Raw genomic sequence first — 67,753 nt, 5'->3', positions numbered from 1 at the left:
AAGCTCTTTCTGGTGGCAGAGTGGAGGCAAACGGCTTTGGAGAACAGGAGGGAGACTTGAGAAGGTGGTGGGGGGGGCGGCAGGGAGGGGTGAGAAGGGGTTTTAGGGAGGGGAATAGGGCAGGGTCAGAAACACTCTTCCTTGCTGCGGTGTAAGCTTCCTGAGCAGAGGCTTTATTTTGTTTATTTTGTTTCCCGCTGAAGTCCTGACACCTGACACAGTGCCTGGCCCGGAGGAGGAGCTCCCTAAGAGATACTGAATGAATGTTTTGGAATGAGGTTGAACCAAGAGGACTCCGGCATCAGGCAGGAGCAGGAGGGAGCGCTCCGAGTCACGGGTGCAAGGGCAGGGCTAGAGCGGGGCTAAGCTGAGTAGAGTAAGACATACTCAGGCTGGAGGAGAAGGAAACTCCGGAATGGCTACCTTCCAGGGATGCTGATGAATTTACGGAACATCGAGGTTGTGCCGCCGTTGAATGAATGGACGAAGTGGGTGGCTGTAGGCTGGGTTGGAAGGGTATTCCTGGTATTTTGTTAAACGATGCAGGCAAATTACAGACTAGCATGTGTCTCATGAAGGGCATGCGGACCTGGATCTGAGGGAAACCTGGTGGGTGGGGTGGGGGTAGGAGCTGTTGCAGAGCAGATGGCGGTGGGAGCCAGGGGCAGCGATGACATCACTGGGAGACTGCCAGGCCCAGGGACTGCAGCCCTGCTTGGAGACAGGTGCAGGAGGAGCCAAAGGGGAAGCATGGCACTGGGGGCACCCCAGCTTAGTCAACTGAGCCTCTGGGACTCTGGGGTCATCTCCTGTCATCCAACCCAGCAGAGGTGCTCTGATTCTAAATCCTAGGATTCTCAGATCCTGCAAATTCCACTGAGCGCTCCTGTTCCCTGCCCTTTCCTGGAGTCACACACTGTTGGCAAAGGCTCAGTAGGGTCTAATGACTTCATGGAGTCCTCCCTCCCCCTGGTCTGCCACTCCCCAAAGTCTGCTCACTCCAGCCCGGATCATTTTCTCTTTTGGGAACCCAGGTGTCCTGCCCCCTCCACTTGGGAAAGTCTGGGAGTGAAAATAGATCAGGAAAGGGGACCGAGTGCCCTACAAGGCTGGGCCTGGGCAGCAGCTGCCCATGTGCCCCACTCCAGCTCCCCCAAGCCGCTGCCTCAGCACAAAGAGTCCATCTGGCCGGAGAGTCAGGTTACTGTGTAAGGGGACCCAGGCTCCCCTCTTCCTTGACCTTGTGGCCTTTTCAGCAGACTTAGGGCCCCTTCGGTGGGGAGGGGTATCTTGGGAAGGAGTGGGGGTGGGGCAAGCAAGGCGCAAAGACCCTTAAGTTGGGGAGGAAAGCCCTGTTTTCTGAGAGTATATGATTTGGGTCCTATCTCTGCCCTTTTCTGGGCCTCAGTTTCCTCATTTGACAATTGGGATGGGTGGCAATGAACCCCAGGGTGGAGAGGATAGATATGAGAGAGTCCCACCGGTTCTGGGATGGTTCTCTCCTCCCCCACACTCCAGGTCCACTAGTTGCCGCTATAAGTCCTCAGGGTGGGGTCGTAAGATATTCAACTAGAGAGTTGGGGGTCCGAGAAGAAAGATTATTTTCCCCACGCTCCCCAAACTTGGATCTCCTGGGCTTCACCCAAGCCCTTTTCACCAGCAGAAGTGGGACAGTACGTCCAGGGTAATGAACTCCTGGGAGGTGGGGACCCGAGAAACTCTCCTTGTTATCTTAAACCCCTCCTGAGGGCTCCCAGCCCTCTCTTCCAGCTCTGGGAGACAGTGGAGGACTGATGGGCAGAGCCCAGGCTAGGGAGTGGCACTCTGGGTCTAGATGGGCTCTGCCCCCCAAGTTGCCGAGATGCCAGGGACAAATCGCCCGCCTTCTCAGGCCTCAGTTTTGCCATCTGAAAATGGGTGAGCACTCACTTTCCGCTGCTGCTTCTCCCAGGCCGGGTCGAGCAGTAGGTCGCGGTCCCAGTCCTCCTCCTGTTCCATGTACTCGCCGCCCCCGCTGCCGCCCACGAAGGGCCCCTCCCCGACCCCCAGACCCTCGGGCTGCATAACCATCATCATCTTGCTAGGGCTCCTGGCTCCGCACCGCTCGGCGCTCTCCGGAACACCGGGGCCGCGTTAAGTAGCGCCCGGCCCAGCCCCGGATCGTATTCGCGCTAAATATGGGGGAGGAGGGAGGGGCCGGATGGGGGCGAGGGTGCTCGGGTCTGGACGAGGCAAGTGGTTGCCCTGGGACCAGGGACTGCAGGATTTGGGGGCGCTGGGGTGGATTCTATGGCGGAGATTCGAGGTTCCCGTTCCGGCGCCGCCTCTTGGGCGCTGTGTGACCGTGAGAAAGCCCCGCTCCTCTGTTTCCTCGCGTGGACAACGGAGATATCGATAATAGTAGCGACTGTAGGCCGCTCTAGAAGCTGCGCCTTAGTCCTCCTGACCGTCTCTCTGCGCCGCGCAGGCGGGAAACAGAGAACCCTATCCCCATTTCACAGTCCGAAACACCGAGGCGCCGACCTGTTCGAGTGTTTTCTGGGGTGATGGAGACACTCGAGCACGGGGAGGGGTTCCAGGCCAGCTGGATGAGCCGGTGCAGGGCTATTAATATCGGGGCGGCTGGGGGCTGAGGGGGAATGTGCTGAGCCGGGAAACCCCGACCGCACCGAGGCTGCAACTCAATCTTCCAAACCAGCCAGCGAGGCCAGAAGGCGGGGCTTCTGTGGGAGGGGCGGGGCTCCGTGGGCGGGCGTGGCCACAACGAGCAAACCCCGCCGGCTCTAGCGCTTGGCGGATAAGCTTCCCCGAGGCTCCTGCGGCCGTCCAATCACATGTCTGCATCTGCCGGCGCGCCCCGTGACGCTAAACTCCGTTCGGAGCTTCTATTGGTGTAGCAGGCGTCCGTCTGCCACTATCTCCGCCCCAATACGGAAGCGTCGGGGTACTCGGGATCCGACTGCGGGTGGGTCCAAGCCATGGGGCAGCCCTGGGCGGTGGGGACCGGAGAGGGGGCGCCCGCGCGGCTGCCTCTGGTGCTTACCGCGCTGTGGGCCGCGGCTGTGGGCCTGGAGCTGGCCTATGTCCTGATTCTGGGTCCCGGGCCGCCCCCGCTGGGACCCCTGGCTCGGGCCTTGCAGCTAGTGCTGGCCGCCTTCCAGCTGCTCAACCTGCTGGGCAACGTGGGGCTCTTCCTGCGCTCGGACCCTAGCATTCGGGGCGTGATGCTGGCCGGCCGCGGTCTGGGCCAGGGCTGGGCGTGAGTGGGGCGCGGGAGCTGGGGGTTGGGGTGGGGTAAGCAGGAGCTTTGGACACGGGGAGGTGCCCTAGGACCAGAAGCTGTTAGAACGAGATTACAATAGGATCCGCTCGTTAGCGCCAGAACACCCTTACAGTCTGGGATGGTAGATCCAGAAGAAATACCATTCATTCACTTACAAATATTTAATGAGCACCTACTACGTGCAAGGTACTGTTCCGGCCATTGGAGGTCCAATAGCATAGATTACTGACCTCCTGGAGGTGATTCCAGTGGGGGGGGGGGCAGGTGATAAGCTATAGGTATATAAATAAGGGAATTACGTAGAATGTCAGAAGATGGTATGGAAACAAAACGTAGGGCAGGGTAGAGTGTGTCCGGGTTGCAGTTTTAAATAGGGTAGTCATACTTTAAGGACCTGGGGGAGTTAGCCATGTGGGAATCTGGGGGAGAGCATTCCAGGTAGAGGGAACAAACAATGCAAAGAGCGAAGCAGTTATGTGCCTTGCATGTTCCAGGAACAGCAAGAAGACGACCGGTATGGCTGGTGTGGAGTGAAAGGGAGGGGTGGAAGGGTAGAGATAGAAAGACCCTGTAGGACACAGAAGGTTTTGTGTTTCACTGCCAGTGAGATGGACAGCCATTGTAGGATTTTGAGATGAGGAGGAGGACACGACTTAGATTTTTTTTTTTTTAAGGTTTTATTTGACAGACAGAGATCACAGGTAGGCAGAGAGGCAGGCAGAGAGCGAGGAAAGGAAGCAGGCTTCCAGCTGAGCAGGGAGCCCAATGCGGGGCTCGATCCCAGGACCCAGAGATTATGACCTGAGCCGAAAGCTGAGCCTTAACCCACTGAGCCACCGAGGCGCTCCCATGACAGATTTTTAAGGATCAGACGATACCAGGAGGAACCGGAGCTGGGATCAATCAGGGAGAGAAGTTAAGAATCTGATGCGGTAATCAGGGGAGAGTTCATGGTGACTTCTTCAAATGTGGTGACCACGGAGGAAGTGAGAAGTTGGCTCCCGGATGCTGGAGGCAGAGAAGAGCCTTAAGACTGGGCTGTCCGAGCTGCAAGAGTCCTGGCACCTTCAGTGCTCGAGCTGGAAGGGCCCAGGAAGGGGTGTCCGGCCTGCGTTTATGGACGATGGGGTCGAGGCTGTTAGGGCAGTGGCTGTGCCTGTTTCTCCAGGGTGGGCTCCGAGGCTGAGCGGGCACGATGGGGTGCATTCCGAGCTGCTGGCGGAACTGACGCTGTGGTTCCTTCCCTGCAGTTACTGCTACCAGTGCCAGAGCCAGGTGCCACCGCGCAGTGGGCATTGCTCCGCCTGCCGCGTCTGCGTCCTTCGTCGGGATCACCACTGCCGCCTGCTGGGCCGCTGCGTGGGATTCCGCAACTACCGGCCCTTCCTGTGCCTGTTGCTTCACGCAGCAGGCGTCCTGCTCCACGTCTCTGTGCTGCTGGGCCCGGCCCTGTCTGCCCTCCTGCGAGCCCACGCGCCCCTGCACACCGCCGCCCTCCTCCTGCTGCCCTGGCTCATGCTGCTCACAGGTGGGGAGCTTGGGAGGCGCCCACAGAGACGGAGGCCCTTGCAGTGGGCCATTCTGGTGGGGGAGGGGATTTCTGGCTGGTTCTCCTGGTTACATCATGGGGACCCAGTTCCAATGTCATTTATGGGGGATGAGGGCAGCCTTGGGATTTGACTGGTTATGCGGTACCGTAAAATACAGGGCCTTGACACAGGTACAGAGTTCTAGCTAGGAGAATCAGGCAAGGATTCTAGGTGTTGGCAGAGAAGGAAGGACTGGTGGGAGTTGGGGGCGGTGTTGGAGAGGGGAGGGAGCATTCTCAGTGAGGGGAGCCGCCTGAACAAAGGCATGGAGGTTGGGCAGGGGGTAGCTTCAGACTGGATGGTGGAGACCATCCCTGCATGCTGGTACGAGGAGAGAGAGCCCTGACTTGCCTGGACACTGGGGAGCCGGTGAAAGTTACAGGCAGAGGGAAGCTCCAGTCTTTGGAAGTTGGGAGGTGAAGATACGGATCAGGAGGCTGACGGACAGGCCATGTTCTGCATGCCGCAGTTACTCCTCCCTGATCACTCTGAACAGTGGCCGTGTCTCCTCATCCTCTCCAAGCCCGGCTCTGGCCCCTCCCTGCAGCCCGGAGGGGTTGGGGGAAGGCCTTGGGAGGCCCCGTGGGGCTGTCAGTGTCTTGCTGTGACCACGCTGGCTCTCTGAGCAGCCCTCCTCTGCCTCCTCGATGACCCAAAGTGTGTCACGCCGTGAGCCAGTCACCCCCTCTCTGCTCCCCACCCCCTCTCCCAGCCGGCTCTTACTCTTACACTCCAGGATGCCTGCCCCGTGAGCTCCCGGCCCTCGCCTTTCTGTCCACCAACACCTTCCTTCACCGCCTCCGCGTCCAGCCTAGACCCCTCATTTCCACCATTCTCCTGCCAACGTCTCAACCCTCTTGGCTCTGTCTTCCATGGTGCCTTTCTGTCTTCTGTCTGCTGTCGCTGGGTGCTGTGAGCTGGTACTTTGGGGCCATGGGTCCCATGTCACATCCATGGCCGCTGACCCCAGCTGACCCTCACTCGTGCCTGGCCATGCTGGTTCCTCATAAGCTCGCTCCCCCTAATGACTGTGGCTCCAACCTTCCCACTTCCTGTTCTCCCAGGCCCCATCTCTCTTGAAATCTGTCATGGAGAAAATGTCAGCGGGTATGTCCGCTGTCCCATCCTCAGATCCGAAGCCAGGCTGACTGACCCCAGCTTCTCCTGGTGTCTGGCCCTTTGTCCCTGCTTGGAAGTCTCACCATGGCTTGCTTTTTCTCCTGCTGAACCAGTCCCCTCCACTGGCTTTTCCCACCTGTGCAGACCCTCTCGTCCCCACACATCCTCCTCCTCCCTAGCTCTCGCCTCTGGCTCCTCTCTTAGCAGCCATGCTTCTCGAAGGACTTCCCCGGACTCATAGGCTGCTTTTCCTCACCTCCCACTGACTCCTGTACCTGCTTCAAACTGGCTTTTGCCCCCCTCCCCCTCCTGAGAATGCCTCGGTCCCCACAAAGCCCAGAGGACCCTTTTGAGGTCTCTTTGCTTCACGAGACCTTTCTGCCGCATAAAACTGCTGGCCTCCCACTTCCTGGAAAGGCTGTACCCCGGGCATCTCCAGAAGCTCATACTGCAGCGTTTTCTCCCTATAGTTTTGGTTTCCCTCTCTTCTGTTGATTGGGTCCCAAAGGACCGGGTCTCCTGATGCTGAGGTCGTGGTGCTGCTCCCACCCTCTCTACACTCTGGCGGGTCTTGGAACCACCTATGCAGGTCTGCATGTTGGGGTTGGGCTTCTCTCCGGAGCTTCCAGAACCATCCACATACTCGTCTCACAGGCCCCTCCCCATCCTGCCTTCCAACCATCAAACAGAACGTTTTCTCCCCTCTTTGCCTAGCAAATACGTCCTTCAGACACCACCCAAGATGTCACTTAATTAAAACAGATGAAATCCACTTCCTTTAGCCTCCGAAGTCCGCTTGGCATTTCCCCACATAGCCTCTCTTTTTTAATGAAGCGGAATTCATATAACATGAAATACGTCATTTTAACCCCTTCCTAGTACATTATCCAGTGGAATTTAGTACGTTCACCATGTGGTGCAGCCATCTCCACTGTCTAATTCCAGAACATTTTCATCAGTAGTCACTCCCCACTCCCCCTGAGTCCCCCAGCCCCTGTGTGTCTCTGTGGATTTGCCTGTTCGGGACATTTTACAGACGTGACATCGTTTATGTGCCCTTTGTGCCTGGCTTCTTTCACTGAGCAGAATGACAGCAGCCTGTAGGTCATTATTTCAGCAGCCTCGTAGTGACAGTCATCTGTCTGTCTGTGAGCAAGACACTGGGGTCAGAGCTGGTGTCCGCGTTCCTCCTGGTGTCTGCCACCACGTCTAGCATGTGGGAGGTGCTCACAGGTTTGTGACGAATGCAAGTCGGGTGTTGGGCAGGGGCTGTGTCTACCCAGGTCGCCGGCGTGGGCTGGCCAGGGAGTAGTAGCCCCTCGGTGTTCGCTGAGCAGAGGAATGAGCCCTGCTTTGTGGCGGAGGGTAGGGAGTCGAAGAAGGGCAGGAGCTGGGCTTCGGGGGGGCTGGGCTCGCAGCTGCCCCCTGACGCTCTTGCTTTCTCCTTACAGGCAGAGTGTCTCTGGCGCAGTTTGCCCTGGCCTTTGTGACCGACACGTGTGTGGCAGGTGCACTGTTGTGTGGGGCTGGGCTGCTCTTCCATGGGATGCTGCTGCTGCGGGGCCAGACCACGTGGGAGTGGGCTCGGGGCCAGCACTCTTATGACCTGGGCCCTTGCCACAACTTGCAGGCGGCTCTGGGGCCCCGCTGGGTCCTCGTCTGGCTCTGGCCCTTCCTGGCTTCCCCACTGCCTGGGGATGGGGTCACCTTCCAGACAGCAGCAGATATGGGCCTCGTGGCTTCCTGATTCCAGGAAGAGCCAGAGGTGTTCAGGGAGAAGGTAGCAGGAGACGGGGGCTCCTAACTCCTTTGGGGCCCAACTCCGGCCTCCAGTCCCATCCTTGGCCTTGCCCCTGCCCAGCTCGGACTCCGGTATCCAGGGCTTGGGTCCCGCAGCTCTGCCTCTGTTGGCCCCCCGAGTAGAGTGGATGGTTTGGTAAGGGGCTGCTTGGCCAGCCTAGTCACCCCTTTGTTGGGTTAATAAAGTGCCCACTTGGTTCTTGGACTCCCTCCATCTTTCTGGGTTTCTGGTCCTTCTCTATTGCCCGGGCTGCTCTTTCTGGTTTCCTCTGATTGCCACGCATGGGAGCCACAGAATGCCTGACGGCTTAAGGGGCTGGGGCTCTGCCTCCTGTGGCTTTGGTGTAGTGGGTCTGGGGCAGCAGCAGACCAGGGCGGCGCATGGTGACCAGGGAATGAGAATCCAGCATCCTCAGGTTCAGTGCTTTACGGTGAGAAGCATCTCCACCGGGCTGTGCCTCTCGGGCTGAACTGGTTCTGGGGGCAGCAGTTACGAGAGTTGATGTGGTAAGGTCATGGGGCAGTGAATGGATTAGTCAGGATTTGAACCCAGATCTTTGTGCTTTCTCCTTCACCCTTGCCGGGCTGAGGTAAGTGAGTAGCAAAATTGAGGCAGAGAAATCAGGTGGGATGTTCAGGCATCGGCGGGATCCTGCTCAGAAGGCGAAGCTCTTCCTCTCTGGGCCCTTTGGGAGCTCCCTGTTAAATGTTTTTATTTAAATATAGTGAACAGGGGTGCCTGGGTGGCTCAGTGGGTTAAGCCTCTGTCTTCAGCTCAGGTCATGATCTCAGGGCCCTGGGATCGAGTCCCGCATTGGGCTCTCTGCTCAGCAGGAAGTCTGCTTCCCCCCCCTCTCTCTGTCTGCCTCTCTGCCTACTTCTGATCTCTCTCTCTGTCAAATAAATAAAATCTTTAAAAATAAATAAATAAATATAGTGAACAGACTTCCAGTTAAATGTGGCAGGTTTAAACACATGGGTTTACCTCTGTTTCCTTTTAAAATCTAAAATGATAGTAAAGACATAAAACATATATGTCCATAAGGATAAACAAACTAGAAGGGAAACAGGAATAGACCAGAGAGCCTGAGGACATGCTGAAAGATGGGAAGAGACGGCTCATTTCCTCTCTTACCAGAGAAGTAGAAGTTAATTCCTAGAGGGAGGGGCCGAGAGGCAGCCAAACTGCGCCCCAGGGCCCTGGAGAGGCTCAGAAACTCCTGGCACCAAGAAGGCAGGGCTTGGGACTGACAGTAGGGACTGACCCAAAGTCTGTATGAGAAGCAGCTAGGTCACCCCTCCCCACCCAGGGTCCCCTTGCAGCCAGGCAACTACCCCTCTGAGGTACAGGTGGGGGTCACCTGAAGAAGCTTGGGGTCTCAGGGGAGGGTGGGGGGTGAGGGGCTGGACCAAAAATGGGGTTAAGTGAGAAAGTCTACAGTTGCTGCCTGGGGTGGGGGAGATGTCATCCAGTGACAGCAGGCCTGTCGCCCAGGAACCCTCAGAGAGGCCCAACCTTCTGACAGGCCCTGTCCATACCCACAGAACTTTGAGCTGCTAGGACTTCTTGGTTTCCCCAAATGGCATGTTCAATTGCTAGTTCTTAACAGTTAGGAATGTGGCGTGCCTGGCACTTGGTGCTGCACAGAAGCATTGGCCGACTTCTTGTTTCTTCCTCTGCTTTCTATTGTTTTTATTAAGTAGTAAGGAGATGCAAGAAAATATTTATAAAATAAACTCCCTCCCTCCCCCCATTTAAGAAATAGAGACCCTTTGAAGCCCCTCTGGAAGCCCCTGCTGTGCCCTTCCCGGGTGGAGAAAACACTGCGCTGTCTGAAGCATTCCCTTGCTTTGCCTTGTAGTTGTATTACCTAGGTTTGTATTGGTTTTGCATGTATTTGAATTTCATGTAAATGGAACCATACCGTGTTTATTCTTCTGTGACTTGCCTTTTCACTCAATATTATGTTTCTGAGATTTATTCAGATGAACGTGTACAGCTGTAGGGCATTCCTTCTCCTTGGTGTATAGTGAGCCACTGACTATACCACAATTAATTTTTCTACTTTGTCCACCTCTATTGTATGACTCCTTAAGTCTCGGTCCTTGCTCTTCCATATAAATTTTGGAATGCACTTGTCAAGTTCCAGCAATAAAAAATCCCTTTGAGATTGTGAATGAAACCCAACTGAATCTATAGATCAGTTTGGGAAAGATCAACATCCATATGAAATTGAAATTGCATTTTTCAGTTCATGAACATGGTATGTCCATTAAATGTTTTCAATAAAATTATATACTTTTTCTCATAAAGATCATGCCTTTTTTTGGGTTAGATTTATTATTATTTTGAGAGAGAGAGAGCATGAGTGTGGGGACAGAGGGGCAGAGGGAGAGAGAGAACCAGGCTTCCCTCCGAGCAGGGAGCCTGATGCGGGACTCGATCCCAGGACGCTGAGATCATGACCTGAGCCAAAGGCAGACGCTTAACTGACTGAGCCACCCAGGCGCCCCACAGATGGATTTTTAAAAATCTAGACAAGACTTTCTTCCAGTTAAAACATTTGGTCACTTAAATTTATTGCAATTAATGTACTTGGGTACATTATTTCTACCACTTGAGTTTGTGCTTTCTATTTGTCTCACCTTTTGTAGTTCTTAGTTTTTTACCCTTTTTATTTAAAGTTCCAGGGTGCCTGGGTGGCTCGGTTAAACCACTGCCTTTGGCTCAGGTCATGATCCTGGAGTCCCAGGATCCAATCCTGAATCAGCCTCCCTGCTCAGAGGGAGTCTGCTTCTGGCTCTGACCCATATCCACCTTTGCTTCCTCACACACTCTCAAATAAATAAAATCTTAAAAAAAAAAAAAAAACTTCTATGGGATGGAGTCCTGCATCGTGCTCCTTTCTCAGCAGGGAGCCTGCTTCTCCCTCTACCTGCTGCTCCCTCTGCTGTGCTTTCTGACAAAATCTTAAAACAAAAAAAGTTCCTTTTTGCTGGGTGCAGAATTCTAGGTTAATAGTTACTTCCCCTCAATATGTTAAAAATACTGTTCTGTCTTTTGGTTTCCATTGTTGCTGTTACATCAACTGTCATTTTTTGTTTTTCCTTTGAAGATACTTTTGTCTCCAATGCTTTTAGGATTTTTTGTCTTCAGTATTCTGCAGTTTACTGTTAAGTAAACTCACTGCGTGAGTTTGGTTTTCTCTGTATTTACCCTCATTAAATTCCTTGGGTTTCCTAATTCTGTGAATTGATGTCTTTCATCAGTTCTAGAAGATTCTTAGTCACACCTTCACATATTTTCTCTGTCCCGACTGAAGCTCTGATGAGACCTTTCTACTCCATCCTCATATTTTCTATATTTGGAATTCTGGATAATTTCTACAGATCTACCTTCCAGTTAGGTCTTTGTTCAGCTGTGAAACCCATCTATTGACTTTCTTTTTTTAATGGTTGTGCCCATTCCTCCATGAGTTTTACACATCAAATATTTTATTCTCATTTCTAGTTTCGTTTACTTCTTTTTCAGATTTCCTTGTTCATTTTATATCTTCTCTTGCTCTCTACTTATATTTTAGGTTTTTTTTTTTCTTTAAATATATTGAAGACACACATTTTACATTGTTTGGTAATTCCAATATTTTAAGCCTCTGAGGCCCGAGTACACGGGCTATTGTTTACGGTTGCTCCTCTTCACAATGTCTTATTTTCTTGCAATTTGTGGGTTTGACTAGGAGTTCATATTTCTTGGCATTTTATCAAGAGGGATTGTTTTTGAGAATGGGTCAATAGTAAATTCCTCCAGAGAGGAAAATGTGTTTCTCAGTCACCAGATGACAAATCCTGCACCACTTTATTTTTAAAAAAGATTTTATTTACTTGGGAGAGAGACAGCAAGAGAGAAAATATAAGCAGGGGGAGTGGGAGAGGGAGAAGCAGGCTTCACGCTGAGCAGGGAGCCCAATGCGGGGCTCAATCCAGGACCTCAGGATCACGACCTGAGCCGAAGGCAGACGTTTAACAACTGAGCCACCAAGGTGCCCCTGCACCACTTTATACTAACTTTTCAGCTGTGGGTCTTTCGGACCACCCAGGTATTGTCAGTTTAGGTTGTAAACCTAGTCAGGCGGGCTTATGGGCAAAAATTCTCAGGAGAGGTTTTCCTCCTGCTTCTACCTCACATTAGACTGGAGATAAGCAGTTGCCCTGCTGGTTTTGATGAGATTTCCAAGAACCAGCTTTTAGTTTTGTTGATTTTGTCTACTAATTTCCTGTTTTCAATTTTATTGATTTCTGCTCTAATTCTTTTTTCTTTTCTTTACTCCTGCTTACTTTGGATTTATTTTGCTCTTATTTCCTAAGAAAGTTAAGTTATTGATCTTAGATCTTTCTTCTTTTTTAAAACATGTGTTCAGTGCTGTACATTTCCCTTTAAGCACTGCTTTTGCTGCATCCCACAAATTTGGTAAGTTATGTTTTCATTTTCATTCAGTTCAAAAGATTTTTAAAATTTTCTTGAGATTTCTTCTTTGACTCATGTGTTATGTAGAAGTTTGTTGTTTCATTTCCAAGTATTTGGGGATTTTCCAGCTATCCTTCTGTTAGTGATTTCCGGTTTAATTACATCTTGACCAGAGAGCAATGTATTCTTTTGATTATTTTAAATTGGTTAAGGCATATTTTATGGACCAGAATGTGGTCGGTTCTGGTTATTGTTCCATGTGAGCTTGAGAAAAAAAATGTGTATTCTGTTATGATTGAAGTAACTCCCTAGAAGTCAGTTGTTGACTGATGGTTTGCTGGGCTCAACTATGTCTTTGAAGAGATACTATAGATAAAGATTGAACAAAGAACAGAAAGAGTTGAGAATTAAAATAATGGAATTTTAAAAACAGTTCCAGAGAAGAGCAGAAAGATAAAAATCCCTCATACAGACACTGTAAGAACAGAGAGAATTAAAATAGACAATCAATCCTGTTCTCTCTGGAATTAACCATTTATCAGGTGCTGGGTTTAATGAGAATTCCAGAGTGAACAGAGACAATGGGAAGAAATAAAGAAAACAAGTGTGTAGAAATGAAGGATAAACATCTCTACCCCACAGCACAACAAATAATGACACACAGTAAGGCACATCCTGACATTTCAGAACCTCAGAGAAAGAAAAGGTCGGGAGCAAAAATGGTATGGAACTTCTCAACAGCATTACCAGGAATCTGAACACAAGGGAATAACTGCCTTAAAAATGATTTTTTAAAAAAAGATTTTTATTTATTTATTTATTTGACAGACAGAGATCACAAGTAGGCAGAGATGCAGACAGAGAGGGTGGGGGAGGCAGGCTCCCTGCTGAGCAGAGAGCCTGATGCGGGGCTTGATCCCAGGACCCTGGGATCATGACCTGAGCCGAAGGCAGAGGCTTTAACCCACTGAGCCACCCAGGTGTCCCAAAAATGATTTTGTGTGAAATTATTTTCAACTTCTAATTTTATGACCTGCTATCACAGGTGGATGAATGGAATAAAGATTTTTTTAGACTATGTTTAAAAACTTTAAGTCTAGTGACTTTTTAGAGAAGGTACTTGTGGATATGCTTCACCAAACGAGGGATAAAAGAACTATGAAAGATGAAGACACGGGGCCCGGGAACCAGAGGATCTCGTCAGAAATGCTCTGCCGCAGTTTTCGGGAGCAAACAGTTCTTACTGAGGCAGAGGATGAAGGAAAGTGTCCAGAAAGAAAGAACTGTGAGACTGGATGTGGGAAGAATGAACAATTGGTATATACAGAAAACGAAGCAAAGGAAAGAAAAAAAAAAGGCTATTGTTAACTCCATGAAAAATTCAAAAGTAATCTAATTGTCTCCCAATTTTTGACTCTGCAGTGAATAACTTTCACATAGCAATATAAATAGCAATTGAAACAGTGCGTATTAATTTACCTAAAAATTGGGGCAGGAAGGGAGCAAGGTCCTGTCACCAGGGAGCTGAAGGCTCATCTGTTACAAGAGAGCCAACAGTGTCTAGAATGAGAAATCAAGCAAGAGTAGTATACGCAAATATATATATATGTATTTTTTCATTTTTTTCTTAGAATAAGAGCAGGGGGCAGAGTAGGAATAGAGGGAGAGAGAGAGCTTTTTCTCTTTTTTTTTTTTTTTAAGGATTTTACTAGAGAGAGAGAGTGAAAGAGCTCAAGCAGGGGGAGGAACAAAGGGAGAGGGAGAAGCAGACTCCCTGCTGAGCAGGCAGCCCGATGTGGGGCTTGATCCCAGGACTCTGGAATCATGACCCAAGCTGAAGGCAGATGCTTAACCGACTGATCCACCCAGGCGCCTGGGAGAGAAAGAATCCTAAGCAGACTCCTTGCTCAGTGTGGAGTGCGACACAGGCAGGGCTTGCTGTCCGACCCTAAGATTGTGGCCTGAGTCAAAAATCAAGAGCTGGATGCTTAACCAACTGTGCCACCCAGGTGCCCTGAAGCATATTTTTAGAAGATTTTATTTATTTATTTGACAGAGATCACAAGTGGGCAGAGAGGCAGCAGAGACAGAGAGAGGGGGAAGCAGGCTCCCTGCTGAGCAGAGAGCCCGATGGGGGGCTCGATCCCAGGACCCTGGGATCATGACCTGAGCCGAAGGCAGAGGCTTTAACCCACTGAGCCACCCAGGCGCCCCACTGAAGCATATTTTTTAAAATAAATAGCTAATGGGGTGCCTGGCTGGCTCAGTCAGTGGAGCACATGACTCGATCTTGGAGTCGTGAATTCAAGCCTCACGTTGAACTCAGAGAAATTACTGAAAAAAAAAAAATAAAAGCTAAGAGAACTGAAAATGACTGTAGCAAGGGAGCAGTCGTGGGTAATGGGCAGAGGCTATTTTCTTGTAAACTAACTCCATAGTTCTATTTTTTAGAAAAATACTTTTTACAAAGATACCAACCCCCCTCATCCCCAATGTCAACAGCCTCCAGAAGCTCTGACTAGTGAGGGCCCTGGGTGGCACCACCGCCCTGGTTTCCTGCTGCTCCACCCGTCCACAGGGACACAGTTCGCACGGGTACGTCGTATCACATCACACAGACTCTCAAGAGGCGCTGGGCTTTGGAAGTTTCTCCACTTTCCTCATCATGAAAGAGCTACGAACAGAATCCAGATCAGACTTTCTGTTCCAAGTTCACACAGTCATCCCTTGATTGGGGTAGAAGAGAGTCTACGGTCACGTGGCCCGGCTCACAAACCCTGCGAAGAGTTAGCCCCGGCCCAGAGACGAGGGGCTCATTTCCTTCTAGGGCAGGTCTTTCCAACTCTGCTAAGCTCCCTCAGGAAGTTCTTCAGGTTAAGCTGAAATCCCTCCAACTGACCGTGACACTCCGTTTCTCTCTCCATTTCCGGGTAAACCGCCTGCTTGCTCCAGCCCTTGGCTCCATCTAGAGAGCCCTCACCGTTCCAATCCAACTGATCTATGTCTGCGGGCGGCCGGACTGTGCACAGAGGAGGGGGATGGGCTCTCTCTTTGGTCCAGACCTCATGCTTTCCCTTTTTCAAGTAGGCTTCACACCCAGCACGGATCCCAATGCGGGGACTGAACTCCCCACCCTGAGATCAAGAGTAAGATGCTCAACCGACTGAGCCACCCACGCACTGCCCCCCCAACCAACTTGCTTCTCTTAACCTGGCCCCAGAATGCATTCCTTGGAAGGGTTAGGGGTGGGCTGTGAGCTGTGGACGCCAATCTCTCACTGGTGTCCTGGACACAGAGGCCACTGCCTGGGCACAGCAGTTAGGTTGGGGCCCTTGGTATCAAGGGCCAGAGCTCTACAGTTATCCTGTAAAATATCTCCTTTCTGCAGTTGACTTATTTCCTCTAGAGGGGCTGCCCAACTCCCAGGATGCCAGAGCTAAATCTGCTCTAACTGCCTCCTTCTACATGTGGGGAAAGCACCCCGGAAGGGATCGGTTCCTTCCCACACACCTGAGATGTCTACCACATGCGAGGCTGCTCCTGGTCAGAGAGAGGAAGATCCAGGTCCTCAAGGGGCAGGGTCCTGGCCCACAAGTGGCTCGGGGTGGCCCTGTAGCACCAGCCTTGCAGAGGGCTGAGAGGTGGGCCAGGCAGACCGGCCAGGGCTCCAGGAGGCCCCGAGGGCCAGGACTGTGCGTCTCTGGTCCTTGTGGTCTAAACATGTGCCTTTCCTCAAGGTTAAGCCGCACTCCGCGCCTCCGGTCCATGCCTCCCCGGCTCATTCTCTCACCCTACCGCACTGCCCAGTGAACTTCCCACCTACATGACTGATCTGGGCTCCAGGGCACAGAAGAGCCTCCCGTGCTCTTCTGGGCTTCTGCCTCCCATGCACCTCCCCAGGACCCCAGAAACACCCGTGCACCCTAGCCCCACCTCTGCTCTAACTGAGCCTTCTTCTCCTGGGATGCCCTTTCTGGGCACAAACATCTGAATCAGGATAGCAGCTGTGTGGGCTCCAGAAGCCTGGTGGGGACGGCGGGGGTCGCTAGCTCCCTGCACGGACCCTCTATGCCCTCCTGCCCCAGTTCCTCCCGTGGGTATTGTCATGAAGCATCACAGGCCTGAGACCTTCGTTGAGCCCAAATTTCTGGAAAGCCCCCTGCGGGGAGCCAGCCACTCCCTGGGCCCCCTGAACAGAAAGAGGAGGGCCCTTGTTCAGCTCACAAGGAGAGATCAGAGCACGTGATTTGCCTGTAATCTGAGCTAGGTGTCAGTCAAGCCTCTAGAACCCCAGGCAGCAACAGGGGGCTCAGTCTTGCTCAAGAAAAAGCTTCTGATTATCCCAGGTCAGGCCGTAGCCAATTCTGGCCTTGACCTGCAGCCACACATGAGTCAATGTGTCTAAGGAAAGCAGCGAAGGAGAAGGCTGGGCCTATGCCCCTCCTCTCGCCTTTACCGCTTCCGAGATCTTCCTTCAGCCCTGGGTGTGATTCTGGAGCAAAGCGGGGAGATGGAGGAGCGGCAGGCGTCCAGGGGGCAAATGCCTGGGATTTCCTGAGGGGAAGGAGCTGAGCCTCCTGGGGACTCACCGGCCTGCTTCTACAGGTCACCCAGCAGCCAGGGTGGGGAGAAACGAGACACACGGGAGAAGGAAACTGTAGCCCCAACACTGGGGAATGGGCCTGGGGCCACTCGCTCCGCCCAGCTCGGTGCAAGGAGCTGTACTTCCTGGTCCTGATTCCGCAGGGCTCTCTCAGCACCAGTCCAGGGGTCAGGCGGCTGCCAGTCCCTCGCTCACGGGCATGTTGATATGGGCACTCAGCAGCGGTGCGCTCTGGCCTTCCCGAAGCACCAGCACCTACAGAGCAAGTGCCCGTGGCAGGAGGGGCAGGCGCCTTGTCCTTCCTGCTCCCTGCAAACCCAAGCCTGGCCTGGTCTGCATTGGCCCCTGTCACAGGCGACCAGGGCGCCGTCGAAGGGGACTGGGAGGCTGCAGATAGCCACCCTGACCCGGCCGCCACCCGGGGGCCTTGTCCACCTCGGTCTCACTGGCCACTTACCTTGATGATGTCTGAGATGCCCTTGTCACTGAGACTCTCCACAAAGGTCTCCAGCGGGTAGCTGAGTCCTGGCACCAGCAAGGGGACCTGAGTTTGGCGACACAGAGGGAAGGAGATCAGCCCTCGTGCGTGGACAGTGTTTGCCAGATTCCAGGGCGCTCTCACGCCTGCTACAGAAGCTGCGTTCGCTGTAGCCTGAATCTGGGGGGCAGCACGGGCAGGGCAGGGCAAGCCCCATTCACGGGGCATGGGGTTCAGGGAGGGGAGGAGATGCTCCAGGGCCACATGGATGTCCAGGATTAAACCCAGACCTCTTGACTCTCAACCAAGTCCCAAAGTCTTTCTTGGGTTCTGGTCCTCCCAACTTAGGGTCCAATCTGGACCCGCCGGGAAAGCAGGCCCCTCACTGTGGAAAAAGGTCTCCTTGGGGCAGAAAGAAGCTCCCATTCCCACTGCAGGTGTGGCTGCAGGGCAGGACGGGCTCGGGGATCCCAGCACTAACAGGTTTCTGAGAGAGGCACAGCTGGGAGCCCGAGTCTAGCGGTTCTCTCAGAACCTTCTGTGTGGCTCCCCGAAACCTCTCTCAGGTGGGAAGAAAAGCTGCAGGGCATGTCTTGGGCATCCCCCCCAGAGGCCTCTGCCTTGCCCCAGCCTGGTCTGTGGCTGCAGCGCCCGGGCAGCTCCCTCACCACCGATCTGTTTGGGTCTGCGGGCACCTCCCCAGGCCCCAGCCCGGTCTTTCTCACTCCGTGTCTCAGTGAGGCCCGGTACCTTGAAGAAGGCCCGGGGCAGAGCATAGAGCACCTCGTTGTACAGGAAGCAGACCAGCAGCCCCAGGATGGGCCGGGCTGCTGACGTGTTCTGCAGGTGAAGCGTGAGCTTAAAGGTGGGGCCCAGGCCCTGAACCTGTGGAGAAGGTGGAGTGGGTGGAGAAAGCCCTTAGAACCGGCAGCCCTGGGCGCTGGATCCCCCGTGCCCTGCGCTCCAGCTTTCTCACCAGTGTCCTCGAGTCACCTTTTCCCACCTGCTCTGACGCACGGTCCTGCCCTTCATCCAGGGCCCCTCGGAAGCCCAGGAGGCCGGCTCCTCTTTGTACGGGGACCAGCAAAGGCCCGGAGAGGGGAAAGGGCTTGGTGCAGGCCACTCAGTTGTCAGAGGCAGAGCTGGCCTGGGGACGGAAGCCCCAGCTCCCACCTGTGGCCTCACCACCGCCCCTGCCCATCTTCCCAGGCTGTCCCCACTGCCTGCTCTCGTCCTATGGTGGCCACAATGACTTCTTTTTCCTCCCTCTTAGCCTCAGTTGCTCTGCAGCCTGTTTCCCCCTCCCCCCAACTTCCTTTAGGGAGAGAGAAATCGGAAACCCGGTTGGGTCAGGCAGCACACCTCCGGGACCCACTGAGCCCTGGCCAGAGCCCAGATGACCTCGCGGTCACTTGTGTCGGAGCGCAGGGCTCCTCCTCCTGTGCCTGGGCCAGTCTCAGGACTTCCCCTTCCGGCACCAGTCAGTCCCGACACCTCAGGCTGCCCGCGAGTACTCGAATAAACCGCTTTGTTCCTCGTTGCCTGGCTGCGAGAGTTCCTCCAGTGCCGGGAAGAAATGTCCCTTAGTAGCCATTAATGTCCCTTCGCAAGCCACTACTTGCGAAGCCTGGCCCAAATCTAGGGCCTTGTGTGAGGCACAGCATGGGCCAAAGGAACTGGGGAGTCTGGCCCACTCTGCAGCCACTGAGGAAGAGGCAGCACAGCAGAGAGGAGAGAGGGCGCCCGCTTGAAGGAAGATCGAGACTTGGTCTCTGGGCCTTCGGGGCTGAGACGCAGGCACAAGGCCTCGTGGGCTCTGAATTGGCTCTGGGGCTGAGGGGTTCCTACTCACCCTTGACCTCTGTCCCTCCAGCCCTGAGGTGGCCTGACCCCCCCCTCCACTGGGGTGTTCACTCACCACAGCGTGCAGCTTGAGGGGCTCCCGGGCCGTCACGGACACGGGGTTCAGGCTGGACTCGAGGGCCTGCACGTAGGCACGGGCGGCCCGGAGGCGCAGCAGGTAGAGGTCGGTCTGGAAGGCTCGGTGCATGGCTGAGGACAGGGACACAAAGGGCTGGTGCCAGAGGTCAGGAGGGTAGGAGGGGGCAGGGGTGGGGAAGAGGGGTCTCCCGCGTGGGAGGCCGCTCAGACACGCGAGGGGAAGGCCGCCTCTGCGCGCCAGGGAACGTGGGGAAAGGGAGGACAGAGATGACATGGCCTGGCCTCCCGGTGACACAGGGCGCTGTGGGCCACACGCGGCTCCCTCCTTCCTGACTTCCGACCACCGCGCTGCCCTCACGCACAATCCCGGTCTCCCCGACCGCGCCTGCGATTCTGCCCGAAGGGCTGGTGTCCTCTCGAGTCTCACCCTCCATCCGCCTCCTCTGAGCAACCCTGACGTCCCACCGACACCTCACCCTCAGCACCGTGCAAACCCACCTCGTCTCCCCCCACCCACCAAGTCACCCAGGTCCTGCCCTCGAGGCTCGTCATTCGCCAAGGCTGGAGGCCTCTCCCTCAAAGCCGGCCCCGGAGTCCGCGCTCCCTCTCTTCCCGCTGGGAATCTTCCAGACTTCGCATGCTCGTTTCCCAGGCTGATTCTGCTCCTTTCCTTGTGTGCAGGGCCTTCTGCCGCTCAGAAGTTCTCTGTCTTTACGGTAGCCCACCATTAATCTTTCCTTTCTCCTCTGGTGCTTTTATAATTTATTTTAGTCTACCCAGAATCAATGTGTTTGGTTTGAAGTAGAGTTCTGTTTGGTTTTTCTAGAACCAAATTGTCCTAATCATACTTTTTGGACAGTCTCTCCTCTCCCCACTACTCTAAAACAACACCTTTAACATATATGGACCTTCCACTTGGAGGAGGGTCCGTTTTTGGACTTTCTAGATGTGGCCCGGATCGGCGACAGTTCCCGTAGTCCCACCACTGCCGATTCCTACAGCCTCACAGATCATTCTCCTGACGGCCAGGTCCCCTCATTCTTTAACTCCCCCCTCCCCCTTCCAATTCTTAGATTTACTCTTAAAATCAACTGGTCAGGGGTGCCTGGGTGGCTCAGAGGTTAAGCCTCAGCCTTCAGCTCAGGTCATGATCATAGGATCAAGCCCCGCATCGGCCTCTCTGCTCGGCAGGGAGCCTACTTCCCTGTCTCTCTCTCTGCCTGCCTCTCTGCCTACTTGTGATCTCTTTCTGTCAAATAAATAATAAAAATAAAATTAAAAAAAAAAATTAACTGGTCAAGTCCTCAGAGTAAACCCTATTGGGATTTGCCCTGTAACATCGCTATGTTCCTAGATTAATTTTAGAAGCTATTAATCAACAGCTTTAGGCATCAGGTCCTGCTACCCTGAGCCTTGCGAAGTCTCATCATTGAAATATTCCGGTAGTCTTTTATGTCCTGGAGAGTTTTGTAACTTTCTTTCTTAGACTGCCATTTTCTTGTTAAGTTTATTTCTATGGGTTTTGTTGCTATTGTGAATGGAAACTCTGCATTATATTTTCTGAATGGTTACTGTTGGTATAGACCAAATTACTGATTTTTTGGTATATTTTACACTTGGTTACCTTACAGAACTTCCTAATTATTTCTCAAATGTTTCAACTGCTTCTCTTGGATTCTCTAGGCTGTAATAGCCTGCTAGCTCTTTTATCCTCTAATTTCTCCCTTAAAAGTATAAGCAAGGTCCCTTTATGAGACAGAGCTGGCTGAGTTACTGTATTTTTCTGTTTGACATCCTTCCCCGCCCCCACTACCTAGAATCGTCCAAATATCTTAGCTCTGCACTCCAGGCCCCTCGGAGTCTGCTCTGACCTGCCTTGCCAGCGTCTGCTCTGGTCACCTTCTGCTTGGGTCGCCTTCCTGCACGGCGCCTGGGACTACATGCAGACACTCCTTGGATCCAGGTAGCGTCCTGTGCCTGAATCGCCCTTACCCACCCCTTTCTGGTGGGTGGACTTGTAATCATTTCAGGGTGAAGTCCAACGTCAGCTCTCTCTGAAGCCTCTCCCAGGCTCCCAGGCCAACTCCCTCACTCCTGTGAGCCCCACCAGAGACCTCTCCTATACCTCCCATGCAGCATGAAATTAGCAAGGCGGACAGAGCTCCTCGGGTCGGGCCTAGCCTATTTCAAGGCACCGGCAGACGCCGGGCATAATCCCAGGTATTGGATGAATGGAAGAATGATGCTAGAGCAGGGAAAAACCGAATAGGAAAAGGAAGAACCCTGGTCCAGTTCTACCTCTCTCGTAAGAATTCCTGCATCTGGAAGCAACTGTTTTCTCTTCCGCATTGATAAGGCGCAAGCCTTCACCCCCGACATCGTCCACCTGGAGGGAGGTACTGCAGACAGGCTGCACCTCCTAGGCTCTCTCTGTGCTTCCAGAGACCTGCCTGGTTGCCCACGTCTCCCAGGGCTTAGGGCACCCAGGTGGGTTCACTGTTTCTTGCTGCTTCAGAGCCACGAAGAAGGATGAGAAAAGACCTAGTCTGAGTCTCACCGGTGCCAGCCTCCCGCTCTCGCAGTGTCTGATCCACATAAAGCCGGGTCTTTCGGGGCACACTGAGTTTCATCGCCTGGGCTGGTGGGGGGCCCACCTCACCTCCTGCTTCCACAAACACTGCCGTACGCTTCAGGATCTTGATGATCAGGCCACCGCCTGGGGACATGGACACACAGGAACAGGTCTATCCTTCCTAGTTCTACCCAACCTTCCCGGCCTGTCCTCCCCAAGCAATCTGCCTCAGATAGAGCCATTTCTGTCCACATCTGTTTTCCTGCTGAGATTCTGGGTTTCTAGAAGGAATACAGTGTGTCTTAACAGTGTCTTTTCATTCATTCATTCAGCAGTTACTTATGGACTGCGATGTTCCTGGCATTGTGTAGGCTCTGGGGAGACTGGGGGTTGCTGGAGACACTGTGTCTGCAGGCCTTGCTTCCAAACGCAGGCCTGGCTGGGCGTCACAGCCACCTCTTCCTTCCCAGGATCTGGCCCATCACCTTGGCGCCTAACTCTAAAACCCCTGCCCGGCCTGAGTCCGCTCACCCCGTGTAGTCATGATGAGGGTGTTGTCTTCCCGCCCGTAGCGGCCGAAGCAAAGGCTGGTCACTGCATCCTAGGATGGAGACACCAGCGTTTGGGGGGGAAGATAGCTTGGAGAGGAGAGCAAGACTGGAGTGGGGTGATAAGGCCGGGAGACCCCAGATATGAGATAATAAAGAGATGTCCGGTAAGGCCTGGGGCAATGAGGCCTCCCAAATAAGCCTTGTATTTCTCACTGCCTTTCAACCTCACTGCCGCAGCCACGGTTCCAGAATAAACGCCACTGCGCTTCTGGGGTCAGCTTTCTAATAGGCCCCCAGCCTAGTGTTTCTCCCCAGGCTGTCCTTCACACTGCTGCCTTTCAAAAATGTGATCGTGTCTATTTTCTGCCAGAAAACTTCCAGTGGCTTTTATGCTTCCCGTTAGAACAATCCAAGGCTTTCCGCATCTGACTCCAACCTGCCTTTTCTGTTCTCCTCTACCATTCCCCCAAACCCCACCCCCCCACCCCCCCGTCTCCCAACAGCCTGCGGTCCAAACCAGCTGCTTTCAAACTTGACACTGTGACGTAGGACACTTTATATATATCTATGTGCAAGTTCACATGTGATATACTCTGAGCTTTCTTTCTTCTGCTGCTGGTTGTGACCCATTAAATGAGTCGAATAAGTCACAACTCAGTGTTTGAAAAACTCTGGTCCAAACTCATCAAACCACCTGGATTCCTTGATCAAAAATACTTATACCTCTCAGCCTTTGCTCATGCTGTTTCTGGTCTAGAAGTTTCTTCCTCCATGTACCCACTTGCCAAACTGTTTTGAGGCCCAGCAGAACTGTCACTCGCTCTGGGAAATGACTTGCGAGTTCCACCCCATGCTCCCCCACCACCCCAGTCACCAGGTCCCCTGAGCTCTGTCAGTCCTCTGCTTGGCTTTAGTCTTGCTTATATTTGAATTAGCTGTGTCTCTGGTTGGCTGTCACCTCAGATTATAAATTCCCCGAAGGCAGGATTTAGACATCATTTTATCCCCAGAATACAGTGAGTTATGCTTATGAGATGCTCAACAAATGTTTCTGAAATACATCAAGGGACACCTGGGTGGCTCTGTTGGTTAAGCATCTGCCTTTGGCTCAGGCCATCATCTTGGGGTCCTGAGATCGAGCTCCATATCAGTCTCCCTGCTCAGCGGGGCATCTGCTTCTCCCTCTCCCTCTGCCTGCCTCCCTCTGACCCCTGCCTCTGCTCATGCTCATGCTTTTTTTCTCTCCAATAAATAAATAAAATCCTTAAAAAAAAATGCATCAAAAGTCAAGGTCATCAGGTGGAGAAGGATCAGGAGAGGCAGCCAAGAAGCCCCAGAGGCGGGAAGCAGGGCCAAGAGGAGTGAGCAGCTCACCGGGGTGCGGATGACATTCAGCAGGGCCTTATCATGGTAAATGCGGACTTCTCCATTGGCCAGCCCAGCCATGACGGCCTGCAGGCCCCGCGAGCGCTGCTCTAGGAGGTTCATGGTCAGGATGGCTGCTGGCATCTGCACTGTCCACAGCTTCTTACCCTGGGAGGGAAGAGCTTCTTAACTTGGGAGGGTTCAGGGCACGGCGTGGAAAGAAGGGGCGGCTGGAGTTGCAGGGACAGGGACACCAGAAGGAAGCGCTTGCCGAAGGGGAACCAGGGAGACATACGTGGACGGGGTGGGGAAAGCCACACCTTGTGGGTGAAGCCATGCAGGCTCTCTTGGGTGCTGCCCACCACCAGGACCTTGTGTACCCGGACGAGCCCCACAGGCTGGGCACTCAGCTCGATGCAGTACTTGGGGCGTGTGGAGTCTCTGTGGGATAAAGACACACTCTCCAAGCCCCAGAGGAACCTTCCCTCCTTCCCTGGCAGCCCTCCTCTTTCTAAGCCTCACAAACTATCCCAGAAGGAACCTTGGCCCCAAAGTAGATGACCGTAGTATTATTTCCACCTTTACCACTTAGCTCCTGTGTGACCTTGGATCACATAAAGTGTGTTTTCTTTCCCGGTCTCCCTGCTGCCTTCATTGCAGTGATCTGTGTGAGAACCTGGCCTTGAACAGTTTACCGTGAGTGGACCTTAGGCTAGATGAGGTGCTAGAGGAGGCAGTTCACCAACTCATCAGAAATGCATGCGAAGTCTGCTCTGTGTAAAATGCCCTGTTTTCGGTTTCCTGGCTTCTGAATCTTAGTTTCTCTTATCCAGAAAGAAGGGGTAATTCCAGCCAACCAATCACAGGCTATGGCTCCCCTTTCTTCATCACCAAGTCTGATGATCATATCCCATCTGAGAGCCTCCCTCTGGTCTCTGGCCTCCTTCCAATCTACTCTCCAGCCAGCAGAGCAATCTCTTACAAATATAAATGGCTCGCGTCATTCTTCTGATTAAAACCCCATAATAGTTTTCAAATTCTAAATCCGTAGCATGTCCTAGCAGGGCCATGCACGAGTCAGACCTGGTCTCCACGCACCTCTTCCCACCCTCCTCTTTGCCCGTCAAGCTTCAGGAGCGCACACCAGTATCTTTCCCATCCTGCGTTTGCTCAAGTTTTCTCTGCCTACAACACTTCTTCCCCACTTTTCGAACACGTGGCTCCTTCTTAACCTTCCACGTTATCTCCGCAGACGGGTGCTCACCGATCACCCTGGCCCCGCTATTTCTTCCCCCTGAGCTTGTATTTTTCCTCCAAAGCACGCAGGGACTCCATTTATACCGTTTAACAATACATCAATACATCCCTGATGCCTTACATAATGCTTAATACAGAGTGGGTGCTCAAAGATATTTCTGGAATTGGAAGACGAATGTTGTAAGGAATATCAACCTAGTGCATAAAGACACGTTCCATACCTATAAAGCCAGACGGCAACAGGAGGCTATTTCTACTTCTTCCCATCTCTGGCGGTACGTCTCATGTGTTATAGCTGCCCTGCCCAGTCTCTCACTTCGCCAGTCCCCATCACACAAGCCTCCAGATGGCCCCCTACGCACATGAGCTCAGCCTTCTCTGTCAAGTTCCCAGCTGGGGAGCTGCAGTGGAAAGAGCTTTTCCACTCCCGAATACCAGCTCCAAAGCCCCTAAAACCACCGGGGTTCTGAGATGCTCCTCCTGGCCCCAGAGACCACGATGCAGCTACCTTCTCAGGATATAGATGTTCCCGTTGCGGCAGGCGGCGGCGAGCCGGAACTCCACATCGAATTGGCCAGAAACCTCCAGGAAGACGGGCACGCTGGGTAGGCTCATCTGCAAAGGAGAGGCTCAAACATTCCAGTTTTCCTGGCGCTCCTGTCCTTCCTCACCTTGAAATAACTCCTCTGAGTGGGTTCTTTGTCCAAATTCCCAAACTCCTCAGTCACTGTGGGTCAGTTTAAGCTTATTCAGTTTTTCTGGAGGGAAACTCGGCAACATGCAGCAAAAGCTTTCAAGTCTATTCCCTTTGATGAAACACTGCCACTTCTAGGAATGTATCCTAAAGAAATAGTTAGATGAGGATGCACAGAAATCTTTAGAAAAAAAGGAGGGGGTGCCCAGGTGGCTCAGTCATTAAGCGTCTGCCTTCGGCTCAAGTCATGATCCCAGGACTCTGGGATGGAGCCCCATGTCACTACCTGCTCAGCAGGGAGCCTGCTTCTCCCTCTCCCTCTGCCCCTCCTCCAGCTTGTTCTCTCTCTCTCACTCGCTCACCCTCCATCTATCAAATAAATAAATAAATTCTTTTAAAAATCTTTAAAAAATGGCTGGTTTGGTTTTATATATACATATGGACAGACATTGATGGGCTACCATTATGTGAAAAGAGGTTACACGATCCTCTACCACTAAGTCATTTTTGTAAAAAAATGTATTTATAGGTTATATATCTGTGTCGCAATATGAAATTTCTGGAAAGACATACCAATACTTTAATAGTAGATTCTGTGGGTGGTGGTATTTTCTTGGACGTGTATTTTTTTCTTAATGCTTATCTATATTTTATGTTTTCTACAACATGTATTACCAAGAACTACGGGCAGGAGATGTGGGGGAACAGAGGGAGGGAACGCAGCCTGGGCCTCAGCTGTGCCCAGGGCCAGGCCCCACACTGACCTTGGTCAAAATGGTGAAGGCCTCCGGGTCCAGTACCAGGAGCTCCTTGTTCTCGGTGCCCAGCACCAGGCAGGACACAGCATCTTCGTCGGCCAGGTTCTTCTTTAAGGTGGTCATGGTGGTGATGACTGTCTGCAGGAGGCCTTCAGGAGTCACCCAGGGGATCCCCAAACGCCATCCCCACAGACACACCCAGAATACCAAAGGAGGGAAGAAAGAAGGCAAAGGAGGAGGAAGAGCACCAGAGACGGGATGGACGTTTCACGCGCAAAAGCGTTAATTGCGACAAATCTAATTTTCTAAAAAAGAGGCTTGTTTAAGTCAATTACAAATTTCCATTTGATCAAAAACCATGTAGTGACTTTAAAAATCACATTTTAGGGGTGCCTGGGTGGCTCGGTGGGTTAAAGCCTCTGCCTTCGGCTCAGGTCATGATCCCAGGGTCCTGGGATTGAGCCCCGAGTCGGGCTCTCTGCTCCTCGGGGAGCCTGCTTCCTCCTCTCTCTCTCTGCCTGCCTGTGATCTCTGTCTGTCAAATAAATAAATAAAATCTTTTTAAAAAATAAGTAAAAAATAAGGGGCGCCTGGGTGGCTCAGTGGGTTGAGCCGCTGCCTTCGGCTCGGGTCATGATTGCAGGGTCCTGGGATCGAGCCCCGAATCAGGCTCTTTGCTCAGCAGGGAGCCTGCTTCCTCCCCTCTCTCTCTGCCTGCCTCTCTGCCTACTTGTGATCTCTCTGTCAAATGAATAAATAAAATCTTTAAAAAAAAATAAAAAATAAAAAATAAGTAAAAAATAAAAGTAAAAATCACATTTTAAAGGAAGATCCAATGACAACCAGAACATTTCTAATGTACTAAGAGAGAAAAATAGGTAAAGCGTTATGTCAGTATAATCCTAGTTTAGAAAATATCTGAATAAAAAACCATGCCGGAAGGCTAAACTCATAAATACAAAAACTGGTTATCTCTGGACAATGAAATCACAGGTGATGTTTAATTCTTCATTGTGCCCTTCTAGAATTTCTACAGTGTGCACATGTTCCTTTTGTGATTGTGATTGGAGAAAAACAAAAGAGAAGAGGATGGTCCCTTTTTTAGGAATTTCTCCTATGAAAATAATCTAGCGGGACCAAAATACCTCTTTTGTAAGATAAAACTGCTCATTGTGTGATTATCTTTAAGATTAAAAAAGAGGAATCATTCTAATGCCTGGTGGAAAAAGAAAGGTTATAGAAATGTGGGTAGTAACGGTGCCCAATTATATAATCATGACATATACATCTTGGAAAGATTTCTTCCCTCCCCCAAACTGCATCTTTTAAGCAATAATTAATTTATTTCATGATTTTGTAAGTGCTCAAAGATATTGGTAACTGTGGATCCAAGCTGCTGGTCGGCAGGAGAGAACAGCGTTGTCTAAGGCTTGCCAAAAACTAAACGCATGCATTGGTCCATGCGTTTGGTTCGAGTGGCTTCTACAGAAGGGGAGGGTTCTCATGAGGCTTTCTAAACCACAGAGAGCAGCTCTGGAACTGGACTGAGGGTCAGCCCCTAGGTCAGTAACCACCAGACTTTCATGAACACGTTCACCAATAAAACCATTAAAATCATAACTAAGAAAAACATGAAGTGAATAAAAGGGATACATTTCTTATCTAGTATACATGAATAGTTCCATAAACTAGGAATGGAATAATTAATAATCAATTAAATAATTAAGGGACCATTAAGAATAGAGTTCTGGGGGCGCCTGGGTGGCTCAGTGGGTTAAAGCCTCTGCCTTCGGCTCGGGTCATGATCCCAGGGTCCTGGGATCGAGCCCCGAATCAGGCTCTTTGCTCAGCAGGGAGCCTGCTTCCTCCCCTCTCTCTCTGCCTGCCTCTCTGCCTACTTGTAATCTCTGTCAAATAAAATAAATAAAATCTTTAAAAAAAAAAAAAGAATAGAGTTCTTAAAGACTATTTAAATGCTCAAGATACACTGTTATGTACTCAAGGGAAGCAAATTATAAAGCATATTTATGAAGAAAATGTACCCAAATAGTAAGAACGAAGACCTCTGGGTGGTGAGATTATAGTCATTTATACTTCTCCTTTATACTTCTCTTTATTCGCTAATGAAAACGTATTACCTTTACTCTTAAGACAAGAGAAGGGATGTAAAGTTATGCAACTATATATCAATTCAAAGCTGCCACTGTCAACCGGACACGGAGAGGCGCCGCAGCTTTGTGACCGTATACGTGTGCCACAGGCCGGAAAGGAAAAGCGCCGCAGCTTTGTGACCGTATACGTGTGCCACAGGCCGGAAAGGAAACTGCAGAGCGATCTGAGTCGCGTTTGGTTGCAGAATCTACCACTGATGTTACATTGTCTTTTAAAAACTGTCCATATTTTTTTAGAGGGAAATCAAGAGAGAAGGGACGTTACCTGCCGCTTAATGGACTTGGACTTGTGCTGGCTCACGAATGCCTCCATTTCACTCAGCTCCAGCTGTAAAAACCTGTACGCAAAGAGAACTGGCAGGTGCATGGCCTGGGCTACTTTCCTCCACAGGCCACTCCTTAGCCACCCCTCCCCCCGGAGCCTCGGGAGCCCTGACCCCCCACAGGGCCCTTACCTGAGGGACTGTACAGACAAAGGCACCTCTGCCTTCTCCCTGAAAGGAGAGGGGCAACCATGGCCGATTTAGCGGAGGAACAGGACCCTGGGGGTCAGACGGAGAGCACGGGGATGAAGGAGAGGGGCTGGGGGCTGCGGGAGGGGTGGGAGGCATATGAAGGGGTGAGTGGGCTCTCACCGGATGCCTTCCAGCATCTCCTTCAGGGTCAAGGGGTCAATCCGGTCCTACGACAGCAAGGAAGAAAGGTAAGCCTGTGAGCTCCAGAGTCAGGCAGGGAATGAGGACTCAGTGGCTGCCTTTTTGCCTTCCTCTTCCCACCCCTGACATCACTTACCTCCTTGGCCTGGTTCCAAAGATCTTGCTCCAGGGGGTTTGGAGGCAGCTGGGGCAGGCTGAACTTGAAGTAGGGCCTAAGATTCTTATATACATACACACAAGGGCCTGAGGCGAGTGCTAGAGCGGGCGTCCGGGGCTCGTGTTGCTCCATGAGGAAGGTGGCGGCCGCAGCTGGCAGTGCAGGTAGAGGACTTTCAGTCAGCACTGCGGGTCCCTTGAGCACCTTCAGGCGGGGGTGCTGCCCACCGGGGCCAAGGTCCCCCACCACCAGCTGTAGAAAGAGGCTGGCTTATTCCAGGCTCAAGATCTAAAGACCCCTCCACTGACTCCCTTCTCAGGCTTAGACTTGTTTTATTTTTTATTTATTTTTTTAAAAAAGATTTTATTTCTTTATTTGACAGAGAGAAATCACAAGTAGATGGAGAGGCAGGCAGAGAGAGAGAGAGAGGAGGAAGCAGGCTCCCCGCTGAGCAGAGAGCCCGATGCGGGACTCGATCCCAGAACCCTGAGATCATGACCTGAGCTGAAGGCAGCGGCTTAACCCACTGAGCCACCCAGGCGCCCTAGACTTATTTTATTTTATTTATTTATTAGATTTTAAAAATGTTTTTGGGCTTAGCCTTTTTACTGGTGCACATTCATTCACTCACACACCAGTGCACCAAGTCAGGGGCAAGGAGATTTTGTAATAAGGCTTGCAAGACGTGTGACCTTGGGAAAGCTGATTAAACTCACTAAGCCTCAGTCTTCCCACCCGCAGGAGGGGACTATCTACCTCATGACGCTTGCAGTGAAAATCAAACGAGGTAATGAATTACGGAGCCTGGTGAGTGCTAGTGAGGAGGGGGTGGCAGACAATGTTTTCATTATTCATTCAGCAAACATTTCTTCAGAGTCTGCTCCACGCCAGGCACTATTCTGGACAGTGGAGGGTGGCTGGAGTCAGTGGGGTGCTGGAAACTCCTATCTGGGCCTCTGAGGCCTGGTTTCCAGATGGGAACCGAGCCAAGGAAACACAAGCACGCACGCAGAGTACGATGTGCTGTGTGGACAGACAGGAGACTCCAGTTCCTCGGCCTCTCTTTTCCACCTTCTAATCCACCGTCCAAGCCACTGTGGCTGCCACGCAAGCCCATTCTCTCGAGTGAGGCTTTCAAGGCCTCTTCGATCTGGTTTCCAGCTGCTTTTCCATCACCTTGCCATCCATGCTAAGCTCCAGCCAGAATGCGGGCTGCCACAGAATGGCTCGATTCTGACAATGCTCAGTGTGCCAGGAGCCATGCCAGGAACCCCATGCATCCTTTCATTTAATCCTTTCAACGATTTATGAGACAGATGCTGTAATTAGCCCCATTTCACAGATGGGGAAGCTGTGGCTCAGAGATGGTAGGTAAAAGTCACTCACGTAAGTGGTAGAGCTGGGACCAGACTCTAGGTTTGTCCCAATCAGTGGTCTTAACTACTATTTTATATTGGTTTCCACTTTCCAACTCCAAATGTACTCTTTCCAAATATGCTACAAACTTCTAAGCCTCTGTGCCTCCGCTTGTTCTGTTCCTCTGACTGAAATGCTTTCCCCTCCTTCCCTCCATACCTTCTTCATCCATTTCACTCATTCTTCAATACCCAGTTCACTTATCACTGCCCCCTGTCACCTCCACACAGATCTCACCATTCTCTCCCTGCTGCTCCCATCCTTTCCATATTTTTGATTTCAGCATCCACTCGTTTACTCCACAAATATTTACTGAGGACCTAATGTGTGCCAGGCACTAGGGCAGATGCTGGGAATCAACAAACTAACCATTAAAAAAGTGATTGCACAAAAGCAGCTTATGTTTCATGCTAGTTATTGAGGCTGCGATTTCTCTATACACCCAGTGCCAAGCAATCAGTCACTATTATTATCTTGATATTGACCAATCAGTCAATATGGGTAAACTGAAGCCAGTGTCATATCTCCTCCTGACAGTGTACTGATTCATTTCTTAGTTTAGTGTCTGTACAACGTGTGACACAAAATTGGGGTTCGCTGGACGCTTGCCAAATTGCAGAATGCTTTATGGACTGGAATTTGGAGGCAAAAGTCCACCGAATTCTACTGTATTCGCCATGAAGGATGTGATTCCAGAGCTATCTTCTTACAGCCCCAACAGCATGCCCACTGTGGGTTCACTGCCCACCACTGAGCAACAGTGGAATAAACACATGACCGGGAATGTGACAGGCCCAGGTCTGCCACTTTTTACAAATTCACTAAGTTTACTTATCCTCTCTGAATCCATTTTCCCATTAACAAATTGGGAACAAATAATATCTATGTATGGGAAAATGCTCAAAGAGGGTCTAGCCCGGGAAGGGACACTAAAATAGGTTAACTTCCTTTCTTTATGCCCCAAATATTTCACAATCTTAAAAAAACCAAAAAAACAAAAAAACCTGTACCTTTAATTTTTAAAGTAATTAACATTTCATTTATCTTTTTTTTATATTTAAAGATTTCATTTATTTATTTGACAGAGATCACAAGTAGGCAGAGAGGCAGGCAGAGAGAGGGGGGGAGGCAGACTCCCTGCTGAGCAGAGAGCCCCATGCGGGACTCGATCCCAGGACCCCGGGATCATGACCTGAGCTGAAGGCAGAGGCTTAACCCACTGAGCCACCCAGGCGCCCTTATCTTTATGTTTTAAATTAAACTTAAAATTTGACCTTTTTATTATGGAAGGATTCAGACAAATACAAAAGCAGAGAGACTCATGTAAGTGAACCTCCAAATACCCAGCTTTCAGCTTCAACAATTATCAGCTCATGGCTAATCCTAAAATCTATGCTCTTTCAATAAACATAAAACTCCCACTTTCCTCTCTTCTCCTTTCTCTCCAGATTCCAATGCCACACCCCCAACCAAGGGATGTGCCCTTCCAGCAAAGAATTACAAGTCAACGAGATTAAGAGGCTTTGTCTTAGTAGAATCCCCAACGGCATTTTGTTCTGCTTTCCTTTGTGCAGTCCACTATGGAATCAACAGGTTCTCTGGACTATCCACATAAAAATAACACTGCACACTAAATGTACTTTTTCAGTGTATAGTTGGGTTCCAGATTATGCTGAACTCTTCTGGAGCCACCAGGAAATGTCAGTTCTCACGCTCCCCCACGCCCCCCCTTCTCTTTCTGCCGGGGTCAGGTGCTTACCTTGTACTCCCCATCCCCGTGCAAATCTGCCAGCGCTGGAAAACACAAAAGGGCCATAAGCCAAAGTTTCCCAATCCCTGAGACTTCGCTACAGAGCCGTTATTCCGCTCCATCTCCTGGTCGCAGAGACTCACCCAAGCAGGCGGAAAAGGTATGGATGTTGGCCATGGGGTCGTAGTGTGCGTCCAGCCATTTCGAACTTGCCTCGTTGCTGCGACAGGAGGGGAAAGAGGTGGCGGCTGAGTCTCAAGGGAGGGGAAAAAACACTTTGCGGGATCTAGTCTCTGAGCGTGAGGTGTGCAGGGGGCTCTGAAATGGGGGTACAGCCGCCTGGGGCCAAGTCCAGGCTCCTCCAGAGACTCACTGAGTGACCTCGAGTCACTCACACAAGCACATTCATTCACTCCTCGGGGCTCAGTTTCCCTATTGGTTCCCTAAGATCCCTTCAAGGGCTGCCAGCGCTTTTCGAGAAGCGAAGGAGCCCAGATCCCGGGGTCCAAACTCCCCTCTTTACATCTGTAGGAAAGGCGGCCTCGAGGACCCCAGCCTTCACCTCTCAGCTCGGCCGCTGTCGGAATCCGACGAAGACGCAGCAGCCATCTTTGCAGGCGTCGCCTTGGTAACCGGCTCCGGCCAGCCGCCGCGCAACGCCCAAAAGCGCCCGGGCTCTGGGAAGTGCGCTGGGAGGAGCACGTTCAAAGGTTCCGGGCGCTCGGCTTTCCTGCCCAGGTCTGAGAGGCCACCAGGCAGGCGGGGAATGCCGGCCTCTTAGCTGGTTGAGCCGGCTGAGGCGCAATCCCTCATCCCAGATCGTATGGTTTCTCTCTGCTCCTTCCCAGCTGGAACCGCTGGGCCCTGCGATCTCTGGATTATTGGCAGGACCCTCTCGCCTGGAGAGCAGCCCTTCTAGTGTCCCTGAGAAGTGAAACTAATCCCACACCCCTTTATCCTCACGGCTAACCCGGCTGTAAAGGGGTATGATCTTTCTTCCCATCTTATTCTACAGGTCGGGGTTCAGAGAAACAAAGCACAGGGTTGAGAGATTAAATCCTAGGATGGACTGAAATGGAGAGTTTCCGGTGTCAGGGTTCCTGGAATATTTTTAAATACAGGATATGCCACAAAGGAGGACTGTAAAAATAGTGCCACGTTCCTCTTTGTGCCTGTGTCTCATCCTTTAGAGGCGATATAAAAATCCTGTTGTAGAGGGACCCTAAAACTGACCTTCCCCAGGCTTTGATCCCTCTACCCTGCTGGGAGCAAAAGAGAAGTGAGGCAAGGATTCACACAAATCGCAAAGATGGTCGTTGTTTCTTGTGTTTATTTTCTGGTTATAAAAGCAACACATGAAGAGCACTGGATTGGGAGGCATTTTGAGTCCTGTAGCATCTAGACAGGTCGCTTCTCAGAACTTCCATTCCCTCATCTGGGAAACAGGGCAAGGAGCTGGGTGGGCCTTGCCTACTTTACCAAGGGCAGTGCAGATCAAATGAAGTAACGCAGGAGAAGCGCTCGGGACACTGGAAAGTGCCGACGAACGGAAGGGGCTAGTGTCACCACCCTCGGCTGAGGTAGCACCAAGGTCCAAGCTCCAGCTCCTCCCCAGCACACCCAGGAAAGGGGGGGCTACTTGTGGCCCTGATTTGATGGAGTTGGGGCAGTTGCTGCATAAATCTGTCTCAAGCCTGGCCAGATGGGTTCTCACTGGGGAACCTCCAGAAGCGGGCATCGGCTGTGGCCAGCTGGATGAGGACCTCCTCCAACTCAGGCCCATCCTCTGGGAAACGCTCAGAGAAGGATCGGATGAGGCCAGCAGCCGAGGCCTCGTACTCAAGAAGCTGCACTTCTGAACCTGCAGAGACGGAGAAAAAGCAGCAGGAAAAGGTCTTAATAGGAAGCAGATAATCACAATCATAACCATAGGAGCAGGTGGTTTTTCCTGACCTCTTACCCTGTGCCAAAATGTGCTCAGTGTTTTATTATCTTATTTAATCCTTGCAATAACCCTATGAAGAAGGAAGCATTAAAGGGGGAGTATGCAATGAATTGTTACATTCATTCGCTCATTCATTCACTGAATAAGTATATACTCTGGTGTCATATTAGGTTAGACAGACGGTCCTTGGCCTCCGGGAGCTTACAGTCCAACAATTGTTTTCTCTCTGTCTACTGTGGGACTTTGGGCAAGTTTCACAACCTCACTAAGCCTCACTTTCCTCATCTGTAAAGTAGGGGTGAACACAATATGTCCTCTCTCAAGAAGCTACCGTGATGGGGCACAGTAATGCCTTGATGAACGCTCAAGCACTAGCTACCAGTAGCACCATTCTCTTGAGCACCCAGCAGAGCCAAAAGGGTACCCACTGAACTCATGGGCTGTTCCAAAGGTCGCCTGAACGCTCATAGGAAGCATTTCCCTCCAACATGGTTCCACTACTCCACCCACTCACAGGCCCTGCTGTGCTCCGTGGCCCTGTGGGGTATACGTGGCTAAGAGCACAGCTTTTGGGTTCAGACAGCACACGTTCAAATCCTGGCAAATGCATGGCCGCTCAGTGTCTCAGTTTCCAACTGAAATATGGGGGCAGTAACTTCCTCCTGGGGTCGATGAGTTCATCCATACAAAGTTTTACCCAGTGACAAGCACACAGACGTCCTCAAAATTCCTTGTCATCATCACCATCATCATCCTCATACCTCTGAAAACCCTACCTGCTCTACAGGCTTAGTTTAACCACTTCCTCATCAGAACCTTCCCTGATTCCCTCAAAGGTGAATGGGATCTTCTCTAAGTGTTCAGACCACTGTTTGGGCCTCTTGGATGCTTACCAACACGCCCTGGGTGTAATCATTTCTCTCCAGGTCTTATTCCTAATGGACTATGGACTACTTGAGGCAAGGGCCTGGGTCTGATTCATGTGTCCATCCGCAAGGGCCCACAACAGGGCCGGGACAATCAAAGCGATGATGTTTTAATGAGCACTTACCATGTGCCCAGCATGATTTGTCCATTTCCTCATTTGAAATGCACTGAGCAGCTTGTGTGTGCCAGGCCCTATGCTAGCTACTTGCTGGGGATGTGCTGTTCCCGCTAATGTGGAAGCAAAGCAGACGGGAAAACAGCAGAGTGACGGTGCATCAAGGGATTGCTTTAGGAGAAGGGGTCAGGGACAGCCTCTCCCAGGAGGTGTCATTTAAGAGAGGCCAAAATGACAGGAAGGACAAACTAAAGACTGGGGGAGGACTGTGCCCAGCGGAGGAGACAGTGAGTGCAAAGGCTGTGGGAGCGGGCCAAGCTCAGGGGCTTGGAAAATGGAAAGACATGAACCTGGAGGGAAGTGAGCCAGGAAGAGGGGTCCCTGAGTCCTGCCAGGGGTCAGGACCAAATCCCCTGGGACCTCTGGAGTGTAGCACAAAGAGTCAGAAATAAGCCTCGCAAATGTGTTTTCCTTGCTAGTAGGAGGTTAACTATTTCTCTTAACCTTCACAACTGCCCGTGACTATGGGAGCGAGAAGCATTCTTTTTTTTTTTAAGGTTTTGTTTTGTTTGTTGTTTTTTTTTTTTTAATTTGACAGACAGAGATCACAAGTAGGCAGAAAGGCAGGCAGAGAGGGTGGAAGCAGGCTCCCCTGAGTGGCTCGATCCCAGGGTCCTGGGATCATGACCCGAGCTGAAGGCAGAGGCTTCAACCCACTGAGCCACCCAGGTGCCCTGCGAGAAGCATTCTTAATTTAACTCTAAGTTCCTCCAGTAAAGAGCCATAAGCCTCGAGAGATTTTTGTCTCTGGGCCTCAGTTTTCTTAACTGTAAAATGTAAACTGTAACTATCTCATTGGGTTATGGTGAGAATTTGTTTTATTTTATTTTTGTAAGTGAGCTTTATGTCAATGGTGGGAGATGAGCCCGGGAGCGCTCATCTCCCACCTTTAGCAATTCACAGCCAGCTCCCTTTTATCCCATATATTTCTCCATCGTATTCTGAAGCAAATAACTGACATCATAATATGTCATCTTCTGCAAATATTTTGTTATGTATCTCTTACAGATAAAAAAAAAACAAGACCGGGCCACCTGAGTGGCTCAATGGGTTAAGCCTCTTCCTTCAGCTCAGCTCATGGTCTCAGGGTCCTAGGATCGAGTCCCACATCGGGATCTCTGCTCAGCAGGGTGCCTGCTTCCCCCTCTCTCTGCATGCCTCTCTGCCTACTTGTGGTCTCTGTCAAAAAAAAAAAAAGTAGGGTTCGAACGCAGGACCCCAAGATCAAGCGTCACATGCTCTACTGACTGAGCCAGCCAGGTGCCCCCATGGTGAGGATTCAGAGAGTGAAGCCACAGAGAGCAGTAAGAGCTTGAAGGAAGGACCTCATTCGGGTTGGTTGCAGCCTCACACCCGCACATCAGCACACAGGCTTTATGGACAAAGACAAGGTCACAGCACAGCTCTAACGCTACCTGTACCACCTCGGCTGAGGTGCCTCAGTGACAGGTGTCAGGAAGACGGATCAAGAGAGAGGAAAGTGAATGCAGCAGGGGGCTTCTAAGACAACAGGTCCAAGTGCAGCCTGGCCAGGGTCAAGGCTTTGGAAACAGACTCATCACTTGAGAAGGGGGCGCATGGGGCTGCTCATCTCTCTCTTGGGCTCTAGAGAGTCACACTGTCCCCTGAGTTCCACCAGCCTGCTGGGCTCCACCTCCTGCCTGCCCCTCACCTCGACTCCACACACCGACAGGCCTCATCCTCCAGGACTATGCCTGGCCTCCCCATGCGCCTGGGGTCGGTCTCTTCCACTTGGCCTGCAAAACTCCGGTTGCTGTCTTATAAACAGCACGGCCCTGTGTTGGGGGGCTGGTGGTAACAGATGCTAAGGTTTGGGCCCTAGGTTTGGGCATGGGGAGGCCTTGGGCAGGGAGGGAGAGAGGCAGAAGTCACCCCAGGTAGCCTTTCCTGAGCCCTGGGATGGGTTCCAAGCCTCCTTTGCCCATCAAAGGGAGCTCGGGGGTCCTATTACCTTCAAGGCGAGTGTTGGGCTGCACGATGAGCTTCCGAGATTCCTTACGGAGCAGGACTGTGTCCCTGAGGGTGAGGAAGCACTCAGGGGGTGCATCAGTGACAGCTGCATACCCCTCATACAGGGCCCGGCCTCCAGCCACATCTCCTGTGGACTTCAATACCTGCAGGAAGGCAGAAGGAATTAGTGCCTACGAAGGGCAACTCTCCCCGCATCCAGGGGGCTTTGCCAGGGGCCCCAGCCGCTTGGGTCCACCTCGGACAATACCTGCTCTCTCCATATAATTGTGCTTATTAGGGGAGAAATACAGATCAAGGGCTTAGCTCCTGGTAAGGACCTAGGAAAGTGAAGCTAGTGTTTCTCATTTGAATTTCTCATTTGAACTGGAGACAGAGAAAGCATTACCATCATGCTCTTTAAAAAAAATTTTTTTTTTCACACGTACAAAATATGTAGTATATATATAGTAGGTTATAATATGTAGGTTGTAAAGAATACTTAGGTTATTGAAAAAAAAAAAAAAAGACACCCATATAACTAGCACCCAGCTTAAGAATTAGTTCCCTCCTTTTTGTAAATTAAAAAAATCTTTTTAAATTTTAGTAGGCTCCATGCCCAATGTGGGGCTTGAACTCACAACCCTGACATCAAGAGTTGCAAGCTTGGGACGCCTGGAGGGCTCAGTCGGTTGAGTCTCTGCCTTCGGCTCAGGTCATGATCCCTGAGGCCCAAGATCGAGTTGTACTTGCAAACACCCCAAAGGCGAACCCCTTCCCAGGACAGGGGCCGCTTCTGCTATGCGCCACTCAGTTGTGCCACGGACACCCTGGGCGCCTCCTGACGGATGGAAGGGACAGATGCGGGTTTCTCTGGGAGAAGCCGTGGTCTACAGGCCAGGTGGACGCTCCACCTTAGACAAGCCCACGCGCCCACGTCGCTCTCCCGAGGTGCTGCACAAGCTGATGCTCCTGGAGGCAGCGGCTGGCGGTCCTCACTGCTCTGGATGCCAGGCGAGTGCTGGCACTTTCCGTGTTTGCCAAGCTGGTGGGAATCAGGCTCACGTGGTTTCAGCTGTGCTTTCCTGATCGTTCAAGAGGTTGAACATCTTCCCAGAAGTTGATGCTTTTTTCATTTTCCTCTTTGGGTCATGAGTTTTGTTTACTTTTCTGCACGGTTGTCTTTTCTTCCTGACCTTTTTTTTTTAAAGTTCTTTATATATTTAAATACTAACCTTTTGTTCACACATTATGTAGTAAATATCCTATCCGCGTTTAAGACTTGTCTTCTCACATTCTTTATGGTAACTTTTGATGAATAAAAGCTACCATCGTTTGTATTTTTAATTTTATTTATACATTTATTTATTTTTAAAAGGCTTTATTTTTAAAGCCTACACCCAACATGGAGCTCAAACTTACAACCCTGAGATCGAGCCACATGCTCCACGGACTGAGCCAGCTAGGCACCCCCCAAAAAGCTATTTTTCATGTAGTTAAAGGGTCTGATCTTTTCTTTGATGGCTAGTGTTTCTTGTGCTTTGAGAAATTTTCCTTTACTCTGAGGTCCTAAAGATACTCTTCTCAAAAACTTTGCCTTTTCTATATAAACTGTTAAGCTCCTAGGATTGTCTTTGTGTATGGTAGAAGGTAGAAATCCAGTCTGTCTCTCCATGAGGATAACGGGTTGTCTGAGCACAACTTGCGAACGGTCCCTCCCTTCTCTACTGGTCTGCAATGTCCCTTCCATTATATACCCCAGTCACTGCTGCTCCTTGGCTCTGTTCCACTGGTCAATTTGTCTATTTCTGCCCCAGGGCCACACGGAACTTAATTATCTTAGGATAAATTCTGGTATCTGGTAGAACGAGTCTCCCAACCTATTTTGCTTCAGAAGTGTCTTGGCTCTTACTGGTGATCCTTTATGCTTCTGTCTAAATTTTACATTAGCTTGTCAAGTTCCAGAAAAGCCCTCTTGGGACTTGGGTTTCTTTGTCTTTTTTTATTTTTTTTCAGCTTCTTTTCTTTTTTTAAAGATTTTATTTATTTGAGAGAGAGAACAGAGTGAGTGAGAGAGAGCATTTGAGCGGGGGGAGGGGCAAAGGGAGAGGGAGAAGCAGTGGTGTTCAGTGGGGCTCCATCCCAGGACCCTGGGATCATGACCTGAGCTGAAGGCAGATGCTTAACCCACTGAGCCATCCAAACACTCCCGCTTTAGGACTTTATTCAACCTTGTGAAACTCGCTGATTTCATTGACTTGTTTGTATATTCTTTTGACTCGCTTAGCCACATAATCTGCAACGTAGAGTCTTAGTTCTTCCTTTCTAATGCCTAAACTTCACAATTCGGTCTTGTTTCCTTCCAAAAGCTAAGCCCTTCGGCGAGCTGTTGATCAGAAGTGGAACTAGGGAACATTTTGGTATCTTTTTATGATTTTATTTAATTAATTATTATTATTATTTTTTAAGATTTTATTTATTGATTTGACAGACAGAGATCACAAGTAGGCAGAGAGGCAGGCAGAGAAAAGGGGAAGCAGGCTCCCCACTGAGCAGAGAGCCTGATGCGGGACCTGATCCCAGGACCGTGAGATCATGACCTGAGCCAAAAGCAGAGGCTTTAACCCACTGAGCCTCCCAGGCGCCCCTGTCTTTTCTGATTTTAAAGGGAATATTCCAGTGTTTGGACAGAGGACAGTTACTGTATTTTCATTTTCTGAGACATTCTTTATCAGTTAAGAAAATTCTTACTGGGGCACCTGGGTGGCTCAAGTCAGTTGAGCCTCTGATTTTTGGTTTTCACTCAGGTCAGGATCTCGGGGGTCACAGAATTGCGCCTCAAGGCTCTGCACTCAGTGGGAATTCTGTTTTCCCCCTCCCGCTTTACTTTTTTTTTTTTATTATTAAGATTTGTTTATTTCATTGTATTTTTAATTTGTATTTATTTAATGCCTCCTCCCACCTTCTCGCTCTCCTTTCCTCTTGGGGATCCGTTTACACACCCTAGACTTTTCTGCACTGGTCCCCACGACCCTTAATCTCTCTTAAATTTTTTAACTTGGTCTCTGTGCTACATGCCATATACTTTCTTTTATTTTTAGCTGGATCTCAAACCTGTCTAACCTATTTTTAGTTTCAGTGGTGTTGCAGTTTATTTCTGGGAGTTCCATTTGGTTCTCTTCCAAATATCTGACATTTTGTGGGTCTGATCCTTACTTGGGCTGCTTGGCAGGTGGTGAAGTAGGACTCCCCCTAGGGCTCACTCCAGCTAAGCCTCCCAGCGCAGAGCCAAGGTTACAAGGATTCTCCAGAGGGTTGTTGGGGGATCCTCCAGGGGGACAGTTAAAGAGAACATCTTGCCTTCCTCTCTTCCCAAGAGGATGGAGCACACAGAAGGTAGTGGAGACACACTCATGAAGCTGATAGATCGGATCCTACCAGCTTAAACCAGAGAGCTAGTAACCTTGATGCCAACAGGAGGCAGGACAGAGAGTTTGTATATGCCCCTCGGCTAGCTTCTCCTGTTGTTAACACTGTACAAAACTGGTGCATCACTATCAACTAAACTCTAGGCTTTTTTAGATTTCATTAGTTGTCCCATTAATGACCTTTTTCTATTCCAGATCTAAGACCCATATTGCATTTTGTGTCTACTGATTTTGTTTAAGATTTTATTTATTTATTTGAGAGATAGAGTGCGAGCAGGGGGAGGAGCAAAGGGAAAGGGAGAGGGAGAGAATCCCCAGCCCACTCCATGCTCTTTGCAGAGCCCAGTGTGGGGCTCGAGCCCAGGACCATGAGTTCACACCTTGAGCTGAAATCAAGAGTTGGATACTTAACTGACTGAGCCACCCAGGCACCCCTGCAGCTACTGATTTTTTTTTTTTTTTTAAGATTTTATTTATCTAAGAGAGAGCAGAGCCAAAGAGAGAGCACATGAGTTGGGGAGAATGGCAGAGAGTGATGGAGAAGCAGACTACCTACTGAGCAGGGAGCCCGATACAGGATTCGATCCCAGGACTCTGGGACCATGACCCACGCCAGAGACAGACACTTAACCGACTGAGGTACCAGGTGCCTGATTTTCTTTTATTAAAGATTTTATTTATTTATTTGACAGAGAGAGAGAGAGAGAGCATGAGTAAGCACAAGCAGGGGGAGCGGGAAAGGGAGAAGCAGGCTCCCTGCCAAGCAGGGACCCCAATGGAGGGCTCGGTCCCAGGACCCTGGATCATGACTTGGGCCAAAGATAGATGCTTAACTAACTGAGCCACCCAGGCACCCCTAATTTTTAATTTCTAATTTTCTTTTACTTTAATGGCCAAACATATATCTTTCATTAAAAAATGCCTTAAATCTGGAGCACCTGGGTGGCTCAATGGGTTAAGGCCTCGGCCCTCAGCTTAGGTCATGATCCCAGGGTCCTGGGATCGAGCCCCACATCAGGCTCTCTCCTCAGCAGGGAGTCTACTTCCCCTCTGCCTCTGCCTGCTCTCTGCCTACTTGTGATCTCTGTCAAATAAATAAATAAAATCTTTTTTCAAAAAATGCCTTAAATCCTTCCTGGAAACAGATGTGAGTATAATCATGGAACTCCTTGCAGAATTGAAGATTAGGCCTTCTATCAGTTGAAAAAGCCAGCAGGGGGTACCTGATTGGCTCAGTCATTAAGCGTCTGCCTTTGGCTCAGGTCATGATTCCAGGGTCATGGGATCGAGCCCCACATCCTGTTCCCTGCTTAGCGGGAAGCCTGCTTCTCCCTCTCCCACTCCCCCTTCTTGTGTTCCTGGTCTTGGTTTGTCTCTTTCTGTCAAATAAATAAATAAAATCTTCTAAAAAAAAGGAAAAGAAAAGCCGGCAGGACCCAGCTCCAAAGGAAGGTCCTGCACAGTAAAGAGTGGGTCTTGAGTGGTTCTCAAACTTTGCTGAATGTCAGACTCACTTGGCAGGCAGCTACACATGCAGCTTCCTGAGTCATGCTCTCACAGTTTCTGAATCAGGTCTGGGCTGGTTGCAGGAATCTGCATTTGTAGGTTGCTGCTGGGTGATGTGGATGCTGCTAGCCCACGGACCACATCTAATGTCCTACTGACTTGGATCCAGAACATTCTCCTTGCTCAGTATGTTGTGTCATTTGCTTCCTGCCAGGTGAAGCAGGGGATGTATCCCACTTAACAGATAAGTGGGGCCCAGCAAGGCAGAGCAGGTTGCCCTAATTATATGGCTGGCTAATACTGACATCAGAACCCCCAAAGGTTCCTAATGGGAGGGAAGCCAGGGCCATGCGACCACTGTCCTTCACCTACTAAGCTCCAGGCCTCCTTCTGTCCCTCAACCCACAAAGCTCATTCCAGACTTTGAGCATTTGTTTCTTTTGCTCTCGGACCTTCTCATAGCTGGTTCCTGCCTGGCACTCAAATTGCAGCTTAAACGCCATCTCCTCCAAGAAGCCTTCCCTGACCACCCAGGCTTAAGGAGGCTCTGCATTCTTTTCCCCTCCAATTACACTTGTTATCATATCACCAAGTTTTATTGTCTTCACAGCTCTTGTCATGATTTGAAATCACCTCATTCACTTATTGTTTATATGTTCACTACAACATAAGAAACTGCTCACGGCTTATGCTCAGTGCCCCGCATGATAACACTCTTTATACACGCTTGTCCGATGAAAGAATGAATGAATGAATGAATGAATGAGCTGATGATCAGAAGGCTCCGCGGCAGTGCTAGAGGGTGGGGAGACAGGGTGAGGCTGGAGGGCAAAAGGGCTCCGCTTACCTGAAGTTTCCTCAGGAACCGCTCCAGGGCGGGCTTGCCCACAGGCCGGATCTTGTCACGGTCCAGGCGGACCCGGGCATCTGGGCGCCCATCAGCCCCTGTGGTGGGAGTGACAGTAACGAGTCCCTCGCCAGCCTCCAGCAGGACTCTCAGGATCACAAACCGGGCCTGCATGTGGGCCTGCCAGAACCAAGAAGAAAGGAGTCATTTACATGCTGATAAGGCCTATCAAAAGTCTGCTCCAAAGCCTCATGTACAGTATGTGCTCATTAATTAATTGTCGGTTATTCTTACTACTTCATTCTCCCTTACCCTGTGGGTCTTTTTCTGCTCTACTCATCTTCCCTTACATATTTCCTCCCCTCTCTGCTCATGAGGGAAGGCAGGCTGCCCTGGAAAACAGGAAGGCCATTTCCAGGCAGGTCCCAGAGCCCTGTGCTCCCCCTTGCCAACCACCGTGCCCTTCGCTGCTCCCGAACACCCCCCAGATGATACCAGATACCCACAGGGGTCCCCCACAGTCCAGGTCCCCAAGCACTCTCTCCTCTACAGTCTTGTTTGCACTCAACAGTGGGACCAAACGGGCATCATGAACCCCAGTACAGATGACAAACCATAGCCCCAGAGAGGTAAAGTGACTTGCTCAGGGTCACACAGCTGTTAAGAGAGATCAAGGACTCAGACCTAAGTTTCCTGACTCTAAAACACAAGACTGACATAAGACTGATGACGTAAGTTTATCAAAACGTACTTGTGTGACTTTGAAGAACACTCCTATTGTGAACCCTATTTCCCATCTCATAAGTGAGCGGCCTCAGCTAACCGCTCTGGAAGCGGACTACTTGGATTTGAATCCTGGCTTTGCTACTTAGCAGCAAGTTACTTAATGTCTCTGTGCCTCAATTTCCTTATCTCTAAAATGAGAGTAATAATAGCACCATGTCCTAGGGCTGACATGGGGAACAAAGAGTTAATTCAGGTAACGTGCTTAGAACTGTGTGTGGCACAGAGGAAGTCTGTCGCAAGCCAGCTATGAGCGGTCGAGGTAAAATCAGCTGGTCTGGTTTCGCCCTCAGAGGTGGGCAGGGAGATTATTACCCCCATTGCACAGACAAGGACACTGAGGCTCACAACGGTGTGACTTACCCCCATAAGGAGTGGAGTCTGGGATTAAACCCAGTTCATGTGCCTCTTTGGTAGATATGGTTGTCCCACCCCCATACCCAGAATCCTGACCTCAGACCCCACTGCAGGCCTCCTCCGAACCCCCAGCTCCCTGCTGGCCCCTACCTGTCTCCAGCTGGAGGTCTCTGGGGTATAGAACTCCAGAGCAAGCAGCCCAGCCCGAACCATGTTGAGCCAGTTTACGTAGATCACGTCTTCTGCGTCAGCCCCCTTGAAGCCGAAGATCCTGGCGGAGGGACAGGAAGGAGGCAGGGGCAGTCAGAGGCTGCGTGGGTGCGGACCCCCGCCAGTACACCCTCCGTCCACAAGGGAGGCCCGCCCCCCAAGCCTGTTGCCCATACTCCAGCACTTGGGGGTTGAGGCAAAGGTAGAGGCCCACACTTTCAGCCCGGCATTCTTCGTAGCTAGAGGCGATGGTGCTGAACTTGCTGTCCCAGGTCTCCCCGCTCCGGTACCAGCTCTGAATCTGGGAGGGGAGGCCCAGGAAGTAGGCTTAGGAACAGCTGCCACCCCAGCCAAGCCCAGCCCCCCAGCACCACGGGGGTTCTGCCGAGGCCGCCCTCACCTGCTCTCCTGTCTCTGGATTGATCACGGTCTCCTGGTCAAAGTTAAATGCTCCTTTCTCGTCCTGCAGAAGCATCAGGACACGGGGCAAGTGAGGGAAAGGTGTCACTGCCTCACCCCAGCACCTCAGCCTGGGGATTCCAGCACCATCCACGTGCTGCCGCCTCCAAATCAGAGTCCTGTGTCCCTCGCTGCCCTCCTCCCACCCTCAAGCCACATCAAAACCCAGACCTGGGACCCCAGATATGTGCCAGTGGATGGGCTAGAAAGCTTGGCTGCTGCTCCCCTACGCGCTTCCCACGCCCTCTCCCCATGCGGGCAGAGGCCACAGCCTGCGACTCTCTACCTCCAATAAGCATCGGCCTCACTATCCACTCCATGTGCCAAGTGTCTTACGCACCACCCACTTATTCCTCACACCCCCAACCCCCGGAAGGTTCTATTACCCCACTTCACAGAGGAGGAAACGAGGCTGAGACTATGAGCCCCAGCGTGGAATCGAGCACATAACCTCCACGCACACTATCTCTTGACAGTAAACCCACTTCCAAAGGATCTACTGTGTCGGCAGCCCTAGGGCTTTGCTTTTATTCCTCAGGATGGCCCATATGGTAGGAGCCAGGGTCCCTGTTTTACAGATGGCCCAACCGAGGCTCAGTAAGGAGGACTGACTTGCGGAAGGACACAGAGTGGCCACATTTGTCCCCACTTCCCCGTGACTTCAAAGCTTGGACAAGGCTCAGGGCCAAGCCGCCGCCCCCATGAGCTGCTCTCTGAATGGTCCTGACCTCCAGCCCCTCCGGACTCAGTGAGGAGCCCCACCTCACAGGGAGCAGACCCAAACAGAACCCCGCTCTCTCTGATGCCCGGGCTGTGCCCGCCTCTGGCCATCCCATCTGGCACAAAGGCTGCCTGTCGTCTTTGTATCCCCTGAGTGGGGGCATCACAGGGGCTCCGGCCACTCTGATTGGCTGGCAGGGAAGGCGCTGCTCTCGTGAGAAGTGACTCACTCCTTGTTAATATCTGGAAAGGTACGGGTTCCAGGGCATAGTAGTCCCAAGACAGACCATGCTGCAGCCTCAGGACTGGGAGCTGCAGAGACTGCCCTCACAGCCTCCCTGACCCTGCAGCTGAGTCACACCTCCAGGGCAGGCTTCCCGGGCCTGAGCCAAGCCACCCCTTCTGCGCAGGGGACCTCAGCTGGACTGTCCTGCAGGCCCCATGCCCTTGGGGCTCCTGGGACATCCTGGGGGAGGATGAGATAGGAACTTCCCTCCTTTAGGGGCCATTTCCCCCACCTAATCCGAAGCCGGTGAGGGCAAAGATGCTGCGGCTTCACCCTGGGTGGGGTTGATCATGGAGGAGGGAAGCTGCGGGCGCGTTCTCACCTGCACAAAGAGCTTGCCGCTGCCATGGCCCAGCAGCTCGTGTAGTCCCACCTGCACGTCAAAGGAGGGCCCCTTCCAGCGGATGTACAGGTCCTGCAGATACAAGCGGAGGCCGATGCTGTCTGCCGCCCCACCGCAGCCACACGGCCTCCTGCTGCCCCTGCTGCCAAGCTGAGGGCCAGTGGCTTCCTTCCCACCAAGGCTCCACGGGGGGGGGGGGGGGCCCTCTCGCTTCGCCCATCGCCTCTTTGCAACAACCCGGAGGAAGGGACCACCTCCACCGTTTGACAGGTGAGCAAACAAGCCAAGTCACAGGGCCCCGTCTTCCTGTGTCGGCCGTTAGTCCAGGCCCACGCCCAACCCTTGGGCTGCCGGTGCTCACCTTGTCCTCCTCCTCCAGGAAGGTCAGCTTCTCCCGCTGTGTGGCATAGGCCACAGCCAGCACGTTCCCCAGCGACACATTCTTGAAGCCGTCCGTCTGCCTCAGGTCGTCATCTGCAGAGGGTGGGGAGGGAACCAGGGAGAAGGGGCAGAAGTCAAGGGCCACGGATCAGAAGTCTAGACAAGAGGACCAGGCTGGGATGGAGAACTGAGTGGGGCATGTGGCCGGGCCAACTGTGTGCCGGGGGAGGGGGGACCTCTCAGGGGACACAGCTGCGGCTTAAGGAAGCTCACAGTTGGGGATGTTGATGCCAGCAGGGATGCCAGAGCCAGAGAAGGTGAGAACGTCCAGGGAGGTGAAGTCGGGGGTGAGGAACTTGTCCTTCTCGAAGGCGGGAGGCCAGGGCAGCTCCTTCAGCAGCTGTTCTGCACTTGCCACCAGGCACTCGAACTTGGCACTCATGGCCTTGTTCACCATAGCCACAAAGCCTGTAGGGAGGGAGGTGAGCTGTGGGCTGGCAGGGTTTGGGAGGGGTCCTGTGCCCCACTCCACCCTGCGACCCCTCCAGCCATCATGCATGTTTCAAAATGTCCACTGTCTGCAGTACCCTTTGCGGGCCGGTGGGGAGAGCAGGGACCCAGGCCTGGCCCTGCCTTCATGGAGATTACTGGAGGGGATAGATGCAGAAAGAAGGCTTCACTGGATAACCTCTGCCCTGGATCTTAAAGGAGAGGGCAGGGAGCCCATAGACGGTGTGGGTAAAGAGCAGATTCCCAGTGGAAGGGACTCCTTGAGCAAAAAATATGTCCTTCTTTTGGGGGCAACTGAACGCTCCTGTAAGGCTTCAGTATTTGGCTTATGAGGGGGTGACTGAGGCTGTGCACAGGAGGCCTGGGATTGATCTTTTTAGAGAGCCTCACTTCCATTTCTGTTACCAAAGCTACTCCATAAAATGCAGTTTCTATGAGAGCCTTCCTAAAGAAAGAGCTTCCTGGTCAAATAAGTTTGGATAATTCTATATGCTCTATCTCTAAATTCTTAGAGATTCCTAATGTACTTTTGCATATTAGAGATACTCAAGAGTCCTGCAGGCAAGACCCTTTGCCTCTCTGCACTGAACCCTTCTTGGTGTAATTCCTGGGACCCCTACAGGAACTCTATTGTGGAAAGGCCCGGCCTAGACTACTGCATGGTCAGGATCCTGCACAGAATGGATTAACTTGGCCAAGGGGTTAGACCTGGCAAAGCCTCCCTGTCTGGAGCCACTGTGTCAGGTAGAATTGACATACCAGGTCAGGAAGACAGGATGATTAAAATAGCAAAGAAGAGGGGGCGCCTGGGTGCCTCAGTGGGTTAAACGTCTGCCTTCAGCTCAGGTCATGATTCTAGGGTCTTGGGATTAAGCCCCATGTCGGGTTCCCGGCTTAGCAAGGAGTCTGCTTCTCCCTCTCTCACTGCCCCCTCCTCCGCCCACTTGCCTACGCTCTCTCTCTCTAATAAATAAAAAAAGAAAAATTTTTTAAAAAAGAAAAATGGGGCGCCTGGGTGGCTCAGTGGGTTAAGCCTCTGCCTTCGGCTCAGGTTATGATCTCAGGGTTCTGGGATTGAGCCCCACATCGGGCTCTCTGCTCAGTGGGGAGCCTGCTTCTTCCCTCTCTGCCTGCCTCTCTGCCTACTTGTGATCTCTCTGTCTCTGTCAAATTAAAAATTAAAAAAATTTAAAAATAAAAAAATAGAAAATGAAAAGAACAGGGTGGAGGGAGTCCGGCTGGCTCAGTCGGTAAAGCACGTGACCCTTGATCTCAGAGTCATGAGTTCAAGCTCCATACTGGGCGTGGAGCCTACTTAAAAAAAAAAAAAAAAGTAACTAAAAGGAACATCGTAGGTCTATATGTACTGATATGAAAAGATACCTGAACTATTTGGTGAAAAAAAGCAGGTGGCAGTACAATCCATAGAACATACTTGCATCTACTTAGATAAGTTAAGTTTCACGTGTGTGCTTAAACAAAGCTCTGGAAAGACCTATACTCAATTGTGTAAACTGTGCTGACCTCTGGAGAGGAAGGGCACAGGGGGCCGATTTCACATTTCATCCTACATACTTTTATATTATTCCAATTACTTACAACAAGCATGGATTTTTAAATCACACACACAAACACACATTTTAAAGCATTATTAGCTCTATCTAAAAACAAAAAAACAGGGGTGCCTGGGTGGCTCAGTTGGTTGAGTGGCCAGCTCCTGGTTTCAGCTCAGGTCATGATCTCAGGGTCCCGGGATCGAGCCCCACATGGGGCTCTAGGCTCAGCCAGGGAGTCTGCTTGTGGATTCTCTCTCTCCCTCTGCCCCCCTCCACTCTATCTAAAATAAATAAATAAATAGGGGGAAAAAACCCCGACAATGTACACTCCCAATTCTAACCTTATCACGGATGATATTTTTAGTATATTTTCCAAAATTTGTGACCCTGAACATGGACTTTCCCTTTTTATTTTTTTTAAGATTTTATTTTTAAGTAATCTCTACACCCAATGTGGGGCTCGAACTCACAACCCCGAGATCAAGAGTCACACACTCTACTGACTGAGCCGGGCAGGCGCCCCTGGACTACTTTTCTAATAACCACAGTGAGTTAGGTAAAGAGATGAGCCTCTGAGATCAAGGCTGCTCAAGAGGTTCTGGGGTGTTGGCCGTCAGAGAGGCCTGGACAATCAGGACCCAGGCAGAGAAGCTGCAGGTGTGCACATCTGCCCTCCCTTCTGGTCCCTGAACCACATGTGCGCTGGGCCTGCATCTCTGGGCTTAGATTTAAGCTCCCCACTGGCTGCTGGGGCCTGTCCTCTCTCCTCCCAAGCCAATCTCTCTGGCTTCTAGAAACTGGATGCTCTAGACTCTATCCCCAGAGGCTGGGGAAAATAAGGCTTTGTACAGAAATCTAACTCCTCAGGCTAGATGCCTGCCTCCCACAAGTGGGTCCAGTTGGGGTATGGCTATAGGCATGGGGCGGGGCCAGGGCCGCCTCCCACCTGCCCTGGGATGACAGCAGCCAAGTCAAGTTCACTATCATGATGGCAATTATGCTCCCGTTCACCCAGGACCTTTTATGTGCCTGGAAATCTGTTGAGCAATGTCTCTTCCCAGGACACCCAGAAGGGAGTGACCAATGCTCAGATATGGGGTTTACCCAGTTGGGGAGGTCACACAGAGGGTGAGCGGCAAAGTTGGGCTTGGAATGGCCGTAGCCTGTGCCGGGATCAGACAGCAGAGGCAGCACAGCAAAGTGGTTCAGAGCCAAGGTGCTATGCTTGGCCACTCACCAACTATACCTCCGTAGCCACTTTATAAAGTGAGGATAGCAATTGTCACGGGAGGACAGTGTCCAGATGAGCTCCTGTAGCTAAGTGCCCAGTGTCTGATCAATCGTCCACACTGGTTCTGGTTATTTGTATTACTATTGCCAAGGGCGGAGGGAAGAACCCTCAGGGGACACGGGATAAGCATTTGCAAGCTGACCCCCCTCCTCCCAGAAGTTACCTTCAAACTCTCCACGGGAACCAAAGGGGTCTCGGTAGCTCTCGATGAACCCGATGTAACTGGGGGGAGCAAAGGGCAGAGATGGAAGAGGTCCAGGCAGGACAGGGGCAGCCAGGGTGCAGAGCCAGGAGATGCCTCACCTCTCCACGATGGGGCCTTTGTCCTGTATCCAGAAGCGGGAGCCCCTCTTATGGGCCTCGATGGAGCCCTGGGTGAAACTCTCTATGTACTGGGCCAGCATCTGTTCCTGCCGGCTGTTGGCTGCATACGCCTGGGGGTGAGCAGGGGCCGGTCAGCCTCAGGCCACCCACTCGTCCCGACACGTCTTAGCTGCCCAGAGGGATCTGGAGCTTGCGACCCTCAGCCCCCAGCCAGCCCTACCTTGGCCTTCTCCAGGTGCTCCACCACCTTCTGGAGGATAGGGGCATAGTCCCCCCGAGTCACCTGGAAATGGCTCCCCCGGAATTCGTAGCTCTTCAGCTTGGAAGTCATTTCAGAATGCAGAGCAGGCTCTGAGGGAAGAAGGATCGCTTGGGGAAAAGGCTAAGACACTCCAGCAAGCTTCTCACCATGATGCTCTTACTCTAAGATCTTCAATGACTCCCCACTGCCTACGGAAATGGTGTAAACTTTCATTTTAAAAAAATGTATATATATACGTGTATGTATATATATATATTAACTATGTATATAGTTAACTCATTTAAGCCTCACTTCTACTCTGGGGGGTTATCTCCATTTTACAGATGGGGAAACTAAGGCACGGAGAGGTAAAGTAAGTTTCCAAAGGTTGCCAAGAGCAGGATTCAAATCTAGGGTGGCAAATGTATTTAGAAAGACAGTCAACCCGAAATGTAAGGAGCCTTATAAGGAAATGAGAGGGTGAACAGGAAGTAGGAGACGGGATGAAAGAAGATGCTGGAGAGAGGGCAGGAGGTGGATGGCACAGGAGCCAAAGAAAGCAAGCAGCCTCCTGAAGCTAAGAGCCAAGGAAACAGACTGCCGCCTGGAGGATCCAGAAGGAACTGGAGTCTTGTTTCTGACTGTGGACCCCCAGAACAGCAACAGAATAAATTTACGTTGTTTCGTGCCACTACATTTGTGGTGATTTCTTGCATTTTGCTTGTTATCCCTGACCAGTAGCATACACTTCTAGGTTATGTCGTAAAAAAGAAAAGAGCAGCACGGTGTCTCCCACCTCCCAAGGTGACATGCCCCGGGATGCAGGGGCTCTTTGCCCTCCTCTGGAAGCTGGGCAGGCTTGTGACTCTAGCAGAAGTGACACCAGGGACTGCCGAAGGGGGTCCAGCTTCTGGCTGGCTCTCTCTGCAGGCTCCCTCAGGGAGGCCAGCCAACAAGAGCAACGTCAGGAAGCCACGTGGGCCGTCCCGGCCCATAGCCCCTGCGGAGGTCCCAGCTGACGGCCAGCATCTTCCGCCAGGCGTGTGATGAGTGCGCCTGCAGGGGATTCCAGCCTCTGGCTGCTGATGGCACCCTGGCCTCCGAGTCTCCCAGGCTGAGGCCCCAGTCATTGTCACCAGGCACAAGCTGTTCTGATCGTGCCCCATCCCGATTCCTGACCCACAGAGTCTGTGAGTGTGAAGAGGTGGATTTATGTCCCTAAATGTGGGGGGCAGCTGCACACAGCAGGAGGTAACACAACCGGTACTCGGGCCCCAGAGCCTCCCTCTAGCACCCTGTCTTGCACACAGCAGAGCATACGGAAGCATGGGCTCGGCTTACGTTCCAGCGTGATCGATTCCTAGTCCCATGGACCCGGCGTCCTTTTCCTTAGTCAAACCCAACAACGTGCCAATTGCTAAACTTTCCCTCTGCCATGCTCTGTGCCCCCCACCAAAGGATCGGGTGCCATCTTCATCTAGTCCCACACCAAAGATCTGAGTTTCTGCCGAGTGCTAGCCACTGGGGGGACCGTGGTCAGTGAAACACACAATTCGTCCTCCTGAGAAGCCCGCGTCAACAGTGACAACAAAATGCCCACACAGCTACTGGGTATGATGATGGAAAGGGGAAGAAAGTCATGGAAAGACCGGGCAGGGTCCTGGAGTAGCTAGTGAGGTGTTCGTCACGTGTAGATGCGAGGCAGGGCTTTGAGGTGGGAAAGGGGACAGACCGGGCGAAGTTCTGGACAGCAGATGTGACAACAAACATGGGGTTTTCAGGGCCCTCTTTCTGCTGGAGTGGCCAGGCTGGTGACTATCAGGCCCCGTGTGGGAGGAACACGCCGTAGATGAAGTGAGAGAGAGGAGGCCGGAGGCCGAGAGAGAAATCCTGCACAGCAGTGACCACAGCGGCAGGAAGTCCACCGTCAGCGTCTGCAGTGACTACCGTGCCTGTCACTCCCGGCAGGACCCACTAAGCCCTGCCCTGAGTCTGGCCCGGTCCCTGCCCCGGGGCAGAGGTGCTGAGGAGGGAGCAGAAGGGCCGTGGGAAGCAGCTCACCTGCGCCAAGCACCGAAGCCAGCCGCACCTCGTAGCACGGCTGCCCGTCCTCGAGGACGCCCTTGAAGAGTCGCGTGTTGTAGGCACTGAGGTTCTGGAAAAGACCAGGGCAGGGGTTGGGGGAAGAAGAGTAAGTCCAGAGCGGGCTACAAGGCGGGAGGAGGGAAAGGGGTTCACACCAGGAAGAGGAGGTCCAGAGGCAGAGCAGGCTGGGGCGTGCGGGGGAGCCTGACTGAGTCCACAGCGAGGGGAGCGAGCGGGTGGGCAGCCCCGGCCGGGCTCTCGGAGACGCTCTGCTCTGGGCGCTGAGCGCCAACGTTTACTAAGTGCTGACCCAGGGCGAGGCGATGCAGCAGACCCGGAAACTGCTTACACAGCTGCTGGGGGTGTAAACGCCACAAGTGGACTCCGGAGCCCAACCGAAGTGGCTCTGAGGTCTCCGCTGTCCTGCCCGCATTCTGTCACCAAGGCCTCCAGCCTGCGGCGGGCGGCGGGGGGGGGTGCTCCGTCCCTGGCACATCTGGGAACATCTGCCTCACTGGAGCCAGGCCAACTCTTAGACAAGGATTCCCAAGTCTTTCCTACTTCAAACGCTCAGGATGCTGTGTCTCTGGACCCAAGCTGAGACCCCAGAGTGGGTGCCAGTGGCAAGGGGACCCTGTGAACCCCCGTCCCACGTTCCCTAACCCTCAAACCTGTGAGTCCAGAAAGTCCTGGGCCAGCTTGGCGTCTTCCATGGTACAGTCCCCAGAGAAGTAGGTGGTGATTCCCTGTCGGGGCAAGGGACAGGTGGGAAGGAGGAACTGCCGCGGTTGGGACACACTCCTTCCAGCTCCCACCCCTCCTCCCAGCCGCCTCTCCCCTGCCCCCTCATCTCTTTCCAGGGGACAAAACTGTAACACAAATCGCACACAGAGGCCCATCTCCAGCCCTCCTGCAGCTCTGCTCCAGCCTTTCGCAGGCTGGCCCGCCCCGGAGGCTTGCCATGTCCCTTGCACCACGTGGTGGCCAAATGGCCTCCAGAGGCGGGAAGCCCAGGCTCCTCCCTTTCCCACCTGCTGCTCCGCAGCTCCCTCTCCCAGCTCCTCTCTTCCTCCCTCCTGCACACACCACCCCGGGCTGTCGGAACGGGAAGGGCATTCAGAAAGCATTGCATCCAACCTGCTTCCTAGCTTACAACTGCCAGAACGGAAGCCCACTGCCTCCCTGCCCGGTACCCTTCCCTCCGTGCCAGGTGACTTCCAAAGGATGCCCTCCACTTTCCTGCATGATGGGGGGTCCTCACCTCCTTCCCCAGCCCAAGGTGTCGAAGCCGCGGCTCCAGAGAGAACATGAGCTCCCCGCAGGTCTGCCAGAGGCTCCTGACTTCTTCCGGGTGCTGCCCGGCCGCCTTACTCCCCAGGATCACACGTTCCAGCTTCTCCTGCAGGGGAGGAGGCCACTGGCTGGGCCACAGCGCCCAAGCCTGTCTTCTGCACCCTCCACATCCACCCCCCAGCTCTTCTCCCGAAGCCTAAGGCCAGGCTCAAAGTGCAGCTGAGCGACGGGCAGCGTCAGTGCTGTTGAAGGAATGCTGGAGCTCAGGCCCCCCGCAGACCTGTTAGTCAGAAGCTGCATTTCAACAAGACGGCCAGGCGACTTGTGTGGACAGCGAGTGCTGAGAGCCGGGGAGTAAGAACTGCTGATGCCCAAGACGGGCCCGAGCTCCACAGTCCCGGCCCGCAAGGGACTCACAGCGCCCCGCCTCTCCACCATCCCCAGGGATGAGATGACCAGGCTCCCTTTTTGCAAGCACTGAAGTTCACATGCCCTTCCCTTGTCTGCCCTCAGGTCAGCACCGTCAGGAAGACACACTGCTTTCCCTCGCTAGGTGAGGAGCATGGCAGTGACCAGGCCCCCACTACTGTCCCACCGGCCCCAAATTCCTCACCTCCCCCGGCCTGCTCTCAACTCACCTTGGGCAGGTTGGGAACAAACTTGGTGTCGCCAAAGGACTTGTAGTTGCCCATGTTGGAGTAGATACCCGCCGCATAGACCAGGAATGCCTGAAGGGAGGTGGGCATCAGAGACCCAGAAGCACAGTGTCTCCCCACGCCCCACCAGACCCCACCCCAGGGAGGTTCCTGCCTGAGATGTTAACACCCAGAGGAACCAGTACAGGCGAGGCTGGGAAAGCTGGGGGCAGGACCCAGATCCCAGGAGGCCCCAGTCTGGCCCCAACATACTTTCACAGACCAACTTCACACGCCCATTGTCCAGCCAAACTGGTCTTCTCAGCAGCCCCCAAAACATACCCAACCTTTGTTCGCACTATGCCCAGCACCCTCTCAGCCACCCACGGCCATTCCATATGACCTCTGAAACACTGTGCCTCTGCCTCCTTGTGCAGAAAGCCTGCCTTCTGCTCCCAGCCAGCAGGCAGCTGGCATCGGAAGCATCAGATGTTAGAGCTAGAGGGCCCTTGGTCATCTGGACATCATCGCAGGCCCAAAACTCAGTCTCCCTTCCTCCGGCAACAAGACCTCAATCTTCCTCTTGTGAAGGTGGAGGGATCTCCCTTCCCTGACTCCGGGGGTAGGCTCAGGCTCACGCTAGACGGTAAGAGCCCTACCTAGGCAATTTCCTAGTGCCAAAGAGCCTCTGTTTTTATACAAGGGATCATAGAGCCTGGGGCCCCTGGACCTCCCCTGCTGCAGTGAAGAAAGAAAGCCCAGCTGAGAGATGAAGACTGCATCAGCCCAGCTGAGAGATGAAGACTGCATCAGCCCAGCTGAGAGATGAAGACTGCATCAGCCCAGCTGAGAGATGAAGACTGCATCAGCCCAGCTGAGAGATGAAGACTGCATCAGCCCAGCTGAGAGATGAAGACTGCATCAGCCCAGCTGAGAGATGAAGACTGCATCAATATGGTATCCCTGAGCCCCTGAATCCAGCCATGACTGAAGCCTGCTCTAGCCCTGGATTTTTCAATTATATGAGCCAGTAACGTTCTCTTTTTCGAAATAGACTTTATTTTTTAGAGCATTCTAGAGCCACAGCAAAACTGGGCAGAAAGTATACAGATTCCCCACGTACCCACTGACCCCCCCGACATGAACAGCCCTCCCCATCATCAACGTCTCCCACTGGAGTGGCACATTTGTTACAACAGGTGAACCTACCTGGACACATCACCACCCAAGACCAGTCTACATAAGGGTTCACTCTTGGTTCACGCTCTGTGGGTTTGGACAAATGGATGGCATATGTCCACTATTACGTAAGGCATGTTACTCTCTACTACAGAGTAGTAGTTTTAGCACCCTACAATCCCTCCCCTCAATGCCTGGCAACCACTGATCCCCTCTCCTATCTCCATGGTTTTATCTTTTCCAGAATATCGTATAGATGGAATCACATGTATGTAGGCTTCTTGCAAGATTGGCTTCTTGCATTTAGTAATACGCATTTGACCTTCCCATGACTCTTCATGGCTTGATACTTCATTTCTTTCCAGCACTGACTAATATTCCATTGTCTGGATGGATCACAATTTGTCAGCTCAGCTACTGAAGGACATCTTGGTTGCTCCTATCGTTGGCAATTGTGAATAAAGCTGCTACAAACATTCATCTGCAGGCTTTTGTGTGGACCTACGTTTTTACCTCCTTTCAAGATTTCACTTCCGTCAATAACCAAGAAGCATCACTGTTGGATCCCACAGGAAGAGTACATTTCTTTTGCAAGAAGCTGTCGAATGACCTCCCACAGCAGCTATATGATTCTACATTCCCACCAGCAATGAACAAGAATTCCTGGTGTTGCTACCCCTGCAACAGCATCTGGTGTCGTCCGTGTTGTGGATTTCGGCAAAGCTAATGGGTGTGTAGTGGTTCTCTCATTACTTTATTTATTTGCAATTTCCTAATGACATACGATGTAGAACATCTTCTCACAGGCTTATTTGCCATCTGCATTCTTCATTGGTGAAGTATCTGTTACAGTCTTTGGCCCATTTAATTGGGTTGCTTGTTTTTCTTATTGTTGAGTTTTAAGAGTTCTTTATGTATTCTGGCTAAGAGTCCTTTATCAAATATTACCTTTTGCAAATATTTTTATCCCAATCTGTGGCTTGATTTTTCATTCTCTTGACAATTTCTTTCACAAAGCAGAACTTTTTAATTATACTGAAGCCCACTTTATCAACTATTTCTTTATGGATCATACTTGGTGTCGTACCTAAAAAGTCATCTCCATACCCAAAGTCATCTAGATTTTCTATGTTATCTTCTGGGAGTTTTACACTTTTGCATTTAACATTTAAATCTCTGATCCACTTTGAATTAATTTTTGTGAAAGATGCAATGTCCATGTCTGGTCTTGATTCTTTTTTTTCTCTTCTTTTTTTTCTTTTTATCAAGTAGATGTCCAGTTGCTCCAGAACCATTTGGTGAAAAGACTATTTTTAGGGGCACTTGGGTGGCTCAGTGGGTTAAGCCTCTGTCTTTGGCTCAGGTCATGATCTCAGGATCCTGGGATAGAGCCCCACATTGGGCTCTCTGTTCATCAGGGAGCCTGCGACCCCATCTCTCTCTGCCTGCCTCTCTGCCTACTTGAGATCTCTCTCTCTGTCAAATAAATAAAATCTTTAGGGAAAAAAAAAAGACTATTTTTACTCCATGATACTGCTTTGTTCCTTTGTCAAAGATCAACTGACTGTATGGGGGTCTATTTCCAGGCTCTTTATTCTGTTGCATTGATCTATTTGTCTGCCCTTTTGCCAACACCACACTGTGTTGATTACTGCAGCTTTAGAGTAAGTCTTGAAGGTGAGTGGTGATCCTCCAGCTCTGTTCTTCTTCCCTCTTTCCCCAATATTGTGTTGAAAATAAAATAACTGGGATTTTTAATCACATTGCATTGAATCTATAAATTTGGGAAGAACTGACATCTTTTTTTTTTTTTTTAAGATTTTATTTATTTACTTGAGACAGTGAGCGCATAAGCAGGGTGAGGGGAAGAGGGAGAAGCAGACTCCCTGCTCAGCAGGGAGCCCAACGTGGGGTTGATTCCAGGACCCCAGGATCATGACCTGAGCAGACACTTAACTGACTGAGCCACCCAGATGCCCCAAGAACTGACATCCTTATAAATCTGAATATTCCTATTCATGAACATGGACTATCTCTCCACTTATTAAGTTTTTTGATATCTTTTATCAGTTTGTAATTTTCCCAAGTTTTAAACACGCTTTGTTGTATTTTCGAACTATGTATTTCACTTCCTTGTGTGCTACTTAGAAATAGTATTATGGTTTTCATTTTGAATTTTTATTGTTCCTTTCTGGTATATTAAAAGCAACTGACTGGGGCGCCTGGGTGGTTCAGTGGGTTAAAGCTTCTGCCTCCAGCTCAGGTCATGATTCCCAGGGTCCTGGGATTGAGCCCTGCATCAGGCTCTCTGCTCAGCGGGGAGCCTGCTTCCCCCTCTCTCTGCCTACTTGTTATCTCTGTCTGTCAAATAAATAAATAAACAAACAAATAGATCTTAAAAGAAAATAAAATAAAAGCAACCGACTAGGGTGCCTGGGTGGCTTAGTTGTTGAGTGGCTGCCTTTGGCTCAGGTCATAATCTCAGGATCCTGGGATCAAGCCCCACGTCGGGCTCCCTGCTTGGCTCCCTCTGCTTGTGTTCTCTTTCTCTCTGTCTCTGTCAAATCAATTAAAAAAAAAAGCAACTGGTTATATCTATCTATCTATCTACATATTTAAAGATTTCATTTATTTATTTGTCAGAGAGAGAGGCAGGGAGAGAGCACAAGCAGGGAGAGAGGCAGGCAGAAGGAGAAGCAGGCTCCCTGTTGAGCAAGGAGCCCAAGGTGGGACTCAATCCCAGGACCCTGGGATCATGACCTGAGCTGAAGGCAGACACTTGATGGCTGAGCCACTCAGGTGCCCCTGACTTTTGCATATTAACTTTGCACCCTGCAACCTTGCTATAATCACTTATGAGTTTTAGGAGTTTTTTGGTCAATTCTTTTGGATTTTGTACGTAGATGGTCAATCATATTTTCTGTGAACCAAGACAGTTCTGTGTCTTCCTTAATCTGCATACATTTTATTTCCTGTTCTTGCCTTATTGCATTAGCTAGGACTTCTGGTAAAATGCTGAAAACCAGTGAGGGGACTTCTCTGCCTTGTTCCTGATCTAAGTGGGAAAGCGTTGAGTTTTTCACCATTAGATATATTAGATGTAGGGCTTCTGTAGATGGGTTTTATCTTTATCAAATTGAGGAAGCTCTCCTCTATTTCTAATTTGCTTGGTTTGATCGTGAATAGGTGATGGATTTTGTCAAATGCTTTTTCTACATCTACTGATATGATCATGTGGTTTTCTTCTTTAGCTTGTTGAGGAGACGAATTATTTATTTTCAAATGTTGAGACAGATTTGCATGCCCAGGATAAATCCTACTATGTAATGGTGTATGGTTTTTTATACATTCTTGGATTTGATTTGCTAATATTTTTGAGGATTTTTTTTTTATCTATGTAAATGAGAGAATGGTCTGTAGTTTTCTTGTATTGCCTTTGTCTGGTTTTGGTATTAGGATAATGTTGGCCTCATAGAATTAATTAGGAAGGATTTCCTCTGTTCCTCTCTCTCTCTTTTTTTAAGATTTTATTTATTTATTTGACAGAGAAAGAAATCACAAGCAGGCAGAGAGGCAAACAGAGAGAAAGGGGGAAGCAGAGTCCCCGCTGAGCAGAGAGCCCGATGTGGGGCCCGACCCCAGGACCCCAAGACCACGACCCAAGCCAAAGGCAGAGGCTCAACCCAATGAGCCACCCAGGCACCCCTGGCTGGTAGCTTTTTCTTGCAATACTTCAAATACTTCAATACACTCTCTTCTTGCTTGTGTGGTTTCTGAGGAGCTGGATGAAATTCTTATCTTTGCTCCTCTAAAGGTAAGATCCATTTTTTCTCCAGCTTCTTCTAGGACTTTTCTATGTTTCCTGACTTCTAGAAGTTTGGGTTCTTTCTTAGGATTTCCGAGTCTCTGCCTACCTGTTCCTGCATGTTGTCTGCTCTCTCCATGAGAGCCCTTCAGCGTATCAGCCATAGTTGTTTTAACTCCTGGTCTGGTAAGTCCAACATCCTTGCCACGTCGGAATCTGCTTCTCATGCTTTCTCTGTCTCTTCAAGCTGTGTTTTTTGCCTTTAGTATGTTTTGTCATTTTTTCTTGACAGTCAGACATGATGCACTGGTAAAAGGAACTGCTGTAAATGGGCCCTTTAGTCGTACAATGGTAAGATGTAGGAGCAGGTGAAGCATTCTCCAGTCCCACGATTAGGTCTTGGCAGTTTCTCAGTGAACCTTTACCTCAAAGAACTTCACATGCACCTCTGTGTCCCATGTCCCCGCCCTCCTCCTTAGGTGGGACAGGACAGTTCTTGAACTGTCTGAAATGGGATATTCTCCTCCACCCAGGTCAGTTAGGCTCTAGGCTCTGCTGATACAGTTTCTCCCGAGAGCTAAGTGGGAAGAATAGAATGTTCTGGCATTTTTCAAAAATGGTTCCCCTGCCCCTCCCTTGGCCAGAAGCACAAGGGGCTTTTTCTCTGAAATCCAATCCATTGTGAGGACCAAGATCCTAGAGGTAAAATTCCCCAAATTCTTGAAAGTGTGGAGACCCCTCCTCTGACTGGATTCTCCTGGAGTTTTTAAACTCTCAGAGCTGCCCACACTGAGCCTCCAGCAATCTGTCTATCAGGTTTTCAGCACTGGTTCTGGGGGAGGTTTCTGCTCATGAATTTTTGCACTGGTGAGTTGTGATTCTCTGTACCCACCTGTCTATCTCTCCCATGTGGGGGCAGCAGTTAGCCCTGTGGCATCACTTACTTAAGGACAGATGAAATGTTACTGATTTTTCCAGCATATTCCACCTTTTACTTGCTAGGACAGACTGGTGACTTATGAGCTCCTTACATGCCGGACTGGAAACTGGCAGTCATGATTTTCATTTCCACTCAAGCCAGTTTGAGGCGGGTTTCTGCTATTTGCAAGCAAAAGTGTCCCACGGAGAATAGCAACACTCAGGTCGCACTTCCCCAGCCATTAGCTCTTTTAATAAGTCAAGGTCTAGAGATGGGATGTGATCACTAAAAGTTAAAGAAAAGGAGAAGAAACAGCCTGGGCCTCAGCTCAGAGATAAGCAATTCAATCCCTTTATTTTACATGTAGAAACACAGGCCACTTTCTCATACATTGTTGGTGAAACTTTTATAAAAGATGACCTAACAACATCGATCACTTGTAAATGTACAGAGCTTTTGACCCAGCAATGCTACTTTTAGAAATAGAGCCTCCTCATACATGCACACAAGTATGCTCACTGTGGCACTAGTTCTAAGAAGAATCAGGAACAATCCAAATGTCCAACAATATAAACTGATTCTGGTGTACACTGCAGTGAAGTGCTTCAGGGTCAACAAAAAGGATGAAGTGCCTTTCCATGTACCCGACAGAAGTTCTCCAAGACATGGTGTTCAATTAAAAAAAAAAAAAAAGTAGGACTCCAAAGAACACGGAGAGTATGATCCCATTTATGTAAAGGACAAAAGAAGGAACTGGTGCACATGCTCATGTACATGTAGAGGAATGCAATACACAGACAGAGGACTTGAAAGGCTGAACACGCCACCATCGAATAGGCGATGTTCACGTTTCATTTTGGGTCTTTCTGCACCGCAGCAATGCACTACGAATGCGTCTAAGTAATTCTTGGCCAATGAACCCACAAACAAACAAAAGCCAGGGCACAGGCAGGGACCCACAACATGGTAGAGGAAGATCTGGTCCGAACTCAGACCTCCTGATTCCTACCCTGGACTCCCTTCTCTACCATCTCTGAGTGTCCATAGCTGTTTCCTTTACTCACAGTGGCCACTATTTATCTTGGAATCAGGTCACTGCAACCCCAGGAGGTACAGACTACCCTCATGTGCATTTTCTAGATGGGAAGACTGAGGCTCCAGGAGACGTTCCTATATTTGTAGCCCTTGGTCTACTCTACAGAGAAGGACCTTTGTACTCCTGCTTGTGGTCCCTCATACCCAGAAGCCATTCAGGAAATGCCAAATGACCTAAAAGAACTGACCTGATACTCCTCCTCGGTAAGGCCCTCAGCCAGGGCAAGCTGGCGCAGCTGGTCGGGGTCCTGGGCGCGGAAGAGGCGGCTGAGCAGGGCATAGATGTAGGGGGCCTCAGGAGAGGTCTGCAACAGTACTGCCAGGCCTCCATACCAGGCGGCCCGTGACAGATGGTGGGCATAGAGGCGTTCTGTGGGCGACAGCAGGCGGAAGGCCTCCCGGCAGTCCAGGCTAAACACACCGATGTCATTGGGCAGGATGTACTGGGCGTCCGCCATGGGCCCTGCTGAGAACCAGCGCCATCATCACAGCCATCATTTACTGCATACTGAGTACACACCTAGCTAAGCGCTCTCATGGTCTCACTTAATCCTCCCCCAAACCCATTCGCAGATATATTAACTGAGGCTCAGAGGTTAGGCAACACACGCAAAGATATTACAAAATACACCGGTAGGTCATATTTGGCCTGGGGCCCTCAACCTTAAAGACTGAATTAAACTACCTAGTATTACCAATGGGGAAACTGAGGCCCAGAGAGGCTAGGAGCTTTGCCTACTAACACAAAGGGAGAGGTCAGAAGCTGAGACCTGAATCTCTAGACTCCCAGCCCAGGGCCCTCAGGCAGCCCCTACTCCTGCCCTGACTTCTTAGCCTCCTCTTCAGAATTCTCCTATAAGTTCTTCAATTTCACCCAGCACTGTGGTGGCAAGGGTAGAGTTTCAGGCCACCAGCTGGAAAATCCAGGTTCCAAACCTGATTCAGCTCTTAGCTCCTAAAACCAAGTCAGTTGTTTCACTTTTCTGCGCCTCGGTTTCCACCTCTATAAAATGGGGGCGATGATAAGGCCGACCTCACCAGGAGGGTGTGCAATCTGTCTCGCTCTCATCCTTCGAAACACCTTTTCTTTGACCTTCCATCCTCCAACCCTCTCCCTGTGCTTGGCCAGGGGAACTACAGAGCCACGTTAGTTCGGAGCTGGAAGAAAACTCATTTTACAGACAGTGAGACTGAGGCTGAGAGAGACCACGCGACTTACCGAAGTCTCACAATCCCGTTGGGATACGGGATCTCCCAACCTAGGACATTCTCCACACCGCCCTCCCGTCCCGGGACTGAGAGTCCAGCCTCCCCCACCGCTCCGGATGCCCCGCCCCAACAGCACAACCCTCGGGGTTAACTCTTTGCTGCCCGGAGGGTTCCTTGGCTCGGGGCCGCGGGGAACGTGGAAGGGGTCCTGGATGGAAGGCAGAAAAGGAATAATCCTGCCTTCGGTCCAGACTCGCCCTGTCCCCCGAGGATGACGCATTGTGACCCCGAAACCCGGGCGCCGCTCCTCACCTGCAGCAGCTGCTCTCATCGCAAACTCACTTCCTGCTTCCGGCTCCCCCATTCATTGGGGCTCCGCGAACTCCGCCCCCCGCGGCCAATCGTCGGGCTTCGGGGCCCGGATGGACGTCAGCTCCGGCCAATAGGCACCCCTCGGCGCGCTTCGCCCGCCCGCCGCTCTCCGCTCCCGGGCCCTACTGGGTCGCGCGCGGCATGGCCCCTGCGGCCTTGGCCTTTGTTCGCGAGGGTGCGGGCTCGGCGGCTGGGAACCGGAGTGGCCGGCCCGGCCGCGGCCTAGTCCCGGCAGACCGGGCTGACGCTTCGAGTCCGGGCGGGGCGGCATGGATGTCATGTACGGAGCAGCGGGGACTTCCCCACAGAGCCCCAGCGCCGCCCCCCTTTGGGTCCCGGGACCTCAGTTTTGCAGGTGGGAACCTGCGCTCGGGAAGTGATGTGACTCTCCCTCCCTCAGTGGATTCGAGGGTCAGGAGCTGGAGACTTTTAGGACACTGGGAACCTACAAGGTCAGCTGCCGATGAGCCGAGGCGATCACACCCGTGGGGGGACAAGTGCTTCACTGCACCGCCATCCATTCGCCAGGGGTTGGAAGGCAGCCACTAAACGTCTCTGAGCCTCAGTTTCCTCAGCACAAAGACGCGAGGGGCCTGGAACTTGTTGGTGTTCGCCCGATGCCTGTTGGGAGAGCTGCCTGGGACCCCAAAAGGCGGACCAGGACCGAGCTGGGCCTGAGGTCCAGCTTTGCACCTCTGCATTGACTCACAAGAGGACAGCCTGGGTCAGGCATGGCATGTCCAAGCGTTGGTGCCAGGCCTGGGCTCAGTGGAGAATATTGTGAGGGGCCTGGGTCAGCGTGGGCGGAGCCAGGTCATCTAAGGTCAAATCTGGCCACTATCATCTACTGGCTGTGTAGCCTCGGGCAGGACCCTTTACCTCTCAGAGTCTTAGCTTCCTCAGCCAGAAAACCCAGCTAACAACTGCCTCCACTCCCAAGGGTGCTATAGCTGGGAGTAAACTGATGACTGGGCAGTCTGCTGCCTAGTGTTGTGCCCGGAGGGGCTGACTCCGATGATGACTATCACCATGGAGAAAAGCTCAATAAATTCTCTATGTCCTTAGGAAGGTCACCCCTCTTCTTCCCTGTGTCTCAATTTTTATTGTCTTTAAAATGGGTATACTCCCCTGACTTGGGTGAATTTGAGCCGGGCACCAGTAAGGGAGGTGGCGCTCTCTAGCCATCAACAGGCAGCTCAGGCTCGCAAAAGATCTCAGGACTCCTGGGATCCTCAAAGAAGCCACGTTTTTATGTTCACGGTTAACACACAAGGTCCTATGCCACCAGCTTAACATGGAGGCTATTTCATTCTTGTAAAAACCCTGATAGGATATCACCATTTTACCCATTGTAGGAGATGGAGAAACTGGGACTATTAGTTTCATTGACTTTCTTGAGGCCACCCAGTCCCTGAACTGGGGTCTAGCCTTCCTAAGAACTTCCACCACTCTGTCTCCTCCACTGGCCCCAGTATGCACACATGCATAATCACACGGAGAAATCCAGTCACTGGAGCCTCGGCCATCCCTAGCCTTGGTTCTTCCCCATGGACATGCAGGAAGGGCAGGTGAGGAATGAACATTAAATACCTGCTGTGCTACAGGTGCTCTCAGAACATTCACTGCCATCTGGTCATATAGGAATTGCTATTCCATTTAAAAGGTGAGGAGACGGACGCTCCAAGAGCTGGAAAGGGGCAGAGGTGGGCCAAGATCAGGGCCGTCTTACCGCCACCACCACCTCCAAGTTCTCCCTGGGGCGGCACCATGCTCTGTGCTTGCCTCTACTCTCTCCTCTCCTTACTGGAAACAGGATCGGAACATCCCTTACCTGGTTCCCAACAGGGCCAGAAGAGAGAACTGGATTATCAGTGTTTTGTGTGTGCATGTAGGGCTCGCAATATTCCCACAGATGCTTGAGCCTCCCCATCTGGGCTCCCCCACTGTGGTATGTGGGGGCCCCGGAGCAGGAATCTCACCAGATCCCCTTTTCACCACCCTCAGGAGCCCTCTGTCCTCTCGAGAGCCCCTGGTCTGGTCTCTGTGGCCCCCACCAGCTGTGCGGCCTGCAGCAGGCCCTCCCCTTGGAATCTATACTCTGTAAGGCTCTGGCGGCTGTCTTCAACTGGGGATGATGCCCAGGAGGCCTATACTTAGCAAACTCTTTTCCAGATTTTTTTATATTTCCAGAATCTCCATCTCCCAGTCTCCCTAGCTTGCTCCCCCCAGGAATGGTCTAAAAGCAACCTCAGCAGCACACTGAGCCTGCCTTGGTTCTCAGGGAGAGGTGCCGCTTAGCCAAGATGAGTCAGGGTCCGGTTCCGTCTTGGTCTCCATGGCAACCAAGGGCCACCAGACCCCAGCCCAATGTCCTCACCTCTCATTTCTCCTTTCTGCCCCTCCAGACCCGACTCCTTTGTGGGTGAAGCATATTCCCTGCCACACATTCGCACACGCTGTGCCGGTGACCTGGGCTGCCCGCCCCTCCCCTCCCGCCCCCATCCAAGGAAAGCAGCCCAGGGTGATGGAAGAGGCCAGGCTGAGGCCAGGCAGGCAGTCACGGATCTGGGTCCTGGCTTGGCCACTTTCTAGCTGTGGGACTTGGCGCCTGTGCCTTAATCTCTCTGTAAACAGAAACGGTAACCCCTCCCCGCCCCCACCCCGTTACTGTGAGCATTAAATAGCAAAAGCTTCTGGTTAGTTAATAGATAGTTATTAGCAGCAGCAGCACAGTGAAGGGCACAGTGGGCACTTGGTAATAGTGGCCCTTCTGTCACAGCCAGCACTCCGGGACCCCGAGTCCCCTTCCCGCCCCCGGCTCCTGACTATCCACAAACGAGGTTCCAAAGCCTCCATCCAGCATCTTCCCTGTCAGGGCAGCCCCAACCTCTTGCTCCAGCCCTCTGCAACCCCTTCTCCAGCCCCTCACTCAGGTCCCTGCTTCCTGACAGCCTCGCCTGTGCTCAGCCTCCCCCCTGCCCAGAGCACCCTCCCCTTCCTGTAGGGAGTTCCCACGCAAGCCTCCCTCACTCTCGCGCCTGCTTGGGAGACCAGCTCTGCAGCCCTTGATGATTCTCTGATCCTGGTGCCCAGGAAACCGTGTTGTCATTCGGTAATCAGGTCTGTCGTCCACTAGACTGTGCCTTCCACCGGGCAGGGAACCAAGTCCGATCGTCTCTGTGTCCCCAGAGCTCACGTGGCGTGGAGTCCAGCCTGGAGTGGGTACCAGCAGATGCCGGCCCCGGCCTGCTGCCCACCCCTCACTCATGCAGGGGCTGGCGGCACCGCACGCATGCCGGACACGCGGGATCTGTGAGGGCAGGCTGAGCAGCGAGATTTATAGAGGAACCCAGGGCAGCAGCGGGGTATCTGGAGCTGGGTCGGCAGGCTCAGGGCACGGCCAGCCTAAGCTGGGGGTCAGGAACCCACGGCCCCTTCACGCCCCCAGGGACACAGTGTAGGCGGCATGATGTGGGACACCCCAGGAAGGGCCAGGGCACAGGGATGGGCTTCCCTCCATCAGCCCGGGACAGAGCTGGTGCTGAGGGCCCCGTCATTCCGACCGGGGTAGGGGTTTCAGGGACCAGAGTTAAGAGGGGAGGAGCACAGCCCATCCATCCAACATGTCCATCTGGTGTGGCTATGTGCCAGCGGGTAGAGTCCCACATGCAGAGCTCCCTCTGGGCTGCAGGAGGTGGGGGATCTAGGTGGGCAGGCGGGCGTGGCAGCCGGGGCCCCCAGGGAGCCTAGTCCAGCGGCCCCTGGAAAATGAGCCGGACGCAGCCATGCTCGCCGGTGAGCCAGGCCCCACAAAAGGGGCAGGCAGCATGGAAAGCGTGGGTGCCGTGGGGCAGCGGCGTCTGGGCCCAGTAGCGGGCAGTCTTCTCCGAACACACATGGCCACAAGGTGCAAAGGCATGGCTCGGCGGCCCAGGGTCCAGACAGAGGCCTGCCTCCTGGCCAAGCCACAGGGGGACGTAGGGCCCCACGAGGCGACAGAGAGGACACTCGCGCTCCTGGGGGCCCCGCTCTCTCCTACAGCCCCAGCCGTGGTAGCCGTGGACGTGGCCACACCGGACGTAGACCCAGGGCTGCTGCTTGTCGGGTGCTGTGCGGCCCCGGGCCGGACTCGGGAAGGCCAGGGTGCTGAGGCCCACGGGGCACTGGGGCCGTGCCGCGTTCGCCTCCTGCCGCTGGGCCTCCAGCTGCTTCAGCGTGGGGGCCCTCAGCAGCCCTGCCGGCGTGCGCCACAGCAGAGTGGCCCCACACAGGTCAATGA

The 67,753-nt window shown here is 51.8% G+C and overlaps 5 protein-coding genes across 11 annotated transcripts in view; 1 reads left to right on the top strand and 4 right to left on the bottom strand.

The window, feature by feature from the left end:
• Nucleotides 1-2,140, bottom strand: part of ACTN3 (actinin alpha 3) — a 12,987-nt gene extending 10,847 nt beyond the window's left edge. The window contains exon 1 of the mRNA XM_004759439.3: nt 1,930-2,140. Within this exon, the coding sequence (XP_004759496.1) occupies nt 1,930-2,076 (147 nt within the window). The 5' untranslated portion in view covers nt 2,077-2,140. The remainder of the gene's footprint in view (nt 1-1,929) is intronic.
• Nucleotides 2,141-2,924: 784 nt separating this feature from the next.
• On the top strand, nt 2,925-7,996 carry ZDHHC24 (zinc finger DHHC-type containing 24). Of its 2 annotated transcripts, none has more exons than XM_004759436.3 (3): nt 2,925-3,259; nt 4,534-4,811; nt 7,443-7,996. In XM_004759436.3, exons 1-3 carry the CDS (start codon nt 2,979-2,981, stop codon nt 7,736-7,738), a joined length of 855 nt encoding a protein of 284 aa, XP_004759493.1. In that variant the 5' UTR covers nt 2,925-2,978; the 3' UTR covers nt 7,739-7,996. The 2 variants fall into 2 exon arrangements, with proteins under 2 accessions (XP_004759493.1, XP_012915498.1); XM_013060044.2 differs by lacking the exon at nt 2,925-3,259 and adding an exon at nt 4,223-4,452.
• Nucleotides 7,997-16,884: 8,888 nt separating this feature from the next.
• BBS1 (Bardet-Biedl syndrome 1) lies at nt 16,885-33,273 on the bottom strand. Its single transcript, XM_004759435.3, has 17 exons — nt 33,188-33,273; nt 32,769-32,845; nt 32,635-32,669; nt 29,439-29,711; nt 29,282-29,328; nt 29,102-29,140; nt 28,912-28,984; nt 26,482-26,613; nt 25,532-25,638; nt 24,087-24,207; nt 23,776-23,934; nt 22,382-22,451; nt 21,836-21,994; nt 19,256-19,389; nt 18,088-18,222; nt 17,317-17,403; nt 16,885-17,114 (listed from the first exon to the last, which is right to left on the bottom strand). Exons 1-17 carry the CDS (start codon nt 33,232-33,234, stop codon nt 17,028-17,030), a joined length of 1,782 nt encoding a protein of 593 aa, XP_004759492.1. The 5' UTR covers nt 33,235-33,273; the 3' UTR covers nt 16,885-17,027.
• A 664-nt stretch (nt 33,274-33,937) lies between these two features.
• DPP3 (dipeptidyl peptidase 3) lies at nt 33,938-63,496 on the bottom strand. Of its 4 annotated transcripts, none has more exons than XM_004759432.3 (18): nt 63,415-63,496; nt 62,082-62,356; nt 54,899-54,988; nt 54,229-54,366; nt 53,639-53,713; nt 52,944-53,037; nt 50,862-50,992; nt 50,621-50,751; nt 50,481-50,539; nt 47,234-47,428; nt 46,941-47,053; nt 46,559-46,651; nt 45,172-45,234; nt 44,948-45,072; nt 44,712-44,832; nt 43,422-43,601; nt 37,645-37,807; nt 33,938-34,486 (listed from the first exon to the last, which is right to left on the bottom strand). In XM_004759432.3, exons 1-18 carry the CDS (start codon nt 63,464-63,466, stop codon nt 34,314-34,316), a joined length of 2,271 nt encoding a protein of 756 aa, XP_004759489.2. In that variant the 5' UTR covers nt 63,467-63,496; the 3' UTR covers nt 33,938-34,313. The 4 variants fall into 4 exon arrangements, with proteins under 4 accessions (XP_004759489.2, XP_004759488.2, XP_004759490.1 ...); XM_004759431.3 differs by having other exon boundaries at nt 62,082-62,359; nt 63,415-63,495; XM_004759433.3 differs by lacking the exon at nt 63,415-63,496 and adding an exon at nt 63,113-63,333 and having other exon boundaries at nt 62,082-62,359.
• Nucleotides 63,497-66,785: 3,289 nt separating this feature from the next.
• PELI3 (pellino E3 ubiquitin protein ligase family member 3) overlaps nt 66,786-67,753 on the bottom strand; it is an 8,811-nt gene continuing 7,843 nt past the window's right edge. For all 3 annotated transcript variants that reach the window (XM_004759428.3, XM_004759429.3, XM_004759430.3), the window contains one exon: nt 66,786-67,753. This exon is cut by the window's right edge and continues 37 nt beyond it. In XM_004759428.3, coding sequence (XP_004759485.1) covers nt 67,221-67,753 — 533 coding nt within the window. In that variant the 3' untranslated portion in view covers nt 66,786-67,220.

The sequence above is a fragment of the Mustela putorius genome, unplaced genomic scaffold (genome assembly GCF_011764305.1).
Source record: "Mustela putorius furo isolate JIRA1106 unplaced genomic scaffold, ASM1176430v1.1 tig00000127_pilon_pilon_pilon, whole genome shotgun sequence".
Lineage (NCBI taxonomy): Eukaryota > Metazoa > Chordata > Mammalia > Carnivora > Mustelidae > Mustela > Mustela putorius.
The sequence above is the reverse complement of the archived record's forward strand: the minus strand, read 5'-3'. Positions and strand labels throughout refer to the sequence as shown.

Bases quoted from the DNA above. Each gene is read 5' to 3' on its own strand.
- BBS1 (XM_004759435.3), bottom strand. From the start codon at position 33,234: ATGGCTGCTGCGTCTTCGTCGGATTCCGACAGCGGCCGAGCTGAGAG. The intron at 29,329-29,438 runs GTAAGTGATGTC...TTGCTGTCGTAG, and splicing joins TTTGGAACCAGGCCAAGGAG to GACCGGATTGACCCCTTGAC. The intron at 29,141-29,281 runs GTGAGAGCCCAC...CTCTCCTTTCAG, and splicing joins GAGATGCTGGAAGGCATCCG to GGAGAAGGCAGAGGTGCCTT.
- DPP3 (XM_004759431.3), bottom strand. From the start codon at position 63,466: ATGGGGGAGCCGGAAGCAGGAAGTGAGTTTGCGATGAGAGCAGCTGCT. The intron at 54,367-54,898 runs GTGAGTTGAGAG...CCTCCCCTGCAG, and splicing joins TTGTTCCCAACCTGCCCAAG to GAGAAGCTGGAACGTGTGAT. The intron at 53,714-54,228 runs GTGAGGACCCCC...TTGCCCCGACAG, and splicing joins ACCTTGGGCTGGGGAAGGAG to GGAATCACCACCTACTTCTC.
- ZDHHC24 (XM_004759436.3), top strand. From the start codon at position 2,979: ATGGGGCAGCCCTGGGCGGTGGGGACCGGAGAGGGGGCGCCCGCGCGG. The intron at 3,260-4,533 runs GTGAGTGGGGCG...CCTTCCCTGCAG, and splicing joins GGTCTGGGCCAGGGCTGGGC to TTACTGCTACCAGTGCCAGA. The intron at 4,812-7,442 runs GTGGGGAGCTTG...TTCTCCTTACAG, and splicing joins CTGGCTCATGCTGCTCACAG to GCAGAGTGTCTCTGGCGCAG.